The 72,089-nt window shown below is 38.6% G+C and overlaps 1 protein-coding gene and 1 long non-coding RNA gene across 4 annotated transcripts; both read right to left on the bottom strand.

Annotated features, from left to right (window-relative positions):
• Positions 1 to 14,220: 14,220 nt before the first annotated feature.
• Positions 14,221 to 14,767, bottom strand: LOC117379725 (uncharacterized). The gene is made up of 4 exons (XR_004542113.2): positions 14,691 to 14,767; positions 14,508 to 14,613; positions 14,366 to 14,407; positions 14,221 to 14,244 (listed from the first exon to the last, which is right to left on the bottom strand). It is a non-coding gene; the product is annotated as an uncharacterized LOC117379725 (long non-coding RNA).
• A 16,527-nt stretch (positions 14,768 to 31,294) lies between these two features.
• On the bottom strand, positions 31,295 to 71,564 carry LOC117380106 (alpha-2-macroglobulin-like protein 1). 3 transcript variants are annotated; one of them, XM_055225852.1, is made up of 36 exons: positions 71,441 to 71,549; positions 70,497 to 70,677; positions 69,541 to 69,697; positions 68,395 to 68,447; positions 67,954 to 67,974; positions 67,588 to 67,753; positions 66,896 to 66,980; positions 66,696 to 66,834; positions 66,429 to 66,546; positions 65,674 to 65,783; positions 65,437 to 65,604; positions 64,874 to 65,101; positions 63,965 to 64,028; positions 63,733 to 63,878; positions 62,593 to 62,742; positions 62,099 to 62,233; positions 59,950 to 60,043; positions 59,702 to 59,867; positions 59,285 to 59,510; positions 58,862 to 58,988; positions 58,139 to 58,260; positions 57,930 to 57,981; positions 57,701 to 57,784; positions 56,828 to 57,004; positions 56,107 to 56,185; positions 55,657 to 55,813; positions 55,494 to 55,568; positions 54,853 to 55,015; positions 53,676 to 53,863; positions 53,050 to 53,262; positions 52,454 to 52,578; positions 52,278 to 52,368; positions 31,763 to 31,831; positions 31,582 to 31,687; positions 31,440 to 31,481; positions 31,295 to 31,318 (listed from the first exon to the last, which is right to left on the bottom strand). In XM_055225852.1, the coding sequence occupies exons 1-35, from the start codon at positions 71,524 to 71,526 to the stop codon at positions 31,441 to 31,443; spliced, it is 4,362 nt and encodes a 1,453-aa protein (XP_055081827.1). In that variant the 5' UTR covers positions 71,527 to 71,549; the 3' UTR covers positions 31,295 to 31,318; position 31,440. The 3 variants fall into 3 exon arrangements, with proteins under 3 accessions (XP_055081827.1, XP_055081828.1, XP_055081829.1); XM_055225853.1 differs by lacking the exons at positions 31,295 to 31,318; positions 31,440 to 31,481; positions 31,582 to 31,687; positions 31,763 to 31,831 and adding exons at positions 50,770 to 50,924; positions 51,046 to 51,087; positions 51,188 to 51,293; positions 51,371 to 51,439 and having other exon boundaries at positions 71,441 to 71,564; XM_055225854.1 differs by lacking the exons at positions 31,295 to 31,318; positions 31,440 to 31,481; positions 31,582 to 31,687; positions 31,763 to 31,831 and adding exons at positions 50,770 to 50,924; positions 51,046 to 51,087; positions 51,188 to 51,293; positions 51,371 to 51,439 and having other exon boundaries at positions 59,702 to 59,852.
• Between the last annotated feature and the right edge of the window lie 525 nt (positions 71,565 to 72,089).

Below are 72,089 nucleotides of genomic sequence, written 5' to 3'. Positions count from 1 at the left end.
TATAAAACAAACATTTACATCTGTCATTAAAAATCTCCTTTCGTATCATTAGTAAAACATTTACACATGTCTTTAAAAATTACCTTCAGTTTACATTTAAAAGCAAAAAGAGAAATGAAGGAGTCCAGTTTAAGTGAGCTTTGAGCCAAATTCCAATCATTAGCAGCGGCGCATCGAAATGACATGAGGCCAAGAGAAGACCTAGACTTAGGAACTTTCAGTTTGATGAGCTGTGAGGACCGAGTGTTGTATCTGGAGGGAGACTCTTGTACGAGCAGCTGACTTAGATAAGAAGGTGTGAGCCCTAGCATGGTTTTATAGACAAACATAAGCCAATGCATATTCCGGCGAGACCGCAGTGAGGGCCAGCTCACCTGAGTGTACAGCGACAGTGATGTGTCCTAAAGGGGCATGTGTAATAAAACGGATCACAGAATGATAAATGGTATCTAATTTTGCAAGGTTACTTTTGGAAGCATGTCGATAAATGATGTCGCCATAGTCAAATTGTGGAAGAATGGACATCTCAACAATGGCACGTTTAGCTGGGATTGTGAAACAGGAGCGGTTTCTGTACAAAAAACCCAATTTAGCCTTTACCTTTGCCTGTAAGACAGCGATGTGCTGCTGGAAAGCTAACGTACTATCTAGCCAGATTCCCAGATATTTATAATCTGTAACCTGCTCAAGGGTGGTTCCATCTGCTGTGTTAAGAAAAAGTTTATGAGGATTAGCAGTTTTAATGCGGCTAAACCAGATTGCCCTTGTTTTTTTTTGTTTGTTTTTTTTGCATTTAGTGTTAAGTCCAGTTGCAAAAAGGCTTTCTCTACATTAAGAAAACTTTCTTGTAAATTTTGATTGACTATTTCAGGGCTAGGGCCAGAGGAATATAAAATTGTATCATCTGCATACAGGTGAACAGTTCCTTTGCTAACAGACAATGGGATATCATTCATCATCATTCTCACTTACCTCCTCCATTTTTGTAGCAAAGATAAGGAAATCTCCAAACATTCCCGAGGCCGACTACATTTCCAGCCACAGCGAGAAGAAACTCCACTTTACTGGCCCAGTGTCCCCGCTCCTCTGGGCTCTCGTCTTTTGCAGTAAAGATATTCTTCAGCATAGTAAAAGTGATATCAGGAGGAAATGAATGAATGTGCGTAGTGGTGCAGTTCAGTGGACCTCGTCTCCACTGTCATTTAATGAGCAACTCCTTGAAATGTCACAGAGTTCTTGGTGAAAAGGTAAATTATTTCTCAAGAATAAATTACCATTGCTGAGTGAGAGACTGTTTGGCCTGATAAAGGAGTATGCCACAAGTACATGCACTATTATTTTGTATTTTATCTTCGTATCTTCTTCTTCTAGTCAGCCTAATTCATGAAAATAAACCAAATTGATAATAAAAACAGAGGAGCGTTGTTTTCCATCTTAGATATTTCTACAGTGGTTTTCTTTTCAGTTCTGCTTTCAGTGATTATTACCCAAGCCCTAAAGTAAAGGATTTTATAAGAAAAGTAAGATTTGTAATAGGCTAAGTACACTGTAAGTAAAGGAACAACATGCCTACATAACTGTTAATTTGATGTCTTATTGTATTTCAAGTATACATCACTTTTTCTCTTGACTTGCTCCGTCTGGTGACTGTGTAAAAGGGATTGGACGGGTCATAAGTTCTGTAGATTGTCTTTGTTGGCCACTTCAGTCCATCATGTCCCTCTCCAGTTTTCAAACATAGACCTGGATGCTCGTCTTCAGTCTCTACAGCACATATGCAGCTGGGATCCATGAGTGCACTGTGTGTTTTTTCCCCATCCACCCTGTTGTATTTGTTATAATGGGAATTGTATAGAATTTGGATTTCCTGTGTTAACTTTTCGTGCATCAATATATTCCACCTTTGTGCTGCTTGTAGTGAATTTTGTTCTTCACTTTGTTCTCTGTCTGTAGCGTGCAAATCCAGTTTTGCACCAGTTTAGCTCCAGTTTTACTCCAGTTTTGCACCAGTTTAGCTCCAGTTTAGCTCCACTTTTGCTCCAATCTTGCACCACTTTTGCTCCAGTTTAGCTTCACTTTTGCCCCAGTTTTGCTTCAGTTTTGCACCAATTCAGCTCTAGTTTTACTCCAGTTTTGCACCAGTTTAGCTCGTTTTGCTCCACTTTTGCTCCACTTTAGCTCCAGTTTTGCTCTAGTTTTGCACCAGTTTAGCTCCAGTGTAGACTCAGTTTAGACTCAGTTTAGCCTCAGTTTAGACTCAGTTTAGACTCAGTTTAGACTCAGTTTAGCCCCATTTCAGCTCCAGTTTAGCCCCAGGGGCTTGCATTTTACTCCAAAAAAAAAAAAAAAAAGGTGACATCAGAGTTGCTCCTTCACCATTTACTATTATTCAGACAGACAAACCGATGCATCTCCCTGGAAAAACAAGAGTTATTTAAAATATTCATAGTAAATATCATGTTAAAGCTGTGGACTTTTGAGTTTCGTTTTGTCAGTTCATTTCAGGATGTTTACGCTGGACACGTGGAGAGTGTCGTAGCTACACTGAAGTCATCTAAGGTCTCTGAAAAACATTTAACTCAACCTGTTTGTTTGAATAGTTTCTTATCCTCTGCGATGTTTATCAATCGATCAGAAATACAGAAAAGAGGAATGTCGTCCTTTGAGATTAGCAATTTGTGACATTATCTGACCATAAATGATTTGACCTGGTCTTGTTCTTGTTGCAGTGTGACATCTTTGAGACTGAGGTCAGGTAAACTAACATTTTTATTCTGTAACATCAAGATTTAAGGTGTAAATTACTGAAAACCAGCCTCTATTATGACTAGTAAGTAATTGTAATTATTTCCTTATCATTTTTATTTAGACATGCACCATCTTGAAGTGGTCCATCACCTGTTTGCCTCAGTTAATCTTGCATTTATTCAGTTATATATATACCTAAATATATAATATATCATTTCGTTAGGATGCTTTCTGAGATTTGGACACAATATTGTGCTGAAAAGACAGTCAGTAGTTGCAAGAGGGACCAGTTTATCTCCCTAAAAACAATAATTGAAGACAGTTTTATCATAAGTATCTTTGTCCCAAAACAGCAAATTATTGGGAGTTGGTTGGTTCACTAATAAGTATTAAATTTGTCAGATTTCAGAACAGGAAGTGACATTTTTAGCGAAAATTCAAGTGTTCAATGCAGATTGTCTGTAATAGTGTGTTTGTGTAGATATAAAATCAGCCCTATCACTGTCATAATTGGTTCTACTAAAGTGATAATATTAAGTGTGTCAACATAGACCCTCTACTCTGTTGCGATGAGGTTTAAAAGGTTACTTCATTTTCAAAAGTACTTGAACAGCAATTAACAGTGAGCATTGGCCCTGGATGGATGGCCCTGGTCCAGTCCTGGTTGTGGCCTCAGCAATGATAAAAGATTTAAGAGCTCCAACCTTCAGGCAGGTTCCTCTCTGCGGACAGCCCCGAGAGAGCCCGGCATACAGAGACTTTATTCTGTTTAATTCATATCATTTCAAAGTATTGCTCAACTAGAAGTAAAAGTACTCAACAAAGGACATGAATGAATGTAGGTAAACAAGTATTCTTACTACCACTACTGCAGCAAATGCCAAAAATACTACAATACTGTTGTAACTGATACAAATTAGATACTATGGCAGCTTCTCTTGCTTCCACTAATGCAACTACTACTCCTACTCCAATACTACAACTATTACTACTACTACAACCACGACTATGGGACCGAAGCGCAGTGAAATAAATACATTAAAAAACAAAAATGTCTAGATACTTAAAACATTTATTTATTTATTTTATTTATTCAATGTTTAACCAGGTGGGTCAATTGAGAACAACTTCTCATTTACAATGACGACCTGGATAGGCAGCTTCAGTGAAACACATAAAACACAAACACAATTCACAAATCAAAGAATAAAACTTTAAGAGGGGAGGATAGAATAGTGGTTAAAAACATGCAGTGATCTTTTAAAATTAAACAGATTGAGCTTTTAAAAACAGAGAAACAAAAGAACCAAGTTTTAAATCCTGCTGTAGATGGTTCCAGTCACTTGCTGCAGAGAACTGAAATGAGTTTTGGCCTAAGGCTGTGCGAGCTTTGGTACTGACAGCTGTATGTATCTGTTGGAGCGGAGTGCACGGCTGGAGCTGTGGATATTTAGCAGTGAACTGAGATATGAGGGGGTCATACCCAGTAAAGCTTTGTAAATGAAAATGAACCAGTGAGTTTGTCTGCGGGTGTGAAGAGATGGCCACTTGAGCAGAGAGTAAAGCCTAAAGTGGTGAATGTTGAACGCTGCACCAGTAACAAAACGAATGGCTGAATGATAAAGAACATCCAGCTTGTGGAGCAAAGTTTTTGATGCAGATCTATAAAGTATGTCACCATAGTCTAAAATAGGAAGGACTGTAGCTTTAACTAGCAGCTCTTTAGCAGAGTGTGTGAAGGATGCTTTGTTACGGTATAAGAAGCCTATTCGTGATTTCACTTTAGTAAGCAGACTATTAATGTGCATTTCAAAATTTAGGGACGAGTCTAGCCATACACCAAGGTACTTATAATGCTTGACAAATTCTATTTCTGCACCGTCCAGGGTCACAATATTTAGACAGATATTCTGAGGGAGTTTTCTGCCAAAGATCATGCCTTTTGTTTTTTGCACATTTAGAGTTAAGTGAAGTTCAGAAAAAGCATGCTGCAGGAGAGTGAAGCTATTTTGAAGCAGAGATACTGGAAAAGCAGAAAGTCTGGTCTTCCTCCTCCTCGCCTGGCCGATTTTTCTTGTTTTGTCTGATTTTTCCTGTTGTTTTGTTTTTGTGTGTATATCACGGTGGCTGAGTGGCTCATGCCTCACAGCAAGAGGGTTTGGTTGGATCCCCGGGTCGCCCAGGCCTTTCTGTGTGGAGTTTTTCATGTTTCTCCCCGTATCTGGATGGGTTTCCTCCGGGTACTCCGGTTTCCCCCATCAACCAAAACATGAACGCCCTTCGAGACAACTGTTGTTGTGATTTTGGGCGTTACAAAAATAATTGAATTGAATAGATACACTAGTGTTAAGACAAGGGCTGTGCGTATAAAGGATTGTGTCGTCCGTGTACAAGTGTAAGTGAGATTCCCCCACAGCATGAATGATATTATTTATATAAATATTGAATAGAGTGGGTCCGAGAATGGAACCTTGCGGAAGACCTTTAACGAGAGGTAAAGGTTCTGATAAGAGCCCCTCCATTCTCACAGATTGTACACGCCCAGAGCAGTAGCCTTTAAACCAGGCTATAGCACTGTCTGAAAAACCAGTCTCTTTTAGTCTGTCCAGTAAGATGCCTTGGTCCACAGAATCAAAAGCCTTGGCTAGGTCCACAAAAATAGCCACACAATACTCCTTGCTGTCAATAGCAGAAACAATGTCATTTAGGACTTTCACTGCTGCAGTCAGACAACTGTGCCTCGCCCTAAAACCTGATTGCATCGGATTCAAAATATTTGTGACTCCAAGTGTTCTATAAGCTGTTCATTAACTAGCTTTTTGAATACTTTTGAAAGACAGGGCAAAATAGAGATGGGTCTTTGAAGTCATTCTTTGAAGCCTCTCTTGTCGCTCATTGTGATGCAGTGAATCGTGTTATTATTATGCACACGGGGTTCTTTCAAGGATGTTAGCGTTAGCCTAGCCCTCGCTCTCTACACTGTGTTTAATTCATATTGCGGCTCACCCAGGGCACATTAGTGATGCTGCAGCAGTGGAACCTGACTCACAGCTGGGGCAGTTCTGTGGGGACCTGTGACTGCGGTTCAGCTCTGTTCAAATCAGATCACACAGTCGATGGAAATGTCATAGGCAGGTCCACGGGGAAATAATATATTTTTATTGAAGCATTATATCATCTTGTCCAGTTCAATATTTTGTTGACTAGAGCTGCAACTAACGATTACATTAATAGTTGACTCAAACTATTATGTCTATTGTACACTGAGACTTAAAATATACTTTTAACAACATAAAGGTTGAAATAAGGAAATAAAGTTTTGATTTAATAATGCTACTCTCTAAAATGTCTCTATGGTTCAGATAACTCTTAAAATATGACTATGATAACTTTTTATAGTCCACTAGACTAGACTACAGTCGTAAGAACAGGCACTGCACCGTAAATATACAACCAACTAGTAACAACCCACTTTTCATCATTCCACCCTTTACTCGAGTAGTTTAATATTTCTTCCCACTTGTGGCTGTACTTAATGGAGACCAAAAATATTTATACATCTGTCTGTAACATCTGTCAAGGACAAAATGAGACCAGAACAAGTGAATGATGCAATAATAATAAATTTATTAACAATAAAAATGAAATAATAAAATAAAAATAATAAAATAAAATAATACAAATTGCAAGAAGAAATAATAATAAAATAAAATAATAAAAATTGCAAGAAGAAATAATAATAAAATAAAATAATAAAAATTGCAAGAAGACTTAGTCTTCTTGCAAATGCACACAACAAAACAATGTGTCCACGACTCTCCGTAGGACTCTACGAACCCTCCGGAAAAAAGAGCGCTTCGGGGGTTTGGCCACTGGAGTGTCGTCCATGTCCTCTACTTGGACGGTCAGATCTGTGTTTTCAGACCAATGGATGACTTCAGAGATGTCTGAATAATAAATCGGCTCACGCTCATCCCCGCTGCTGCCAGGTGCTGTGAGTGAGGGAGCACGAGATATTTGTCCAGGAAGGGACCAGACGCCAGAGTCTTGGTCAGTAGATGGATCTGGAGCATCTGTTTGGATGTTAAAAGTTGCGTCGGAGACACACTCTTGATCCTCCGGGGGACTTGGCAATGAGTTCGCCACCGGACTCACACTTGTGTTTTCAGACCAATGGATGACTTCAGAGATGTCTGAATAATAAATCGGCTCACGCTCATCCCCGCTGCTGCCAGGTGCTGTGAGTGAGGGAGCACGAGACGTTTGTCCACAAAGGGACCCGACGCCAGAGTCTTGGTCAGTTGATGGATCTGGAGCATCTGTTTGGAAGTTAACTGTTGGTTCGGAGACACACTCTTGATCCTCCGGGGGACTTGGCAATGAGTTCGCCGCCGGACAGACCATCATCAACTCCTCTGAGATCATCAAACTGAAAAACACACACACACAAGTCAGTATCCACACACTATTTGAGTTTTAACATAAATGTCTGAGGTCTTTGCACACTTACTATCCCTGGAGCTGAGGGTCTTTCAGATGAGACATTGTGATGTAGGAGTGCTGGAGCGCCTGACTGGGAGTGAGTCTCTGCTCTCCAGTCACACTCAGCAACCCCTTCAGGAGGTCAATAAAGGCCTTCCTGTCCTCCACTTTGGCAGAGGAGTTTTCTGGATGACTCTGTACATTACAAAACAAACACTGGTTAGACTCAGTGAAACACAGATCTGCTTTATGAGGTGAGGGTTGATCGATGATGGAGACTTACACTGACGAGGCCATCCAAGCAGCTGGGGACATCATAGAATGTGTCCTCCTCTTCAGTGGTGGTGTCATTTATTTCACAATATTCTTCTGGAGTCTATAAAATGACAAGCGTGTGAGTGAAATTGCTTTGGAAATCTCAAATCAAAATACAATAGTTCAATGTTCACTACAAACAAACAAGTACCAGAAGTCTCCATGTGTGCTGGTCTTCAGTAAAGAAGCTTGTGCTGTACTGTCCCGCCTGCAGCTGGTGGTCTGGGGGTAGTCCCAGTAAAGCCACCATGCGTTTTACAGCTTGGTAGTCGCAGGTGACAGGGAACAAGTTGTCACCCAGATACAGGCAGGCCAGAACGCAGCCAAGTCCCCACACATCAATGGCCTCTGTGAACGGGAGACCAAGTGTGACCTCGGGAGCCCTGGAAAACAACACAATTAGACCAAGTTCAAACTAGTCCTGGTTTAGTCCGAGTTGGTCCTGGTTTAGTCCTGGTTAGTCATGGTCTCTGGTCACAATTTAAAGGAAACGTGCGAAAAAGATGAGTTAAAAATGTTGCGTAAATGAAAATCTGCTGCTTGTGGTGAGATGTCATTATAAAAAGAGTGTTTTTTGGAAGTAAGTTGACTTGTATCTATACTATCTGTTGTTTTAGATCAATACTGCAGTTCACAATGACTTATGATCTGTATAATATTACTAAAAACAAGATCCTTTACACGTCCTAGCCCACTATATTCCTCCTGATATCCTCGTACCTGTATCCAATCGGCTGGAGTTGGGATCCAAGTTCTGCTTGGGAGGTTTTTCTGGCCTCTCCAAAGTCAATTAACTTGACTCTTAAAGGCTCGTCCTCCAGGTTAGTGAACATGACATTATCAGGTTTAATGTCAGTATGCATGATACCGAGGCCTTTAAGTGCGTCTAAAGCCACCAACAACTGCAGAGACAAAAGATGAAGAAAGTTAGTGTCATTTGAATTGATAAAAAGTAAAAAATGTGGTTGAACTTAAAATTGTAAATAACTGGGATGCAAGAAATTGAATAAAAAGTGAGTTTAATATGAACTAGATCACTATAATTTGTAATGAATCCTTCAGTACCTGGTGGGCAATAGGCCGGATCTCGTTGAGTGCGAGCGGTTCACAGTCCCTGTTTATCATAAAAGAATACAGGTCTATTTCGAGCATTTCAAAGGCCACACATTGCAGACCCATGAAGTCGAACTGCTCCACAAAGTGCACGATGTTAGTGCGGACGGGGTCGAGGACACTGAGCTCCTCCATCATGGATATCTAAAGAGACACAACTCTGAGTTAAAACTGTGAAGTCAAATAGCATAATATTAAATACATAAAGTCACCGCCTGGATTAGACTCAGCAAATAGTTATTTTGATTGTTTAGTTCTACAGTAATATGTTTCATCTGGATTGTGTGAAAAATTGTCTATTTGTCATTTTTGGGATACTCTGAAAATATTAGTCATGTTTTGTCCTTTTAATTCAATTAGTTTTTGGCTCCTCTACCACTTCTGCCAATACTAAATTAAATCTTTACAAAAAAATGTGAGTCAGGACAGAAACGTGTGACTCTTTTTGACCATCTTAAAATGAGACCAGTACATACCTCGCCCTCCATGCTTCCAAGCTGTTCATCTTTCAAGATCTTAACAGCCACAGTCTGATTACGGTCCGTGGCCCGGCACTTGGCTATGCGGCCGAAGCACCCCTCACCGATCCAGTCCTGGATGGCGTAAGCGTCGGTCAGTCCCAGCAAGGTTTGACCGATGGTGACCTCTAAACTGGGCTTAGGTGCTGTGGATGAGACAAGACTTCATCAGGGTTAAATCATATGCACTGAACATCTACCACTGTTATCTTATTAAAATCACATTTAGTACTCTCGCTACTACTACTACTATTACTACTACTGCTGCTACTACAGCTACTACTACTACTATTGCTACAACTACTACAGAAGAAAGTAAGAGTTACTTTCCACTCTGGATCTCAGTTAACATCGATTTTCATATCAAATTTACTTCCATATTGTGTTAAATGCACTTTTAGGGAAGTGGGTGGTTGTTTCTTACATTAAAACCTACATATTTCCACAAAAAGTTGAGTAGACGTGACAAGACACTGGTGTTTTATATCTTTCTTCAGTGAACTCAGTGTGATTTTTATGTACTTACCTGCTGCACCAGAGGTCTCATAGTTGTCCCAAGATGACATAGTTGCTACTACAATCAAACCTGGGTCAAAACAGATTTTCACCAAAAAATTGCTCTGAGCTCTCAAAACACGTGTGTCTCCGTTGAAGGCGTCAGTACAAATGACATATAAGTCATGTGCACTGACACATACTACCTACTACTGACCGCGGGAACAAACTAGTATTCTAGAATACGGCCCTCAAAACGCCACGGCAACGGCCAGTGGCATCACAGCACCATGACGATGTAATGATCCATGTAAATGTATAGGACATTTAAACAATAACATGTTTTCAACAGCTGATATGTGTAGAGTAGAGATCTAATATAGAGTTACCCTGATATATTTTATGGTTAAATAGACATTTTTAAGTCGATTCAAATCCTAATGGCGAGGGCTGAGCGATTATTAGGTTTTTTTTTCCTTCATATTAAATAGATATCTTTATAAATATAAAAACATTCAATGTTATATATATATATATATATATAAACATACATATATACACACACACACACACTTATATATATACATACACACACACACACACACATAAATCAGTCTCAATGTTCAAATGAATTTTTTTTGTCTTTTTAAAACAAATTAAAATGGCTCTTGGTAATAATTTCATGAACGTACTTGTAGCACTTAAGGTGTTTCTGTACCTTTTTGTAGTACAGTATTTGGATATGGCAACTTCCTTTCACTCTGGCATTAAGACCAGAGTGAAAAGAAGGATAGACCAGATCAGACAGACTCTAGATATGAAGGAGCCCAAAAGAATAACAGAGGACACATACAACACTTTGAGTTAAAGTGAAAAATCATTTTCATTAGTAGTAGAATTATGAGTGGATTCAAATATTATTTTACAAAGAATAAAAGTTTGTTTTACAAACAAATAAAATACACCTGGGACAAATAAAATATACCCAGGTATGGTATAGTCCTTTAAGTCTGTTTCAATGTCTGTTACTTTCTGTTCAATGTTCTTTCAGTGTTCACTGTGTTTGTAACCAGTCAATTTACAAACTACCAGTTTGTTCGACTCTTTGAGCTGGGGCTTGACATCCAGTCCTGGAAAATGATCCTTTCTCCTCTGCATGTTGCAGTTCTGTCTGCAGTCCTCAATTCTGATCCAACAAAGAAATCTGACCTAAAGACAAGACTAGAATGAAGTCGCTTAAAATAATGCAGTATATCGCTATACGACTCTTTTGCTATTGTTTACATCAAAATAATATACATGATGTACAACAAATTTCAAAATATTCACTCTTATAAAATTACCAATAAGAATAAACCAAAATAAATGGCTTAAATGTGGTAATTATTAGATATATAATTTTTTAGAGTGCATAGTCAATACGTATTTAAAATAACACAGAATAGTTTTAAAGTGCATTACAAATACACTATGGCTTTTAGGTCTAATAATATGCACCAAAATAATAACAAAGTGACAAGAAATTGCACTCGACTTTCAGGGGTCATTTGTACAGCGCTCTGAACCACGTTAGCACAACAGGCTAACGGGAAGACGTGCTACAACCAAAACGAGCACAATTATGACACTTTTTAACAAACAAATACAAGTATTGTGCACAGCCCCTTTAGGTTACATGAAGGATTTAGTTCAACACCCCACAGCTAATCGTTTTGATCTCTAGAAAGGGTATTTTTATTGTAAAAAGGCTATCGGAGGTTAGCATAAGGCTAGTGGAGGTTAGCATAAGGCTAGCGGAGGTTAGCATAAGGCTAGCGGAGGTTAGCATAAGGCTAGCGGAGGTTAGCATAAGGCTAGCGGAGGTTGGCATAAGGCTAGCGGAGGTTAGCATAAGGCTAGCGGAGGTTGGCATAAGGCTAGCGGAGGTTAGCATAAGAGCACAGCAACTTTATTTGAACAAACGTTTGTCACCAACATGAATGATGATGATACTTTAGTTAGTTTTTATATTGATTTGTGCTGCAAAGGGGCGCGCGCCTCTAGAGCTCAACCTTGACCTGATTGGATAATGCCACGTCAGACTAAACTGCTATTGGTTGCTCAGTGTGTTTATTTATTACGTCTTTAAAACTTTTTAAAAATTTTTATTTATTTTTATCATATTTAAATGAACATATTTATTAACTTATATTTACATGTTATTTATCAATAATTATTCCCATTGTTATTTTAACCAAGTGTATCAATCTGTATTTGTTTTAAATGGCGTTTTTAACACTGGGTCACATACAGTAAACAATACAGACTTTTAATCAGTGTCAGTTTTCTTCTTCCAAAGTTTGAACTCTGCTCCAAACAGAGGATTAGCTGTAGACCTTTTGATTCAAAATCCCCAACCATATCACTGACGGTTAGACATGAACGATTCACCATCTCTAAGTTTATAGATTGATATCTCAGTCCTACTAATAACTCCTGTGGCTCCTCCTTATCAGAGCAGCTTTCTATAGACAGTACCTTTCTCGGGATATAAGTACTGGAAGTCTCCTTTGTAATGGAACAGCGCACGTGCCTGCTGTCTGTATCCTCCTCCTCTGATATTAGATAAAACTTATTTCAGCTTTCTACCTGGTCGTCTGTGTAATCCTTCAGTCGTCCAGGTCTGATCCAGAGCAAAAGATGAAATGAAATCTGTCAACAACAACAACAAACAACAAACTTTATTTATAAAGCGCTTTTCATACAAGAAAAATGTAACACAAAGTGATTAACAGTGCATTAAAATCATAAAATGAATTAATAATAAAATAAATCAAAGCTTAAACAAGTAAATAAGACATAAGTAAAACATGGATATCAACATACACTAGCCAGCCTGAATAAATAGAGAAGTAAGCTAAAGTGATAAATACTAATCAAAAGCGATCCTAAAAAGATGGGTCTTGAGCCTGCTTTTAAAAACCTGAATGTTCTCTGTGGCCCTGAGGTCCTCCGGCAGACTGTTCCATAGACGGGGGCCATAAAACTGGAAAGAGGCCTCTCCATGTGTGTCCTGACTTTGGGGATGACTAGGAGCCTGCTGCCGGAGGAGCGCAGGGGCCGCGAGGGTTCATAGGATAAAAGCAGTTCTGTAAGATAAGAAGGCCCAAGACCATTAAGACATTTAAAAACCAGTAAAAGAACTTTAAAATCGATCCTGAAACACACAGGGAGCCAATGCAGGGATTCTAAAACCGGCGTAATGTGGCCCCGCCCCCTGGTCTTAGTCAGGACACGTGCTGCTGAATTTTGTAATAATTGTAGACCTGAAATCGCCTTTTTGGGAAGAGCAGAGAGCAGGACATTACAGTAATCTATACGACTGGTGATAAAAGCATCAGCGTCTCTGTGTTGGCCCGAGAGAGAATGGGACGGACTCTGGATATGTTTTTCAAATGGTAAAAAACTATTTTTGTGATGTTTTTATTGAGGAAATTATTAAAATACCTAATTCATTTAATCAAAATTGATAAGGTTCATATTTTGTAAATTTTACATACTCCAAATTACTAGTTTTAAACTCATAATTAGTAGTTTTAAAAGTCCTATTTACGAGTTGTAAACTCATAATTACAAGTTTAAAACTAATAATTACGAGTTTAAAACGTGTAATTTCGACTTTCTGTGGGACTTCTTTTTTTCATGGCGGAAACGGGCTTCCGTACTATTGGGACTAGATAAAACTGAATGAGTTTTTCTGCTGATTATTTAACTGAAATTTAATAACTGAAATTTAAATGAATTAATTAAATATATTAATTATTAATTAATAAAACATACGTATTTATAATAACTCATATTTGTTTGCATGTTATATGTCAGTCATATGTGTGTAGTACATATGTATCGTGTACTAAAATCACAACGGACATTTTATTTTATATATTTAATATATACATAGATATAGTTTATAACTTAGCTATAATAATTATTTTTTAACTTAGCTTAAATTATTATTTTTTAACTTAGCTATAATAATTCAAGTTTGTCAATTACTCTGCAGTGAATAAAAACAATCAAAGAAAAGAAAAGAGGAAAATAGCGCCATCTAGTGTAATAATTGATACACTGCCCTTGGTGGTTTCTCCAGTTCAAATTTAAAATGTAGCTATTTCAAACACCAAGTTTAACCATTTTATTCTTACACTTTTAATTAATCAATTTCTTATTTACATTGAATCAAATCCCAAGAAACTTCCACCATCCCCCACTATAGGACTTGTGTGTTTTGTTTACATGAAGGTGAAATAATTTTTAACACACAACTTGAACAGTTAAAGTTATAATAGTCCTATGAACTTATATTAGAGCAAAATAGAGTAAGTATTAAATTATAATCAATGTATTAACCACAGTAAACAACAATCACCAGACAGCCTGTGGCCTCAGAGGACCAGTTTATTGTTCACAAAAAAATATTTCATCAAGTGTAATATTGTTTCTATAGTAACACCAGGACATTAAATGTTTATCACAAAGGTACTTTTTAATTTAGAGTTCAAACACTCAAGATGATAAATCTTCATTCTTCAAACTAGAAGAGAATAATCATCAGAAAACGTCCTTACATTTGTCAAGATATTAGATAAATATTTTTGCTACAACAAACAACATTCTGCTTTCAGATTTTAGTCGTCACATGTAAAGACTCTTACCTCAAACACAGGGGAAAATGTACTCAGTCTCATCTTTGTCACCTGAAATTTGAGTAAAACAGTATTTTAGCTTCACTGCAAACTCTATCGGCTACATCATTTTAAGCCAATTTACATCAATAAATAAATCCATTTGACGTACTTGTCTGGTAGTAGTCATAGAGTCTAACCACAGCGGGCTTCAAGTTGTGCACTGGGAGTTCTTGTATCAGCAGTAACTCGTGATTGATGGGTATGTTCTTCAAAAGCTTTTGAGGGAAAAACAGACAAATTATTACATTCAAACTTTTTATTATTATTAGGTCAGTCAGACGCTTTTACTCACCTCAGTCAGATAGACCATAATGTGATCTTTGTCCTGCTCAACTCGCTCTACCAATAGTGACTTTTTCAGCTAAAAACACACAACAACAGATGTTAAAAAGGACAGAGACTTTTTAATGGAAAAATGTGACTATATGACAGGCTAAGATTTAAATCAAGAAACAAAACCAGGATGAAGCTGTAAGAGGAATATAAACAGGTCTAGACTAAGTGTGTGTGCACACTTTTGGTCCTGGTTTGGTCCTGGTTTGGTCCTGTTTTGGTCCTGGTTTGGTCCTGGTTTGGTCCTGGTTTGGTCCTGGTTTGGTCCTGGTTTGGTCCTGGTTTGGTCCTGGTTTGGTCCCATTTTTGGTCCTGTTTTGGTCCTAGTTTGGTCCTGTTCTGGTCCTGTTTTGGTCCTGGTTTGGTCCTGGTTTGAGCCCAGTCCTGATGAGGACTTGGTTTGATCCTGTTCTTGTCCTGATTCAGAGCCTCATTTATGATGTAGCGCTTGTGCTAAAACAAGTCTAAAATAGGACTAAAACTACCGTAAACCACAACCAAGGGTAAAATGATCAACTACAAAAGTTTTCTCTTTTCTACAAAATCTTAACTCATATCCATTAAACTGTGACTAAACCAAGACCTAAATCTGGATTAAAGCAGAACTACACAAGGACAAGAACAGGGCCAAACCAGGACCAAACCAGGACCAGACCAGGACCAAACCAGGACCAGAACAGGACCAAACTAGGACTAAACATGGACTAAACATGGACTAAACCAGGACTAAAATGGGACTAAACCAGGACTAAAACGGGACTAAACCAGGACTAAACCAGGACTAAACCGGGACTAAACCAGAGCTAAACTAGGCAAGGAAAGTTTATTTGTACAGCACAATTCATACACAAGGTAATTCAAAGTGCTTCACAGAATAAGAAAGACATTAAAATCACACAAATGAAAAGATAAATAACCCACTCGTTTGCCCCTTTAAAAACTCTCTCTCTCACTCTTTAAACACTGTCTTGCTCAGTTTAAGAACTTTCCCATTACTTTACAAAAAACTTTCCTGTCACTTCTCAAATACTTTCCTGTCACTTTACTATGTCTAATAAAAGTCCATCAGTCCATGTTTCTTTTGTCATCATAAATTTACCATTAAAGGAGAAGAGGCAGAATAAAAACCTCTCAGTCGTCTGCACAGATAAACAGAACCGTTTTGAGCCTGGATTTAAACATTGTCAAAGTAGAGGCCTGTCTCACATCTTCAGGAAGAATGTTCCAGGTTTTAGCTGCATAAAACTGAAACGCTGATTCTCCATGTTTAGTCCTGACTCTGGACCAGCAGGAGGCCGGTCCCTGAAGTCCTCAGTGTGTGAGATGGTTCATGTGGCTCTAACATGTCAGAGATGAACTTTGGACCTAGGCCATGGAGAGACTTATACACAAGCAGAGCTGCTTTAAAGTCTATTCTAGGACCAAACCAGGACTAAACCAGGACTAAACATGGACTAAACCAGGACTAAACAAAATCTAAACCAGGACTAAACCAGGACTAAAAATGTCAAATCAGCCTTTCAGTTTTGTGCAGTTAAAACCTGTAACATTCTTCCTGAAGATGTGACTCAGGCCTCGACTTTGACACTGTTTAAATCCAGACTCAAACTGTTCTGTTTATCTGTGCATGTGACTGAAAGGGTTTTATTCTGCACTTTTCTCCTTTAATGTTCATTTTATGATGATTATTTGTGATTATTTATGTTTTGATTTGTTGTATTGTGATTTTAATGTCTTTCTTATTCTGTAAAACACTTTGAATTACCTTGTGTATGAATTGTGCTCTACAGATACGCTTGGCTTGTCTATGATAAATCTTTTTGAAACGCACAGTTCATAGTTTGCTTTAAAGTTACTATTTTAGCTCATCATACGGTCGTCATTCATTTTGCTTGTTCTGGTCGCTTGGATACGAGTCATTCACACTGAACCTAATGAGCAGTTTACCATTACCAGGGCTCCACATCTAAACTCCTCTCTCATTCTTGTCTGTTTAAACATTAATGTGTTGCTACTGTTTTCAGCATTATATTTATATTTTTATTTAGTTCTAGATACCTTCAGCCAAAGGGCAGAGCTTCCTCCAGCAGGTGACACCTCCTTCCTGGGTGTACTGTCCCATTGCAGTCTCCAGAAGAAACAGGGGAACGCCGCAGGTTGCCACAAACACCAAATAAGGCACCAAAAATGCACCTGAAATGGCAAAATACACATAAAAACATATGTTCAGTTAAAACACACATTTTATTTATTTAACCTTTATTTTACCAGGCAAAACATTAAGAACAAATTCTTATTTACAATGATGGCCTGGGCCAGAGCAGCCAAGGGAAGGGGAAGGGGAGTTAACACAATTAGACTCATATCATTTCATTAAAATATAAAACAAACATTTACATCTGTCATTAAAAATCTCCTTTCGTATCATTAGTAAAACATTTACACATGTCTTTAAAAATTACCTTCAGTTTACATTTAAAAGCAAAAAGAGAAATGAAGGAGTCCAGTTTAAGTGAGCTTTGAGCCAAATTCCAATCATTAGCAGCGGCGCATCGAAATGACATGAGGCCAAGAGAAGACCTAGACTTAGGAACTTTCAGTTTGATGAGCTGTGAGGACCGAGTGTTGTATCTGGAGGGAGACTCTTGTACGAGCAGCTGACTTAGATAAGAAGGTGTGAGCCCTAGCATGGTTTTATAGACAAACATAAGCCAATGCATATTCCGGCGAGACCGCAGTGAGGGCCAGCTCACCTGAGTGTACAGCGACAGTGATGTGTCCTAAAGGGGCATGTGTAATAAAACGGATCACAGAATGATAAATGGTATCTAATTTTGCAAGGTTACTTTTGGAAGCATGTCGATAAATGATGTCGCCATAGTCAAATTGTGGAAGAATGGACATCTCAACAATGGCACGTTTAGCTGGGATTGTGAAACAGGAGCGGTTTCTGTACAAAAAACCCAATTTAGCCTTTACCTTTGCCTGTAAGACAGCGATGTGCTGCTGGAAAGCTAACGTACTATCTAGCCAGATTCCCAGATATTTATAATCTGTAACCTGCTCAAGGGTGGTTCCATCTGCTGTGCTAAGAAAAAGTTTATGAGGATTAGCAGTTTTAATGCGGCTAAACCAGATTGCCCTTGTTTTTTTTTGTTTGTTTTTTTTGCATTTAGTGTTAAGTCCAGTTGCAAAAAGGCTTTCTCTACATTAAGAAAACTTTCTTGTAAATTTTGATTGACTATTTCAGGGCTAGGGCCAGAGGAATATAAAATTGTATCATCTGCATACAGGTGAACAGTTCCTTTGCTAACAGACAATGGGATATCATTCATCATCATTCTCACTTACCTCCTCCATTTTTGTAGCAAAGATAAGGAAATCTCCAAACATTCCCGAGGCCGACTACATTTCCAGCCACAGCGAGAAGAAACTCCACTTTACTGGCCCAGTGTCCCCGCTCCTCTGGGCTCTCGTCTTTTGCAGTAAAGATATTCTTCAGCATAGTAAAAGTGATATCAGGAGGAAATGAATGAATGTGCGTAGTGGTGCAGTTCAGTGGACCTCGTCTCCACTGTCATTTAATGAGCAACTCCTTGAAATGTCACAGAGTTCTTGGTGAAAAGGTAAATTATTTCTCAAGAATAAATTACCATTGCTGAGTGAGAGACTGTTTGGCCTGATAAAGGAGTATGCCACAAGTACATGCACTATTATTTTGTATTTTATCTTCGTATCTTCTTCTTCTAGTCAGCCTAATTCATGAAAATAAACCAAATTGATAATAAAAACAGAGAAGCGTTGTTTTCCATCTTAGATATTTCTACAGTGGTTTTCTTTTCAGCTTCTGCTTTCAGTGATTATTACCCAAGCCCTAAAGTAAAGGATTTTATAAGAAAAGTAAGATTTGTAATAGGCTAAGTACACTGTAAGTAAAGGAACAACATGCCTACATAACTGTTAATTTGATGTCTTATTGTATTTCAAGTATACATCACTTTTTCTCTTGACTTGCTCCGTCTGGTGACTGTGTAAAAGGGATTGGACGGGTCATAAGTTCTGTAGATTGTCTTTGTTGGCCACTTCAGTCCATCATGTCCCTCTCCAGTTTTCAAACATAGACCTGGATGCTCGTCTTCAGTCTCTACAGCACATATGCAGCTGGGATCCATGAGTGCACTGTGTGTTTTTTCCCCATCCACCCTGTTGTATTTGTTATAATGGGAATTGTATAGAATTTGGATTTCCTGTGTTAACTTTTCGTGCATCAATATATTCCACCTTTGTGCTGCTTGTAGTGAATTTTGTTCTTCACTTTGTTCTCTGTCTGTAGCGTGCAAATCCAGTTTTGCACCAGTTTAGCTCCAGTTTTACTCCAGTTTTGCACCAGTTTAGCTCCAGTTTAGCTCCACTTTTGCTCCAATCTTGCACCACTTTTGCTCCAGTTTAGCTTCACTTTTGCCCCAGTTTTGCTTCAGTTTTGCACCAATTCAGCTCTAGTTTTACTCCAGTTTTGCACCAGTTTAGCTCGTTTTGCTCCACTTTTGCTCCACTTTAGCTCCAGTTTTGCTCTAGTTTTGCACCAGTTTAGCTCCAGTGTAGACTCAGTTTAGACTCAGTTTAGCCTCAGTTTAGACTCAGTTTAGACTCAGTTTAGACTCAGTTTAGCCCCATTTCAGCTCCAGTTTAGCCCCAGGGGCTTGCATTTTACTCCAAAAAAAAAAAAAAAAAGGTGACATCAGAGTTGCTCCTTCACCATTTACTATTATTCAGACAGACAAACCGATGCATCTCCCTGGAAAAACAAGAGTTATTTAAAATATTCATAGTAAATATCATGTTAAAGCTGTGGACTTTTGAGTTTCGTTTTGTCAGTTCATTTCAGGATGTTTACGCTGGACACGTGGAGAGTGTCGTAGCTACACTGAAGTCATCTAAGGTCTCTGAAAAACATTTAACTCAACCTGTTTGTTTGAATAGTTTCTTATCCTCTGCGATGTTTATCAATCGATCAGAAATACAGAAAAGAGGAATGTCGTCCTTTGAGATTAGCAATTTGTGACATTATCTGACCATAAATGATTTGACCTGGTCTTGTTCTTGTTGCAGTGTGACATCTTTGAGACTGAGGTCAGGTAAACTAACATTTTTATTCTGTAACATCAAGATTTAAGGTGTAAATTACTGAAAACCAGCCTCTATTATGACTAGTAAGTAATTGTAATTATTTCCTTATCATTTTTATTTAGACATGCACCATCTTGAAGTGGTCCATCACCTGTTTGCCTCAGTTAATCTTGCATTTATTCAGTTATATATATACCTAAATATATAATATATCATTTCGTTAGGATGCTTTCTGAGATTTGGACACAATATTGTGCTGAAAAGACAGTCAGTAGTTGCAAGAGGGACCAGTTTATCTCCCTAAAAACAATAATTGAAGACAGTTTTATCATAAGTATCTTTGTCCCAAAACAGCAAATTATTGGGAGTTGGTTGGTTCACTAATAAGTATTAAATTTGTCAGATTTCAGAACAGGAAGTGACATTTTTAGCGAAAATTCAAGTGTTCAATGCAGATTGTCTGTAATAGTGTGTTTGTGTAGATATAAAATCAGCCCTATCACTGTCATAATTGGTTCTACTAAAGTGATAATATTAAGTGTGCCAACATAGACCCTCTACTCTGTTGCGATGAGGTTTAAAAGGTTACTTCATTTTCAAAAGTACTTGAACAGCAATTAACAGTGAGCATTGGCCCTGGATGGATGGCCCTGGTCCAGTCCTGGTTGTGGCCTCAGCAATGATAAAAGATTTAAGAGCTCCAACCTTCAGGCAGGTTCCTCTCTGCGGACAGCCCCGAGAGAGCCCGGCATACAGAGACTTTATTCTGTTTAATTCATATCATTTCAAAGTATTGCTCAACTAGAAGTAAAAGTACTCAACAAAGGACATGAATGAATGTAGGTAAACAAGTATTCTTACTACCACTACTGCAGCAAATGCCAAAAATACTACAATACTGTTGTAACTGATACAAATTAGATACTATGGCAGCTTCTCTTGCTTCCACTAATGCAACTACTACTCCTACTCCAATACTACAACTATTACTACTACTACAACCACGACTATGGGACCGAAGCGCAGTGAAATAAATACATTAAAAAACAAAAATGTCTAGATACTTAAAACATTTATTTATTTATTTTATTTATTCAATGTTTAACCAGGTGGGTCAATTGAGAACAACTTCTCATTTACAATGACGACCTGGATAGGCAGCTTCAGTGAAACACATAAAACACAAACACAATTCACAAATCAAAGAATAAAACTTTAAGAGGGGAGGATAGAATAGTGGTTAAAAACATGCAGTGATCTTTTAAAATTAAACAGATTGAGCTTTTAAAAACAGAGAAACAAAAGAACCAAGTTTTAAATCCTGCTGTAGATGGTTCCAGTCACTTGCTGCAGAGAACTGAAATGAGTTTTGGCCTAAGGCTGTGCGAGCTTTGGTACTGACAGCTGTATGTATCTGTTGGAGCGGAGTGCACGGCTGGAGCTGTGGATATTTAGCAGTGAACTGAGATATGAGGGGGTCATACCCAGTAAAGCTTTGTAAATGAAAATGAACCAGTGAGTTTGTCTGCGGGTGTGAAGAGATGGCCACTTGAGCAGAGAGTAAAGCCTAAAGTGGTGAATGTTGAACGCTGCACCAGTAACAAAACGAATGGCTGAATGATAAAGAACATCCAGCTTGTGGAGCAAAGTTTTTGATGCAGATCTATAAAGTATGTCACCATAGTCTAAAATAGGAAGGACTGTAGCTTTAACTAGCAGCTCTTTAGCAGAGTGTGTGAAGGATGCTTTGTTACGGTATAAGAAGCCTATTCGTGATTTCACTTTAGTAAGCAGACTATTAATGTGCATTTCAAAATTTAGGGACGAGTCTAGCCATACACCAAGGTACTTATAATGCTTGACAAATTCTATTTCTGCACCGTCCAGGGTCACAATATTTAGACAGATATTCTGAGGGAGTTTTCTGCCAAAGATCATGCCTTTTGTTTTTTGCACATTTAGAGTTAAGTGAAGTTCAGAAAAAGCATGCTGCAGGAGAGTGAAGCTATTTTGAAGCAGAGATACTGGAAAAGCAGAAAGTCTGGTCTTCCTCCTCCTCGCCTGGCCGATTTTTCTTGTTTTGTCTGATTTTTCCTGTTGTTTTGTTTTTGTGTGTATATCACGGTGGCTGAGTGGCTCATGCCTCACAGCAAGAGGGTTTGGTTGGATCCCCGGGTCGCCCAGGCCTTTCTGTGTGGAGTTTTTCATGTTTCTCCCCGTATCTGGATGGGTTTCCTCCGGGTACTCCGGTTTCCCCCATCAACCAAAACATGAACGCCCTTCGAGACAACTGTTGTTGTGATTTTGGGCGTTACAAAAATAATTGAATTGAATAGATACACTAGTGTTAAGACAAGGGCTGTGCGTATAAAGGATTGTGTCGTCCGTGTACAAGTGTAAGTGAGATTCCCCCACAGCATGAATGATATTATTTATATAAATATTGAATAGAGTGGGTCCGAGAATGGAACCTTGCGGAAGACCTTTAACGAGAGGTAAAGGTTCTGATAAGAGCCCCTCCATTCTCACAGATTGTACACGCCCAGAGCAGTAGCCTTTAAACCAGGCTATAGCACTGTCTGAAAAACCAGTCTCTTTTAGTCTGTCCAGTAAGATGCCTTGGTCCACAGAATCAAAAGCCTTGGCTAGGTCCACAAAAATAGCCACACAATACTCCTTGCTGTCAATAGCAGAAACAATGTCATTTAGGACTTTCACTGCTGCAGTCAGACAACTGTGCCTCGCCCTAAAACCTGATTGCATCGGATTCAAAATATTTGTGACTCCAAGTGTTCTATAAGCTGTTCATTAACTAGCTTTTTGAATACTTTTGAAAGACAAAATAGAGATGGGTCTTTGAAGTCATTCTTTGAAGCCTCTCTTGTCGCTCATTGTGATGCAGTGAATCGTGTTATTATTATGCACACGGGGTTCTTTCAAGGATGTTAGCGTTAGCCTAGCCCTCGCTCTCTACACTGTGTTTAATTCATATTGCGGCTCACCCAGGGCACATTAGTGATGCTGCAGCAGTGGAACCTGACTCACAGCTGGGGCAGTTCTGTGGGGACCTGTGACTGCGGTTCAGCTCTGTTCAAATCAGATCACACAGTCGATGGAAATGTCATAGGCAGGTCCACGGGGAAATAATATGTTTTTATTGAAACGATTACATTAATAGTTGACTCAAACTATTATGTCTATTGTACACTGAGACTTAAAATATACTTTTAACAACATAAAGGTTGAAATAAGGAAATAAAGTTTTGATTTAATAATGCTACTCTCTAAAATGTCTCTATGGTTCAGATAACTCTTAAAATATGACTATGATTACTTTTTATAGTCCACTAGACTAGACTACAGTCGTAAGAACAGGCACTGCACCGTAAATATACAACCAACTAGTAACAACCCACTTTTCATCATTCCACCCTTTACTCGAGTAGTTTAATATTTCTTCCCACTTGTGGCTGTACTTAATGGAGACCAAAAATATTTATATATCTGTCTGTAACATCTGTCAAGGACAAAATGAGACCAGAACAAGTGAATGATGCAATAATAATAAATTTATTAATAATAAAAATGAAATAATAAAATAAAAATAATAAAATAAAATAATAAAAATTGCAAGAAGAAATAATAATAAAATAAAATAATAAAAATTGCAAGAAGAAATAATAATAAAATAAAATAATAAAAATTGCAAGAAGACTTAGTCTTCTTGCAAATGCACACAACAAAACAATGTGTCCACGACTCTCCGTAGGACTCTACGAACCCTCCGGAAAAAAGAGCGCTTCGGGGGTTTGGCCACTGGAGTGTCGTCCATGTCCTCTACTTGGACGGTCAGATCTGTGTTTTCAGACCAATGGATGACTTCAGAGATGTCTGAATAATAAATCGGCTCACGCTCATCCCCGCTGCTGCCAGGTGCTGTGAGTGAGGGAGCACGAGATATTTGTCCAGGAAGGGACCAGACGCCAGAGTCTTGGTCAGTAGATGGATCTGGAGCATCTGTTTGGATGTTAAAAGTTGCGTTGGAGACACACTCTTGATCCTCCGGGGGACTTGGCAATGAGTTCGCCACCGGACTCACACTTGTGTTTTCAGACCAATGGATGACTTCAGAGATGTCTGAATAATAAATCGGCTCACGCTCATCCCCGCTGCTGCCAGGTGCTGTGAGTGAGGGAGCACGAGACGTTTGTCCACAAAGGGACCCGACGCCAGAGTCTTGGTCAGTTGATGGATCTGGAGCATCTGTTTGGAAGTTAACTGTTGGTTCGGAGACACACTCTTGATCCTCCGGGGGACTTGGCAATGAGTTCGCCGCCGGACAGACCATCATCAACTCCTCTGAGATCATCAAACTGAAAAACACACACACACAAGTCAGTATCCACACACTATTTGAGTTTTAACATAAATGTCTGAGGTCTTTGCACACTTACTATCCCTGGAGCTGAGGGTCTTTCAGATGAGACATTGTGATGTAGGAGTGCTGGAGCGCCTGACTGGGAGTGAGTCTCTGCTCTCCAGTCACACTCAGCAACCCCTTCAGGAGGTCAATAAAGGCCTTCCTGTCCTCCACTTTGGCAGAGGAGTTTTCTGGATGACTCTGTACATTACAAAACAAACACTGGTTAGACTCAGTGAAACACAGATCTGCTTTATGAGGTGAGGGTTGATCGATGATGGAGACTTACACTGACGAGGCCATCCAAGCAGCTGGGGACATCATAGAATGTGTCCTCCTCTTCAGTGGTGGTGTCATTTATTTCACAATATTCTTCTGGAGTCTATAAAATGACAAGCGTGTGAGTGAAATTGCTTTGGAAATCTCAAATCAAAATACAATAGTTCAATGTTCACTACAAACAAACAAGTACCAGAAGTCTCCATGTGTGCTGGTCTTCAGTAAAGAAGCTTGTGCTGTACTGTCCCGCCTGCAGCTGGTGGTCTGGGGGTAGTCCCAGTAAAGCCACCATGCGTTTTACAGCTTGGTAGTCGCAGGTGACAGGGAACAAGTTGTCACCCAGATACAGGCAGGCCAGAACGCAGCCAAGTCCCCACACATCAATGGCCTCTGTGAACGGGAGACCAAGTGTGACCTCGGGAGCCCTGGAAAACAACACAATTAGACCAAGTTCAAACTAGTCCTGGTTTAGTCCGAGTTGGTCCTGGTTTAGTCCTGGTTAGTCATGGTCTCTGGTCACAATTTAAAGGAAACGTGCTGAAAAAGATGAGTTAAAAATGTTGCGTAAATGAAAATCTGCTGCTTGTGGTGAGATGTCATTATAAAAAGAGTGTTTTTTGGAAGTAAGTTGACTTGTATCTATACTATCTGTTGTTTTAGATCAATACTGCAGTTCACAATGACTTATGATCTGTATAATATTACTAAAAACAAGATCCTTTACACGTCCTAGCCCACTATATTCCTCCTGATATCCTCGTACCTGTATCCAATCGGCTGGAGTTGGGATCCCAGTTCTGCTTGGGAGGTTTTTCTGGCCTCTCCAAAGTCAATTAACTTGACTCTTAAAGGCTCGTCCTCCAGGTTAGTGAACATGACATTATCAGGTTTAATGTCAGTATGCATGATACCGAGGCCTTTAAGTGCGTCTAAAGCCACCAACAACTGCAGAGACAAAAGATGAAGAAAGTTAGTGTCATTTGAATTGATAAAAAGTAAAAAATGTGGTTGAACTTAAAATTGTAAATAACTGGGATGCAAGAAATTGAATAAAAAGTGAGTTTAATATGAACTAGATCACTATAATTTGTAATGAATCCTTCAGTACCTGGTGGGCAATAGGCCGGATCTCGTTGAGTGCGAGCGGTTCACAGTCCCTGTTTATCATAAAAGAATACAGGTCTATTTCGAGCATTTCAAAGGCCACACATTGCAGACCCATGAAGTCGAACTGCTCCACAAAGTGCACGATGTTAGTGCGGACGGGGTCGAGGACACTGAGCTCCTCCATCATGGATATCTAAAGAGACACAACTCTGAGTTAAAACTGTGAAGTCAAATAGCATAATATTAAATACATAAAGTCACCGCCTGGATTAGACTCAGCAAATAGTTATTTTGATTGTTTAGTTCTACAGTAATATGTTTCATCTGGATTGTGTGAAAAATTGTCTATTTGTCATTTTTGGGATACTCTGAAAATATTAGTCATGTTTTGTCCTTTTAATTCAATTAGTTTTTGGCTCCTCTACCACTTCTGCCAATACTAAATTAAATCTTTACAAAAAAATGTGAGTCAGGACAGAAACGTGTGACTCTTTTTGACCATCTTAAAATGAGACCAGTACATACCTCGCCCTCCATGCTTCCAAGCTGTTCATCTTTCAAGATCTTAACAGCCACAGTCTGATTACGGTCCGTGGCCCGGCACTTGGCTATGCGGCCGAAGCACCCCTCACCGATCCAGTCCTGGATGGCGTAAGCGTCGGTCAGTCCCAGCAAGGTTTGACCGATGGTGACCTCTAAACTGGGCTTAGGTGCTGTGGATGAGACAAGACTTCATCAGGGTTAAATCATATGCACTGAACATCTACCACTGTTATCTTATTAAAATCACATTTAGTACTCTCGCTACTACTACTACTATTACTACTACTGCTGCTACTACAGCTACTACTACTACTATTGCTACAACTACTACAGAAGAAAGTAAGAGTTACTTTCCACTCTGGATCTCAGTTAACATCGATTTTCATATCAAATTTACTTCCATATTGTGTTAAATGCACTTTTAGGGAAGTGGGTGGTTGTTTCTTACATTAAAACCTACATATTTCCACAAAAAGTTGAGTAGACGTGACAAGACACTGGTGTTTTATATCTTTCTTCAGTGAACTCAGTGTGATTTTTATGTACTTACCTGCTGCACCAGAGGTCTCATAGTTGTCCCAAGATGACATAGTTGCTACTACAATCAAACCTGGGTCAAAACAGATTTTCACCAAAAAATTGCTCTGAGCTCTCAAAACACGTGTGTCTCCGTTGAAGGCGTCAGTACAAATGACATATAAGTCATGTGCACTGACACATACTACCTACTACTGACCGCGGGAACAAACTAGTATTCTAGAATACGGCCCTCAAAACGCCACGGCGACGGCCAGTGGCATCACAGCACCATGACGATGTAATGATCCATGTAAATGTATAGGACATTTAAACAATAACATGTTTTCAACAGCTGATATGTGTAGAGTAGAGATCTAATATAGAGTTACCCTGATATATTTTATGGTTAAATAGACATTTTTAAGTCGATTCAAATCCTAATGGCGAGGGCTGAGCGATTATTAGGTTTTTTTTTCCTTCATATTAAATAGATATCTTTATAAATATAAAAACATTCAATGTTATATATATATATATATATAAACATACATATATACACACACACACACACACTTATATATATACATACACACACACACACACATAAATCAGTCTCAATGTTCAAATGAATTTTTTTTGTCTTTTTAAAACAAATTAAAATGGCTCTTGGTAATAATTTCATGAACGTACTTGTAGCACTTAAGGTGTTTCTGTACCTTTTTGTAGTACAGTATTTGGATATGGCAACTTCCTTTCACTCTGGCATTAAGACCAGAGTGAAAAGAAGGATAGACCAGATCAGACAGACTCTAGATATGAAGGAGCCCAAAAGAATAACAGAGGACACATACAACACTTTGAGTTAAAGTGAAAAATCATTTTCATTAGTAGTAGAATTATGAGTGGATTCAAATATTATTTTACAAAGAATAAAAGTTTGTTTTACAAACAAATAAAATACACCTGGGACAAATAAAATATACCCAGGTATGGTATAGTCCTTTAAGTCTGTTTCAATGTCTGTTACTTTCTGTTCAATGTTCTTTCAGTGTTCACTGTGTTTGTAACCAGTCAATTTACAAACTACCAGTTTGTTCGACTCTTTGAGCTGGGGCTTGACATCCAGTCCTGGAAAATGATCCTTTCTCCTCTGCATGTTGCAGTTCTGTCTGCAGTCCTCAATTCTGATCCAACAAAGAAATCTGACCTAAAGACAAGACTAGAATGAAGTCGCTTAAAATAATGCAGTATATCGCTATACGACTCTTTTGCTATTGTTTACATCAAAATAATATACATGATGTACAACAAATTTCAAAATATTCACTCTTATAAAATTACCAATAAGAATAAACCAAAATAAATGGCTTAAATGTGGTAATTATTAGATATATAATTTTTTAGAGTGCATAGTCAATACGTATTTAAAATAACACAGAATAGTTTTAAAGTGCATTACAAATACACTATGGCTTTTAGGTCTAATAATATGCACCAAAATAATAACAAAGTGACAAGAAATTGCACTCGACTTTCAGGGGTCATTTGTACAGCGCTCTGAACCACGTTAGCACAACAGGCTAACGGGAAGACGTGCTACAACCAAAACGAGCACAATTATGACACTTTTTAACAAACAAATACAAGTATTGTGCACAGCCCCTTTAGGTTACATGAAGGATTTAGTTCAACACCCCACAGCTAATCGTTTTGATCTCTAGAAAGGGTATTTTTATTGTAAAAAGGCTATCGGAGGTTAGCATAAGGCTAGTGGAGGTTAGCATAAGGCTAGCGGAGGTTAGCATAAGGCTAGCGGAGGTTAGCATAAGGCTAGCGGAGGTTAGCATAAGGCTAGCGGAGGTTAGCATAAGGCTAGCGGAGGTTGGCATAAGGCTAGCGGAGGTTAGCATAAGGCTAGCGGAGGTTGGCATAAGGCTAGCGGAGGTTAGCATAAGAGCACAGCAACTTTATTTGAACAAACGTTTGTCACCAACATGAATGATGATGATACTTTAGTTAGTTTTTATATTGATTTGTGCTGCAAAGGGGCGCGCGCCTCTAGAGCTCAACCTTGACCTGATTGGATAATGCCACGTCAGACTAAACTGCTATTGGTTGCTCAGTGTGTTTATTTATTACGTCTTTAAAACTTTTTAAAATTTTTTATTTATTTTTATCATATTTAAATGAACATATTTATTAACTTATATTTACATGTTATTTATCAATAATTATTCCCATTGTTATTTTAACCAAGTGTATCAATCTGTATTTGTTTTAAATGGCGTTTTTAACACTGGGTCACATACAGTAAACAATACAGACTTTTAATCAGTGTCAGTTTTCTTCTTCCAAAGTTTGAACTCTGCTCCAAACAGAGGATTAGCTGTAGACCTTTTGATTCAAAATCCCCAACCATATCACTGACGGTTAGACATGAACGATTCACCATCTCTAAGTTTATAGATTGATATCTCAGTCCTACTAATAACTCCTGTGGCTCCTCCTTATCAGAGCAGCTTTCTATAGACAGTACCTTTCTCGGGATATAAGTACTGGAAGTCTCCTTTGTAATGGAACAGCGCACGTGCCTGCTGTCTGTATCCTCCTCCTCTGATATTAGATAAAACTTATTTCAGCTTTCTACCTGGTCGTCTGTGTAATCCTTCAGTCGTCCAGGTCTGATCCAGAGCAAAAGATGAAATGAAATCTGTCAACAACAACAACAAACAACAAACTTTATTTATAAAGCGCTTTTCATACAAGAAAAATGTAACACAAAGTGATTAACAGTGCATTAAAATCATAAAATGAATTAATAATAAAATAAATCAAAGCTTAAACAAGTAAATAAGACATAAGTAAAACATGGATATCAACATACACTAGCCAGCCTGAATAAATAGAGAAGTAAGCTAAAGTGATAAATACTAATCAAAAGCGATCCTAAAAAGATGGGTCTTGAGCCTGCTTTTAAAAACCTGAATGTTCTCTGTGGCCCTGAGGTCCTCCGGCAGACTGTTCCATAGACGGGGGCCATAAAACTGGAAAGAGGCCTCTCCATGTGTGTCCTGACTTTGGGGATGACTAGGAGCCTGCTGCCGGAGGAGCGCAGGGGCCGCGAGGGTTCATAGGATAAAAGCAGTTCTGTAAGATAAGAAGGCCCAAGACCATTAAGACATTTAAAAACCAGTAAAAGAACTTTAAAATCGATCCTGAAACACACAGGGAGCCAATGCAGGGATTCTAAAACCGGCGTAATGTGGCCCCGCCCCCTGGTCTTAGTCAGGACACGTGCTGCTGAATTTTGTAATAATTGTAGACCTGAAATCGCCTTTTTGGGAAGAGCAGAGAGCAGGACATTACAGTAATCTATACGACTGGTGATAAAAGCATCAGCGTCTCTGTGTTGGCCCGAGAGAGAATGGGACGGACTCTGGATATGTTTTTCAAATGGTAAAAAACTATTTTTGTGATGTTTTTATTGAGGAAATTATTAAAATACCTAATTCATTTAATCAAAATTGATAAGGTTCATATTTTGTAAATTTTACATACTCCAAATTACTAGTTTTAAACTCATAATTAGTAGTTTTAAAAGTCCTATTTACGAGTTGTAAACTCATAATTACAAGTTTAAAACTAATAATTACGAGTTTAAAACGTGTAATTTCGACTTTCTGTGGGACTTCTTTTTTTCATGGCGGAAACGGGCTTCCGTACTATTGGGACTAGATAAAACTGAATGAGTTTTTCTGCTGATTATTTAACTGAAATTTAATAACTGAAATTTAAATGAATTAATTAAATATATTAATTATTAATTAATAAAACATACGTATTTATAATAACTCATATTTGTTTGCATGTTATATGTCAGTCATATGTGTGTAGTACATATGTATCGTGTACTAAAATCACAACGGACATTTTATTTTATATATTTAATATATACATAGATATAGTTTATAACTTAGCTATAATAATTATTTTTTAACTTAGCTTAAATTATTATTTTTTAACTTAGCTATAATAATTCAAGTTTGTCAATTACTCTGCAGTGAATAAAAACAATCAAAGAAAAGAAAAGAGGAAAATAGCGCCATCTAGTGTAATAATTGATACACTGCCCTTGGTGGTTTCTCCAGTTCAAATTTAAAATGTAGCTATTTCAAACACCAAGTTTAACCATTTTATTCTTACACTTTTAATTAATCAATTTCTTATTTACATTGAATCAAATCCCAAGAAACTTCCACCATCCCCCACTATAGGACTTGTGTGTTTTGTTTACATGAAGGTGAAATAATTTTTAACACACAACTTGAACAGTTAAAGTTATAATAGTCCTATGAACTTATATTAGAGCAAAATAGAGTAAGTATTAAATTATAATCAATGTATTAACCACAGTAAACAACAATCACCAGACAGCCTGTGGCCTCAGAGGACCAGTTTATTGTTCACAAAAAAATATTTCATCAAGTGTAATATTGTTTCTATAGTAACACCAGGACATTAAATGTTTATCACAAAGGTACTTTTTAATTTAGAGTTCAAACACTCAAGATGATAAATCTTCATTCTTCAAACTAGAAGAGAATAATCATCAGAAAACGTCCTTACATTTGTCAAGATATTAGATAAATATTTTTGCTACAACAAACAACATTCTGCTTTCAGATTTTAGTCGTCACATGTAAAGACTCTTACCTCAAACACAGGGGAAAATGTACTCAGTCTCATCTTTGTCACCTGAAATTTGAGTAAAACAGTATTTTAGCTTCACTGCAAACTCTATCGGCTACATCATTTTAAGCCAATTTACATCAATAAATAAATCCATTTGACGTACTTGTCTGGTAGTAGTCATAGAGTCTAACCACAGCGGGCTTCAAGTTGTGCACTGGGAGTTCTTGTATCAGCAGTAACTCGTGATTGATGGGTATGTTCTTCAAAAGCTTTTGAGGGAAAAACAGACAAATTAAATTCAAACTTTTTTATTATTATTAGGTCAGTCAGACGCTTTTACTCACCTCAGTCAGATAGACCATAATGTGATCTTTGTCCTGCTCAACTCGCTCTACCAATAGTGACTTTTTCAGCTAAAAACACAACAACAGATGTTAAAAAGGACAGAGACTTTTTAATGGAAAAATGTGACTATATGACAGGCTAAGATTTAAATCAAGAAACAAAACCAGGATGAAGCTGTAAGAGGAATATAAACAGGTCTAGACTAAGTGTGTGTGCACACTTTTGGTCCTGGTTTGGTCCTGGTTTGGTCCTGTTTTGGTCCTGGTTTGGTCCTGGTTTGGTCCTGGTTTGGTCGTGGTTTGGTCCTGGTTTGGTCCCATTTTTGGTCCTGTTTTGGTCCTAGTTTGGTCCTGTTCTGGTCCTGTTTTGGTCCTGGTTTGGTCCTGGTTTGAGCCCAGTCCTGATGAGGACTTGGTTTGATCCTGTTCTTGTCCTGATTCAGAGCCTCATTTATGATGTAGCGCTTGTGCTAAAACAAGTCTAAAATAGGACTAAAACTACCGTAAACCACAACCAAGGGTAAAATGATCAACTACAAAAGCTTTCTCTTTTCTACAAAATCTTAACTCATATCCATTAAACTGTGACTAAACCAAGACCTAAATCTGGATTAAAGCAGAACTACACAAGGACAAGAACAGGGCCAAACCAGGACCAAACCAGGACCAGACCAGGACCAAACCAGGACCAGAACAGGACCAAACTAGGACTAAACATGGACTAAACATGGACTAAACCAGGACTAAAATGGGACTAAACCAGGACTAAAACGGGACTAAACCAGGACTAAACCAGGACTAAACCGGGACTAAACCAGAGCTAAACTAGGCAAGGAAAGTTTATTTGTACAGCACAATTCATACACAAGGTAATTCAAAGTGCTTCACAGAATAAGAAAGACATTAAAATCACACAAATGAAAAGATAAATAACCCACTCGTTTGCCCCTTTAAAAACTCTCTCTCTCACTCTTTAAACACTGTCTTGCTCAGTTTAAGAACTTTCCCATTACTTTACAAAAAACTTTCCTGTCACTTCTCAAATACTTTCCTGTCACTTTACTATGTCTAATAAAAGTCCATCAGTCCATGTTTCTTTTGTCATCATAAATTTACCATTAAAGGAGAAGAGGCAGAATAAAAACCTCTCAGTCGTCTGCACAGATAAACAGAACCGTTTTGAGCCTGGATTTAAACATTGTCAAAGTAGAGGCCTGTCTCACATCTTCAGGAAGAATGTTCCAGGTTTTAGCTGCATAAAACTGAAACGCTGATTCCCCATGTTTAGTCCTGACTCTGGTCCAGCAGGAGGCCGGTCCCTGAAGTCCTCAGTGTGTGAGATGGTTCATGTGGCTCTAACATGTCAGAGATGAACTTTGGACCTAGGCCATGGAGAGACTTATACACAAGCAGAGCTGCTTTAAAGTCTATTCTAGGACCAAACCAGGACTAAACCAGGACTAAACATGGACTAAACCAGGACTAAACAAAATCTAAACCAGGACTAAACCAGGACTAAAAATGTCAAATCAGCCTTTCAGTTTTGTGCAGTTAAAACCTGTAACATTCTTCCTGAAGATGTGACTCAGGCCTCGACTTTGACACTGTTTAAATCCAGACTCAAACTGTTCTGTTTATCTGTGCATGTGACTGAAAGGGTTTTATTCTGCACTTTTCTCCTTTAATGTTCATTTTATGATGATTATTTGTGATTATTTATGTTTTGATTTGTTGTATTGTGATTTTAATGTCTTTCTTATTCTGTAAAACACTTTGAATTACCTTGTGTATGAATTGTGCTCTACAGATACGCTTGGCTTGTCTATGATAAATCTTTTTGAAACGCACAGTTCATAGTTTGCTTTAAAGTTACTATTTTAGCTCATCATACGGTCGTCATTCATTTTGCTTGTTCTGGTCGCTTGGATACGAGTCATTCACACTGAACCTAATGAGCAGTTTACCATTACCAGGGCTCCACATCTAAACTCCTCTCTCATTCTTGTCTGTTTAAACATTAATGTGTTGCTACTGTTTTCAGCATTATATTTATATTTTTATTTAGTTCTAGATACCTTCAGCCAAAGGGCAGAGCTTCCTCCAGCAGGTGACACCTCCTTCCTGGGTGTACTGTCCCATTGCAGTCTCCAGAAGAAACAGGGGAACGCCGCAGGTTGCCACAAACACCAAATAAGGCACCAAAAATGCACCTGAAATGGCAAAATACACATAAAAACATATGTTCAGTTAAAACACACATTTTATTTATTTAACCTTTATTTTACCAGGCAAAACATTAAGAACAAATTCTTATTTACAATGATGGCCTGGGCCAGAGCAGCCAAGGGAAGGGGAAGGGGAGTTAACACAATTAGACTCATATCATTTCATTAAAATATAAAACAAACATTTACATCTGTCATTAAAAATCTCCTTTCGTATCATTAGTAAAACATTTACACATGTCTTTAAAAATTACCTTCAGTTTACATTTAAAAGCAAAAAGAGAAATGAAGGAGTCCAGTTTAAGTGAGCTTTGAGCCAAATTCCAATCATTAGCAGCGGCGCATCGAAATGACATGAGGCCAAGAGAAGACCTAGACTTAGGAACTTTCAGTTTGATGAGCTGTGAGGACCGAGTGTTGTATCTGGAGGGAGACTCTTGTACGAGCAGCTGACTTAGATAAGAAGGTGTGAGCCCTAGCATGGTTTTATAGACAAACATAAGCCAATGCATATTCCGGCGAGACCGCAGTGAGGGCCAGCTCACCTGAGTGTACAGCGACAGTGATGTGTCCTAAAGGGGCATGTGTAATAAAACGGATCACAGAATGATAAATGGTATCTAATTTTGCAAGGTTACTTTTGGAAGCATGTCGATAAATGATGTCGCCATAGTCAAATTGTGGAAGAATGGACATCTCAACAATGGCACGTTTAGCTGGGATTGTGAAACAGGAGCGGTTTCTGTACAAAAAACCCAATTTAGCCTTTACCTTTGCCTGTAAGACAGCGATGTGCTGCTGGAAAGCTAACGTACTATCTAGCCAGATTCCCAGATATTTATAATCTGTAACCTGCTCAAGGGTGGTTCCATCTGCTGTGCTAAGAAAAAGTTTATGAGGATTAGCAGTTTTAATGCGGCTAAACCAGATTGCCCTTGTTTTTTTTTGTTTGTTTTTTTTGCATTTAGTGTTAAGTCCAGTTGCAAAAAGGCTTTCTCTACATTAAGAAATCTTTCTTGTAAATTTTGATTGACTATTTCAGGGCTAGGGCCAGAGGAATATAAAATTGTATCATCTGCATACAGGTGAACAGTTCCTTTGCTAACAGACAATGGGATATCATTCATCATCATTCTCACTTACCTCCTCCATTTTTGTAGCAAAGATAAGGAAATCTCCAAACATTCCCGAGGCCGACTACATTTCCAGCCACAGCGAGAAGAAACTCCACTTTACTGGCCCAGTGTCCCCGCTCCTCTGGGCTCTCGTCTTTTGCAGTAAAGATATTCTTCAGCATAGTAAAAGTGATATCAGGAGGAAATGAATGAATGTGCGTAGTGGTGCAGTTCAGTGGACCTCGTCTCCACTGTCATTTAATGAGCAACTCCTTGAAATGTCACAGAGTTCTTGGTGAAAAGGTAAATTATTTCTCAAGAATAAATTACTATTGCTGAGTGAGAGACTGTTTGGCCTGATAAAGGAGTATGCCACAAGTACATGCACTATTATTTTGTATTTTATCTTCGTATCTTCTTCTTCTAGTCAGCCTAATTCATGAAAATAAACCAAATTGATAATAAAAACAGAGGAGCGTTGTTTTCCATCTTAGATATTTCTACAGTGGTTTTCTTTTCAGTTCTGCTTTCAGTGATTATTACCCAAGCCCTAAAGTAAAGGATTTTATAAGAAAAGTAAAATTTGTAATAGGCTAAGTACACTGTAAGTAAAGGAACAACATGCCTACATAACTGTTAATTTGATGTCTTATTGTATTTCAAGTATACATCACTTTTTCTCTTGACTTGCTCCGTCTGGTGACTGTGTAAAAGGGATTGGACGGGTCATAAGTTCTGTAGATTGTCTTTGTTGGCCACTTCAGTCCATCATGTCCCTCTCCAGTTTTCAAACATAGACCTGGATGCTCGTCTTCAGTCTCTACAGCACATATGCAGCTGGGATCCATGAGTGCACTGTGTGTTTTTTCCCCATCCACCCTGTTGTATTTGTTATAATGGGAATTGTATAGAATTTGGATTTCCTGTGTTAACTTTTCGTGCATCAATATATTCCACCTTTGTGCTGCTTGTAGTGAATTTTGTTCTTCACTTTGTTCTCTGTCTGTAGCGTGCAAATCCAGTTTTGCACCAGTTTAGCTCCAGTTTTACTCCAGTTTTGCACCAGTTTTGCTCCAGTTTAGCTTCACTTTTGCCCCAGTTTTGCTTCAGTTTTGCACCAATTCAGCTCTAGTTTTACTCCAGTTTTGCACCAGTTTAGCTCGTTTTGCTCCACTTTTGCTCCACTTTAGCTCCAGTTTTGCTCTAGTTTTGCACCAGTTTAGCTCCAGTGTAGACTCAGTTTAGACTCAGTTTAGCCTCAGTTTAGACTCAGTTTAGACTCAGTTTAGCCCCATTTCAGCTCCAGTTTAGCCCCAGGGGCTTGCATTTTACTCCAAAAAAAAAAAAAAAAAGGTGACATCAGAGTTGCTCCTTCACCATTTACTATTATTCAGACAGACAAACCGATGCATCTCCCTGGAAAAACAAGAGTTATTTAAAATATTCATAGTAAATATCATGTTAAAGCTGTGGACTTTTGAGTTTCGTTTTGTCAGTTCATTTCAGGATGTTTACGCTGGACACGTGGAGAGTGTCGTAGCTACACTGAAGTCATCTAAGGTCTCTGAAAAACATTTAACTCAACCTGTTTGTTTGAATAGTTTCTTATCCTCTGCGATGTTTATCAATCGATCAGAAATACAGAAAAGAGGAATGTCGTCCTTTGAGATTAGCAATTTGTGACATTATCTGACCATAAATGATTTGACCTGGTCTTGTTCTTGTTGCAGTGTGACATCTTTGAGACTGAGGTCAGGTAAACTAACATTTTTATTCTGTAACATCAAGATTTAAGGTGTAAATTACTGAAAACCAGCCTCTATTATGACTAGTAAGTAATTGTAATTATTTCCTTATCATTTTTATTTAGACATGCACCATCTTGAAGTGGTCCATCACCTGTTTGCCTCAGTTAATCTTGCATTTATTCAGTTATATATATACCTAAATATATAATATATCATTTCGTTAGGATGCTTTCTGAGATTTGGACACAATATTGTGCTGAAAAGACAGTCAGTAGTTGCAAGAGGGACCAGTTTATCTCCCTAAAAACAATAATTGAAGACAGTTTTATCATAAGTATCTTTGTCCCAAAACAGCAAATTATTGGGAGTTGGTTGGTTCACTAATAAGTATTAAATTTGTCAGATTTCAGAACAGGAAGTGACATTTTTAGCGAAAATTCAAGTGTTCAATGCAGATTGTCTGTAATAGTGTGTTTGTGTAGATATAAAATCAGCCCTATCACTGTCATAATTGGTTCTACTAAAGTGATAATATTAAGTGTGTCAACATAGACCCTCTACTCTGTTGCGATGAGGTTTAAAAGGTTACTTCATTTTCAAAAGTACTTGAACAGCAATTAACAGTGAGCATTGGCCCTGGATGGATGGCCCTGGTCCAGTCCTGGTTGTGGCCTCAGCAATGATAAAAGATTTAAGAGCTCCAACCTTCAGGCAGGTTCCTCTCTGCGGACAGCCCCGAGAGAGCCCGGCATACAGAGACTTTATTCTGTTTAATTCATATCATTTCAAAGTATTGCTCAACTAGAAGTAAAAGTACTCAACAAAGGAAGTGAATGAATGTAGGTAAACAAGTATTCTTACTACCACTACTGCAGCAAATGCCAAAAATACTACAATACTGTTGTAACTGATACAAATTAGATACTATGGCAGCTTCTCTTGCTTCCACTAATGCAACTACTACTCCTACTCCAATACTACAACTATTACTACTACTACAACCACGACTATGGGACCGAAGCGCAGTGAAATAAATACATTAAAAAACAAAAATGTCTAGATACTTAAAACATTTATTTATTTATTTTATTTATTCAATGTTTAACCAGGTGGGTCAATTGAGAACAACTTCTCATTTACAATGACGACCTGGATAGGCAGCTTCAGTGAAACACATAAAACACAAACACAATTCACAAATCAAAGAATAAAACTTTAAGAGGGGAGGATAGAATAGTGGTTAAAAACATGCAGTGATCTTTTAAAATTAAACAGATTGAGCTTTTAAAAACAGAGAAACAAAAGAACCAAGTTTTAAATCCTGCTGTAGATGGTTCCAGTCACTTGCTGCAGAGAACTGAAATGAGTTTTGGCCTAAGGCTGTGCGAGCTTTGGTACTGACAGCTGTATGTATCTGTTGGAGCGGAGTGCACGGCTGGAGCTGTGGATATTTAGCAGTGAACTGAGATATGAGGGGGTCATACCCAGTAAAGCTTTGTAAATGAAAATGAACCAGTGAGTTTGTCTGCGGGTGTGAAGAGATGGCCACTTGAGCAGAGAGTAAAGCCTAAAGTGGTGAATGTTGAACGCTGCACCAGTAACAAAACGAATGGCTGAATGATAAAGAACATCCAGCTTGTGGAGCAAAGTTTTTGATGCAGATCTATAAAGTATGTCACCATAAAATAGGAAGGACTGTAGCTTTAACTAGCAGCTCTTTAGCAGAGTGTGTGAAGGATGCTTTGTTACGGTATAAGAAGCCTATTCGTGATTTCACTTTAGTAAGCAGACTATTAATGTGCATTTCAAAATTTAGGGACGAGTCTAGCCATACACCAAGGTACTTATAATGCTTGACAAATTCTATTTCTGCACCGTCCAGGGTCACAATATTTAGACAGATATTCTGAGGGAGTTTTCTGCCAAAGATCATGCCTTTTGTTTTTTGCACATTTAGAGTTAAGTGAAGTTCAGAAAAAGCATGCTGCAGGAGAGTGAAGCTATTTTGAAGCAGAGATACTGGAAAAGCAGAAAGTCTGGTCTTCCTCCTCCTCGCCTGGCCGATTTTTCTTGTTTTGTCTGATTTTTCCTGTTGTTTTGTTTTTGTGTGTATATCACGGTGGCTGAGTGGCTCATGCCTCACAGCAAGAGGGTTTGGTTGGATCCCCGGGTCGCCCAGGCCTTTCTGTGTGGAGTTTTTCATGTTTCTCCCCGTATCTGGATGGGTTTCCTCCGGGTACTCCGGTTTCCCCCATCAACCAAAACATGAACGCCCTTCGAGACAACTGTTGTTGTGATTTTGGGCGTTACAAAAATAATTGAATTGAATAGATACACTAGTGTTAAGACAAGGGCTGTGCGTATAAAGGATTGTGTCGTCCGTGTACAAGTGTAAGTGAGATTCCCCCACAGCATGAATGATATTATTTATATAAATATTGAATAGAGTGGGTCCGAGAATGGAACCTTGCGGAAGACCTTTAACGAGAGGTAAAGGTTCTGATAAGAGCCCCTCCATTCTCACAGATTGTACACGCCCAGAGCAGTAGCCTTTAAACCAGGCTATAGCACTGTCTGAAAAACCAGTCTCTTTTAGTCTGTCCAGTAAGATGCCTTGGTCCACAGAATCAAAAGCCTTGGCTAGGTCCACAAAAATAGCCACACAATACTCCTTGCTGTCAATAGCAGAAACAATGTCATTTAGGACTTTCACTGCTGCAGTCAGACAACTGTGCCTCGCCCTAAAACCTGATTGCATCGGATTCAAAATATTTGTGACTCCAAGTGTTCTATAAGCTGTTCATTAACTAGCTTTTTGAATACTTTTGAAAGACAAAATAGAGATGGGTCTTTGAAGTCATTCTTTGAAGCCTCTCTTGTCGCTCATTGTGATGCAGTGAATCGTGTTATTATTATGCACACGGGGTTCTTTCAAGGATGTTAGCGTTAGCCTAGCCCTCGCTCTCTACACTGTGTTTAATTCATATTGCGGCTCACCCAGGGCACATTAGTGATGCTGCAGCAGTGGAACCTGACTCACAGCTGGGGCAGTTCTGTGGGGACCTGTGACTGCGGTTCAGCTCTGTTCAAATCAGATCACACAGTCGATGGAAATGTCATAGGCAGGTCCACGGGGAAATAATATATTTTTATTGAAGCATTATATCATCTTGTCCAGTTCAATATTTTGTTGACTAGAGCTGCAACTAACGATTACATTAATAGTTGACTCAAACTATTATGTCTATTGTACACTGAGACTTAAAATATACTTTTAACAACATAAAGGTTGAAATAAGGAAATAAAGTTTTGATTTAATAATGCTACTCTCTAAAATGTCTCTATGGTTCAGATAACTCTTAAAATATGACTATGATTACTTTTTATAGTCCACTAGACTAGACTACAGTCGTAAGAACAGGCACTGCACCGTAAATATACAACCAACTAGTAACAACCCACTTTTCATCATTCCACCCTTTACTCGAGTAGTTTAATATTTCTTCCCACTTGTGGCTGTACTTAATGGAGACCAAAAATATTTATACATCTGTCTGTAACATCTGTCAAGGACAAAATGAGACCAGAACAAGTGAATGATGCAATAATAATAAATTTATTAATAATAAAAATGAAATAATAAAATAAAAATAATAAAATAAAATAATAAAAATTGCAAGAAGAAATAATAATAAAATAAAATAATAAAAATTGCAAGAAGAAATAATAATAAAATAAAATAATAAAAATTGCAAGAAGACTTAGTCTTCTTGCAAATGCACACAACAAAACAATGTGTCCACGACTCTCCGTAGGACTCTACGAACTCTCCGGAAAAAAGAACGCTTCGGGGGTTTGGCCACTGGAGTGTCGTCCATGTCCTCTACTTGGACGGTCAGATCTGTGTTTTCAGACCAATGAATGACTTCAGAGATGTCTGAATAATAAATCGGCTCACGCTCATCCCCGCTGCTGCCAGGTGCTGTGAGTGAGGGAGCACGAGATATTTGTCCAGGAAGGGACCAGACGCCAGAGTCTTGGTCAGTAGATGGATCTGGAGCATCTGTTTGGATGTTAAAAGTTGCGTCGGAGACACACTCTTGATCCTCCGGGGGACTTGGCAATGAGTTCGCCACCGGACTCACACTTGTGTTTTCAGACCAATGGATGACTTCAGAGATGTCTGAATAATAAATCGGCTCACGCTCATCCCCGCTGCTGCCAGGTGCTGTGAGTGAGGGAGCACGAGACGTTTGTCCACAAAGGGACCCGACGCCAGAGTCTTGGTCAGTTGATGGATCTGGAGCATCTGTTTGGAAGTTAACTGTTGGTTCGGAGACACACTCTTGATCCTCCGGGGGACTTGGCAATGAGTTCGCCGCCGGACAGACCATCATCAACTCCTCTGAGATCATCAAACTGAAAAACACACACACACAAGTCAGTATCCACACACTATTTGAGTTTTAACATAAATGTCTGAGGTCTTTGCACACTTACTATCCCTGGAGCTGAGGGTCTTTCAGATGAGACATTGTGATGTAGGAGTGCTGGAGCGCCTGACTGGGAGTGAGTCTCTGCTCTCCAGTCACACTCAGCAACCCCTTCAGGAGGTCAATAAAGGCCTTCCTGTCCTCCACTTTGGCAGAGGAGTTTTCTGGATGACTCTGTACATTACAAAACAAACACTGGTTAGACTCAGTGAAACACAGATCTGCTTTATGAGGTGAGGGTTGATCGATGATGGAGACTTACACTGACGAGGCCATCCAAGCAGCTGGGGACATCATAGAATGTGTCCTCCTCTTCAGTGGTGGTGTCATTTATTTCACAATATTCTTCTGGAGTCTATAAAATGACAAGCGTGTGAGTGAAATTGCTTTGGAAATCTCAAATCAAAATACAATAGTTCAATGTTCACTACAAACAAACAAGTACCAGAAGTCTCCATGTGTGCTGGTCTTCAGTAAAGAAGCTTGTGCTGTACTGTCCCGCCTGCAGCTGGTGGTCTGGGGGTAGTCCCAGTAAAGCCACCATGCGTTTTACAGCTTGGTAGTCGCAGGTGACAGGGAACAAGTTGTCACCCAGATACAGGCAGGCCAGAACGCAGCCAAGTCCCCACACATCAATGGCCTCTGTGAACGGGAGACCAAGTGTGACCTCGGGAGCCCTGGAAAACAACACAATTAGACCAAGTTCAAACTAGTCCTGGTTTAGTCCGAGTTGGTCCTGGTTTAGTCCTGGTTAGTCATGGTCTCTGGTCACAATTTAAAGGAAACGTGTGAAAAAGATGAGTTAAAAATGTTGCGTAAATGAAAATCTGCTGCTTGTGGTGAGATGTCATTATAAAAAGAGTGTTTTTTGGAAGTAAGTTGACTTGTATCTATACTATCTGTTGTTTTAGATCAATACTGCAGTTCACAATGACTTATGATCTGTATAATATTACTAAAAACAAGATCCTTTACACGTCCTAGCCCACTATATTCCTCCTGATATCCTCGTACCTGTATCCAATCGGCTGGAGTTGGGATCCCAGTTCTGCTTGGGAGGTTTTTCTGGCCTCTCCAAAGTCAATTAACTTGACTCTTAAAGGCTCGTCCTCCAGGTTAGTGAACATGACATTATCAGGTTTAATGTCAGTATGCATGATACCGAGGCCTTTAAGTGCGTCTAAAGCCACCAACAACTGCAGAGACAAAAGATGAAGAAAGTTAGTGTCATTTGAATTGATAAAAAGTAAAAAATGTGGTTGAACTTAAAATTGTAAATAACTGGGATGCAAGAAATTGAATAAAAAGTGAGTTTAATATGAACTAGATCACTATAATTTGTAATGAATCCTTCAGTACCTGGTGGGCAATAGGCCGGATCTCGTTGAGTGCGAGCGGTTCACAGTCCCTGTTTATCATAAAAGAATACAGGTCTATTTCGAGCATTTCAAAGGCCACACATTGCAGACCCATGAAGTCGAACTGCTCCACAAAGTGCACGATGTTAGTGCGGACGGGGTCGAGGACACTGAGCTCCTCCATCATGGATATCTAAAGAGACACAACTCTGAGTTAAAACTGTGAAGTCAAATAGCATAATATTAAATACATAAAGTCACCGCCTGGATTAGACTCAGCAAATAGTTATTTTGATTGTTTAGTTCTACAGTAATATGTTTCATCTGGATTGTGTGAAAAATTGTCTATTTGTCATTTTTGGGATACTCTGAAAATATTAGTCATGTTTTGTCCTTTTAATTCAATTAGTTTTTGGCTCCTCTACCACTTCTGCCAATACTAAATTAAATCTTTACAAAAAAATGTGAGTCAGGACAGAAACGTGTGACTCTTTTTGACCATCTTAAAATGAGACCAGTACATACCTCGCCCTCCATGCTTCCAAGCTGTTCATCTTTCAAGATCTTAACAGCCACAGTCTGATTACGGTCCGTGGCCCGGCACTTGGCTATGCGGCCGAAGCACCCCTCACCGATCCAGTCCTGGATGGCGTAAGCGTCGGTCAGTCCCAGCAAGGTTTGACCGATGGTGACCTCTAAACTGGGCTTAGGTGCTGTGGATGAGACAAGACTTCATCAGGGTTAAATCATATGCACTGAACATCTACCACTGTTATCTTATTAAAATCACATTTAGTACTCTCGCTACTACTACTACTATTACTACTACTGCTGCTACTACAGCTACTACTACTACTATTGCTACAACTACTACAGAAGAAAGTAAGAGTTACTTTCCACTCTGGATCTCAGTTAACATCGATTTTCATATCAAATTTACTTCCATATTGTGTTAAATGCACTTTTAGGGAAGTGGGTGGTTGTTTCTTACATTAAAACCTACATATTTCCACAAAAAGTTGAGTAGACGTGACAAGACACTGGTGTTTTATATTTTTCTTCAGTGAACTCAGTGTGATTTTTATGTACTTACCTGCTGCACCAGAGGTCTCATAGTTGTCCCAAGATGACATAGTTGCTACTACAATCAAACCTGGGTCAAAACAGATTTTCACCAAAAAATTGCTCTGAGCTCTCAAAACACGTGTGTCTCCGTTGAAGGCGTCAGTACAAATGACATATAAGTCATGTGCACTGACACATACTACCTACTACTGACCGCGGGAACAAACTAGTATTCTAGAATACGGCCCTCAAAACGCCACGGCGACGGCCAGTGGCATCACAGCACCATGACGATGTAATGATCCATGTAAATGTATAGGACATTTAAACAATAACATGTTTTCAACAGCTGATATGTGTAGAGTAGAGATCTAATATAGAGTTACCCTGATATATTTTATGGTTAAATAGACATTTTTAAGTCGATTCAAATCCTAATGGCGAGGGCTGAGCGATTATTAGGTTTTTTTCCCTTCATATTAAATAGATATCTTTATAAATATAAAAACATTCAATGTTTATATATATATATATATATATATATATATATATATATAAACATACATATATACACACACACACACACACTTATATATATATACATACACACACACACACACACATAAATCAGTCTCAATGTTCAAATGAATTTTTTTTGTCTTTTTAAAACAAATTAAAATGGCTCTTGGTAATAATTTCATGAACGTACTTGTAGCACTTAAGGTGTTTCTGTACCTTTTTGTAGTACAGTATTTGGATATGGCAACTTCCTTTCACTCTGGCATTAAGACCAGAGTGAAAAGAAGGATAGACCAGATCAGACAGACTCTAGATATGAAGGAGCCCAAAAGAATAACAGAGGACACATACAACACTTTGAGTTAAAGTGAAAAATCATTTTCATTAGTAGTAGAATTATGAGTGGATTCAAATATTATTTTACAAAGAATAAAAGTTTGTTTTACAAACAAATAAAATACACCTGGGACAAATAAAATATACCCAGGTATGGTATAGTCCTTTAAGTCTGTTTCAATGTCTGTTACTTTCTGTTCAATGTTCTTTCAGTGTTCACTGTGTTTGTAACCAGTCAATTTACAAACTACCAGTTTGTTCGACTCTTTGAGCTGGGGCTTGACATCCAGTCCTGGAAAATGATCCTTTCTCCTCTGCATGTTGCAGTTCTGTCTGCAGTCCTCAATTCTGATCCAACAAAGAAATCTGACCTAAAGACAAGACTAGAATGAAGTCGCTTAAAATAACGCAGTATATCGCTATACGACTCTTTTGCTATTGTTTACATCAAAATAATATACATGATGTACAACAAATTTCAAAATATTCACTCTTATAAAATTACCATAAGAATAAACCAAAATAAATGGCTTAAATGTGGTAATTATTAGATATATAATTTTTTAGAGTGCGTAGTCAATACGTATTTAAAATAACACAAAATAGTTTTAAAGTGCATTACAAATACACTATGGCTTTTAGGTCTAATAATATGCACCAAAATAATAACAAAGTGACAAGAAATTGCACTCGACTTTCAGGGGTCATTTGTACAGCGCTCTGAACCACGTTAGCACAACAGGCTAACGGGAAGACGTGCTACAACCAAAACGAGCACAATTATGACACTTTTTAACAAACAAATACAAGTATTGTGCACAGCCCCTTTAGGTTACATGAAGGATTTAGTTCAACACCCCACAGCTAATCGTTTTGATCTCTAAAAAGGGTATTTTTATTGTAAAAAGACTATCGGAGGTTAGCATAAGGCTAGTGAAGGTTAGCATAAGGCTAGCGGAGGTTGGCATAAGGCTAGAGGAGGTTAGCTTAAGGCTAGCGGAGGTTAGCATAAGGCTAGAGGAGGTTAGCTTAAGGCTAGCGGAGGTTAGCATAAGAGCACAGCAACTTTATTTTAACAAACGTTTGTCACCAACATGAATGATGATGATACTTTAGTTAGTTTTTATATTGATTTGTGCTGCAAAGGGGCGCGCGCCTCTAGAGCTCAACCTTGACCTGATTGGATAATGTCAGTCAGACTAAACTGCTATTGGTTGCTCAGTGTGTTTATTTATTACATCTTTAAAACTTTTTTTTAAATTTTTCTTTATTTTTATCATATTTAAATGAACATATTTATTAACTTATATTTACATGTTATTTATCAATAATCATTCCCATTGTTATTTTAACCAAGTGTATCAATCTGTATTTGTTTTAAATGGCGTTTTTAACACTGGGTCACATACAGTAAACAATACAGACTTTTAATCAGTGTCAGTTTTCTTCTTCCAAAGTTTGAACTCTGCTCCAAACAGAGGATTAGCTGTAGACCTTTTGATTCAAAATCCCCAACCATATCACTGACGGTTAGACATGAACGATTCACCATCTCTAAGTTTATAGATTGATATCTCAGTCCTACTAATAACTCCTGTGGCTCCTCCTTATCAGAGCAGCTTTCTATAGACAGTACCTTTCTCGGGATATAAGTACTGGAAGTCTCCTTTGTAATGGAACAGCGCACGTGCCTGCTGTCTGTATCCTCCTCCTCTGATATTAGATAAAACTTATTTCAGCTTTCTACCTGGTCGTCTGTGTAATCCTTCAGTCGTCCAGGTCTGATCCAGAGCAAAAGATGAAATGAAATCTGTCAACAACAACAACAAACTTTATTTATAAAGCGCTTTTCATACAAGAAAAATGTAACACAAAGTGATTAACAGTGCATTAAAATCATAAAATGAATTAATAATAAAATAAATCAAAGCTTAAACAAGTAAATAAGACATAAGTAAAACATGGATATCAACATACACTAGCCAGCCTGAATAAATAGAGAAGTAAGCTAAAGTGATAAATACTAATCAAAAGCGATCCTAAAAAGATGGGTCTTGAGCCTGCTTTTAAAAACCTGAATGTTCTCTGTGGCCCTGAGGTCCTCCGGCAGACTGTTCCATAGACGGGGGCCATAAAACTGGAAAGAGGCCTCTCCATGTGTGTCCTGACTTTGGGGATGACTAGGAGCCTGCTGCCGGAGGAGCGCAGGGGCCGCGAGGGTTCATAGGATAAAAGCAGTTCTGTAAGATAAGAAGGCCCAAGACCATTAAGACATTTAAAAACCAGTAAAAGAACTTTAAAATCGATCCTGAAACACACAGGGAGCCAATGCAGGGATTCTAAAACCGGCGTAATGTGGCCCCGCCCCCTGGTCTTAGTCAGGACACGTGCTGCTGAATTTTGTAATAATTGTAGACCTGAAATCGCCTTTTTGGGAAGAGCAGAGAGCAGGGCATTACAGTAGTCAATACGACTGGTGATAAAAGCATCAGCGTCTCTGTGTTGGCCCGAGAGAGAATGGGACGGACTCTGGATATGTTTTTCAAATGGTAAAAAACTATTTTTGTGATGTTTTTAATGTGTGGAATAAAAGTCAGCTCAGAGTCAAAAATAACGCCCAGGTTTCTTACTTGTGATGATGGATTAAAAGACTGTGACTGTAATTTGGGTAAACGTTTCTCTCTCTGGGCCTCAGGACCGATGATTAAAACCTCAGTTTTGTCCTGGTTAAGCTGGAGGAAGTTTTCTGCCATCCAGGATTTGATGTCTAAAATACAGTTAAAAAGAGCGTCCAATGGACTGGTGTCATCAGGAGACATGGAGATGTCAAGCTGTGTATCATCTGCATAGCTGTGGAAGCTGATTCCATGTCTCCTGATGACATCACCAAGAGGGAGCATGTACAGGTTAAAAAGTATAGGACCTAAAATGGAACCCTGGGGCACACCACATGTGATTTTATGAACCTGAGAGGAGCAGGTGTCTAAACTTACCATAAATGTAATAAACTCTGCTGTCCTCTGTCCCTCTGAGGTGCGTCCTCTGTCCCTCTGAGGTGCGTCCTCTGTCCCTCTGAGGTGCGTCCTCTGTCCCTCTGAGGTGTGTCCTCTGTCCCTCTGACGTGCCTCCTCTGTCCCTCTGAGGTGTGTCCTCTGTCCCTCTGAGGTGTGTCCTCTGTCCCTCTGAGGTGTGTCCTCTGTCCCTCTGAGGTGTGTCCTCTGTCCCTCTGAGGTGCGTCCTCTGTCCCTCTGAGGTGCGTCCTCTGTCCCTCTGAGGTGTGTCCTGTCTGCACAATTATACAAGTCCAGCCTCTCTGTTTTATCTGCAGGTCCAGGGGGGTAAAGTGGGGACATATTTTGAGTCTCTGAAAAGTCCTGTCCCGAAAACGATCCTCCTCTGAGCTCTTCATGCTTTGTCCCTTCACTTAACTTCATTAACATAAGTCTTTTAGTTTGTTCAAATGTCCCTCTGCCTCAGCGCTCCCAGAGTGCACCTGGAGGGGAGGGGTCCTTCACACAGGTGTAAACACGTCACTGTCCACACCACTGCCCGACTCAAAAACAAATGTAGCAGCACATATTTAGCTACTAGAAATAAAACACATCTAATCGTTTAAGAAGGATATTTAGACAAGTATATGTTGCGGGCATGTCATTTTTAACACTGTTTTTTTTGTATAGCACTTGCACTTTAATTATTTGTGTTCACTGTAAATAACAGTATCTGGTCATTGACAACTAACATTACTATTCATTGTTTTATTGTAAATATTTATTTGGTTGCCCGGAAATCACGTGACCAGTTCCAAGGTAGGGCGCGGCAAATTTAAGCCGGACTACTGAATCATAGTAGGTATGTGGAGAAGCAGCCACCAGACTTGTGTCTGTGCTGCTGTCGGGACGTTGATCGGTGTTATTGCTGTAAGTGTTGCCATTATTGTTTTTATACTCCGTAAACTTAAATCCACAAATAATCTATACTGTATCTACACTACAATGGTTTTATATTTGTTGTTGTTTTCACCAGGGCTCTTCTGTTATGACTTTACTGCACCCCAATAAATGATGAAAAGGGATCTTTTCTCTGTGATCATTTTAAAGAGTGCAAAATATAAACACCGGAGCGCAGTTTAGTTTTCAGAAAAAAAAATGTTTCAATCATTATATATTATTCTGAGACCAGAACTGAAGAAGTGTCTTGGATGAGCAGTGAAACGTCTTCACTCTTACAACAATTTGTCCAGTTGACAGATTTGAACTTTGTCTTTTCTTATAAAACAAAGTATTACCCAATATGTACCTAAACTTTTTTGACCCTAGTGATTTTTTACTAATTTCTTGTTGACAGTTTCATTATGTCTCTTACAGAAAACTACCCACCCACTCTACAAATGTTTAGTCAGTGAGGAGTAACTGTCCTGGGGGTGTGTCCTCTTTTCACAGACTATTTAACAGCTGATGAGACTGTTGTCCGTCCTGATCAGTCATGGGTCGTCCTGGGATCCAGATGCAGACATGGGGGCTGTTTGTGACCGTCGTGTGCCTATATCTGAGTCAGGCCATGGCAGGACCGTAAGTAACAAATATCATTATATTACTGGGGGAGTTTAAATCTACTTATTACTTGTGTTATTGTGATACTAAAATTCTACTAGATTCTAAGAAAAAGGCTTGATAATTAATACTAATGTAGACAATACACTTTCACAGTGTGTGCGTCTCTTTGTCTGCAGACACTACATGGTGGCTATTCCTGCCATCCTGGAGTCTGGAGCCCATTGGGCTAATTAATCCGGCCCGCCGAACGTGACCATATTATATTAAAGTAGGTAAGGGTGAACCTTGTTCAGTTTACCCTTCCCCTGTAATACCAATGTTTCCCCAAATTATGTGCTGAAGTGCGCCATCTTTTGGGCAAACATTGGCACTACAGGGGAAAGGTAAACCTTGTTCTTATCAGCCCTTATGCTAAAATTTGTTTATCAAAGAAAATAAAAGTGGACAGTACAGAGTACAGAGTGGACAACAAAATATGTTTTCACTGAAGTCCGACCAAAGGCTGTATGTCTAATGTGCCAAGAAACTGTCGCGGTTTTCAAAGAATACAGTATCAGCCGTCACTTTGCTATGAAGCATCTATGCTAGCAAGTATTCAACACAGCAACAGGCTACGGCTCAGAGGGCAGCCAGTTTACAGACTCAGCTACATTTTCACCAGTGAACAGCATTTCAAGAGTCAAGTACCAAGGCAGGTTTTTCGCTAGCATTCAAATTAGCAAAAGCTAGCAAGCCTTTCTCCGAAGAAGAGTTTTTAAAAGAATGCACAGTAGAAACGGCAGGTGTCTTGTGTCCAGAGAGTCAGGGCAAGTTTGAAAAGATCAGTTTGTCAGTGAGAACTGTGACTGTGTGGAACAGACTGACAGATTTAGACAAACAAATAAGATTAATTTTCATCTGAGGGATTAGTTGTTGATCTTTTGGGACTAGATAAAACTGAATTTGAGTTTTTCTCTGTGTTTATTTAACTGAAATTTAATAACTGAATTCTTTATGAATTTATTTAATACATTAATTAATAAAACATGTATTTATAATAACTCATATTTGTTTGCATGTTATATGTCAGTCATATGTGTGTAGTACATATGTATCGTGTACTAAAATCACAACGGACATTTTATTTTATATATTTAATATACACATAGATATAGTTTATAACTTAGCTATAATAATTATTTTTTAACTTAGCTTAAATTCAAGTTTGTCAATCACTGCAGTGAATAAAAACAATCAAAAGAAAAGAGGAAAATAGCGCCATCTAGTGTAATAATTGATACACTGCCCTTGGTGGTTTCTCCAGTTCAAATTTAAAATGTAGCTATTTCAAACACTAAGTTTAACCATTTTATTCTTACACTTTTAATTAATCAATTTCTTATTTACATTGAATCAAATCCCAAGAAACTTCCACCATCCCCCACTATAGGACTTGTGTGTTTTGTTTACATGAAGGTGAAATAATTTTTAACACACAACTTGAACAGTTAAAGTTATAATAGTCCTATGAACTTATATTAGAGCAAAATAGAGTAAGTATTAAATTATAATCAATGTATTAACCACAGTAAACAACAATCACCAGACAGCCTGTGGCCTCAGAGGACCAGTTTATTGTTCACAAAAAAATATTTCATCAAGTGTAATATTGTTTCTATAGTAACACCAGGACATTAAATGTTTATCACAAAGGTACTTTTTAATTTAGAGTTCAAACACTCAGATGATAAATCTTCATTCTTCAAACTAGAAGAGAATAATCATCAGAAAACGTCCTTACATTTGTCAAGATATTAGATAAATATTTTTGCTACAACAAACTACATTCTGCTTTCAGATTTTAGTCGTCACATGTAAAGACTCTTACCTCAAACACAGGGGAAAATGTACTCAGTCTCATCTTTGTCACCTGAAATTTGAGTAAAACAGTATTTTAGCTTCACTGCAAACTCTATCGGCTACATCATTTTAAGCCAATTTACATCAATAAATAAATCCATTTGATGTACTTGTCTGGTAGTAGTCATAGAGTCTAACCACAGCGGGCTTCAAGTTGTGCACTGGGAGTTCTTGTATCAGCAGTAACTCGTGATTGATGGGTATGTTCTTCAAAAGCTTTTGAAGGAAAAACAGACAAATTATTACATTCAAACTTTTTATTATTATTAGGTCAGTCAGACGCTTTTACTCACCTCAGTCAGATAGACCATAATGTGATCTTTGTCCTGCTCAACTCGCTCTACCATTAGTGACTTTTTCAGCTAAAAACACAACAACAGATGTTAAAAAGGACAGAGACTTTTTAATGGAAAAATGTGACTATATGACAGGCTAAGATTTAAATCAAGAAACAAAACCAGGATGAAGCTGTAAGAGGAATATAAACAGGTCTAGACTAAGTGTGTGTGCACACTTTTGGTCCTGGTTTGGTCCTGTTTTGGTCCTGGTTTGGTCCTGGTTTGGTCCTGGTTTGGTCCTGGTTTGGTCCTGTTTTGGTCCTGTTTTGGTCCTGTTTTGGTCCTGTTTTGGTCCTGGTTTAGTCCTGTTTTGGTCCTGTTTTGGTCCTGTTTTGGTCCTGTTTTGGTCCTGGTTTGGTCCTGGTTTGGTCCTGGTTTGGTCCTGTTCTGGTCCTGTTTTGGTCCTGGTTTGGTCCTGGTTTGAGCCCAGTCCTGATGAGGACTTGGTTTGATCCTGTTCTTGTCCTGATTCAGAGCCTCATTTATGATGTAGCGCTTGTGCTAAAACAAGTCTAAAATAGGACTAAAACTACCGTAAACCACAACCAAGGGTAAAATGATCAACTACAAAAGCTTTCTCTTTTCTACAAAATCTTAATCCATATCCATTAAATTGTGACTAAACCAAGACCTAAATCTGGATTAAAGCAGAACTACACAAGGACAAGAACAGGGCCAAACCAGGACCAAACCAGGACCAAACCAGGACCAAACCAGGGCCAAACCAGGACCAAACCAGGACCAAACCAGGACCAAACCAGGGCCAAACCAGGACCAAACCAGGACAAGTGTGAAATGAATCCCAGGCAGTTAAAGAATATTTTCTTATATTCTTTCACATTTATTTTGTACAATAACTTACTGCTTTTAGAGATTCAGAGTCTACAGTGAATCCAGAGAGCACTTTAATGTCGAGGATGACCATGTTAGTGGAATTCTGTTCCCCATTGTAACTGTGAATGACAGTAAATTCAGTCACTACTGGACACAAATGAAATACGATATTAAAATATAGATCAGCTGCAGTTTAGATCTTACGAGGACTTGATCTTAAGGTTTACTCTGGGTCTGAGAATGTTGCTGTCACAGTCGGCCTCTGGAATCACCTCTACTTTGAAGGTCGACTTCTCGTCGGGGGGTGGGACGTTGTACTTGACAGAAACCTGAATATATGATCAAAACAAAAACTGAAGAACATGCATGAAGAGCATTTGTGTGGTTTTAATTAAACCTAAAACATGCTTTTGGTCACCTTGAGATAAGTATTTCACATTTCTAATGTAAAATAACGTTGGGGCTCCCTCTGCTGTCAGCAAAGGGAATGAACAAATTGAGCCCTTAGGCCCCATGAATGCTACGCTAACAGAGCTATGTGTTTGTTGTGAACACAATTTAACTGCAGAATTTTCAGTGATGGCTTATGGACTTGGGCAGGAAAAGATTTTTACCTGTGATGCAACAATCTGGGCAAAATGGGGCAAGTATTTTTGAGTGATCAGAAAAGACGACTTTCAATTAATGAAAAATAAATATACTTTGATATAAGCTCAAAAAACCACAATACGTGTCCTTTAAATAATCCCTAACAATATTTTATGACACACTGTAAATGTAGCTGTGGTGTGTTCGCTGACCTGTATGGCGGCGCACGTGTTGCCCTTGACTTCCACAGTGTATGTTCCGGTCATGTCTTTGAGTATCTTCTCCTGATACAGCAGCTTGTTGTTTTGGTTCACCTCAAACGTCAGCTGACCACTGGGAGACTGAACTGTGACTGTGCTCTGACCCTCAGGGCTGTAGACCAGAGCGGAGTAAAGAGCCAGAGCCTGCAGAGTGACCACTGTGTCCTGGAAGAGGATCATTTCAGAGGAGGAATAAACCAGGGTGGTCTCATGACATACAGGATGCATTTTTATACTTTTTTATAGAGTAATGGTTCTCAAACTTTTCACATCACCTAATATAATATTTGGCTTTCCAAGAACCACCAGCTCTAACCCCGGACGACATGAGGCCTAAATTACACTTAAAACGAGACTGGATAAGGTATTTATAGATTATGAATACACAAAGGAGGGCTAAAGCATGAATCCTAATCACAGTTACTGGGCCATAATTGAAATAATTATATTTGAAACAATTATATTACATATCATTTATAAATCCACTGTAGAGTGAGTGGCTTTCATCCAGGTTTTTAGGGGCAGGAGATGATGTATTTCACACATATTTTTCATAATTATTTATCAGATTTTGGCACCTGAGTGGAGCTGTAGCCTCCGTAGTAGTTCTGCTGTTTGGTCAACCAGCGGACAATTGGGGAGGCATAACCCAGGTCTTGTTTGTTGGGGGCCCAACTGAGTTTAGCCAAAAGCACGTAAGAGCTGATCTCCACAGAAAGAGAGGCGGAGGTTTCATCAGACTTCTGCGACCAATGGAGGAATCCACCTGTGAAAAACACACATCAAAGTGACATCAACATTATTTCTCTTTATCCAGGTTTATCCTTTAAAGCAGTCCATGGCTGTACTCATGCTAAAACAGCATGGAGTAGGTGGTGTGCCCTCCACCAGAAAAGTTACAAGTCACGTCTGTGGAGAGTCAGGCCCCCTCTGAGCAAGGGAGCATGTGTTTCAAGTTCTTTTGTGTTATAATAATAATAATAATAATAATAATAATAATAATAATAATAATAATAATAATAATAATAATAATAATAACAACATTGTATTCATTTTTTCCTATCTATATCCTCCAGGGGTGTCCAAACTATGGCCCGGGGGCCAAATGTGGCCCTCAGACAAATTTTTATTGGCCATCAGGCCTTCAATTGAACTGGCCCAATTGATCTAAACAGTACTTTTTATGCCAAATTTGAGTAATCCTACCAATATAACCTAAATAATATCACATTGCATTGTTATACAGACCTAATATTAATATTTCAAGCCTTATTTAAAGTATGAAGTTAAAACTATGTTAAATGCACCATCTGAATTATCCACTATATTGACCACTGTGGCCCTCCGTGTCGAATATTTTTCAAGATATGGCCCTCGGTGAAAAGAGTTTGGGCACCCTGCTCTATACCTTCTTTTCTCATTTACAAATGACTAATAACAGCACTCTCCTCTGCTGTCTCCAGCCGTTAAGGTGTACACTTTTAACTTTTAAATTATTACTGAAAAATATATAAAAATATAATATATATATAAATATATGTATATAAACTCAGGGAAAGGCCATGCTCTGCTGGAATGCTTTGGTGTGCATTTTATGTTAATAGCCATTCTGCCTTAAAGACTTTTATTTATTTTCTAAAACCAAAATGTTTGTCTTTATTTAACACATATTTCTGCTACACATTTTTACCCATAAGACCATGCTGTTTTCTCTTGCACTTGTGTAAATAGCCCTATGTTCGTAAAACCACTCACCATCTCTGTGTCCCACTGAGTCGAGGTGCTGCAGCAGTTGGTCCCTGGTTGTGGCGTCTTTAGCCAAAGTGAAGACGTAGGCCATCAAGGCAGTGGTGTAAGTGTTACTCAGATCACTCATGGACGACTTCAGGCAGGTCAGGGCCTGGCCCACTACTGGATCCTATAGAAAACAAAACACAATAACAGGGTTGGGTAACGGTTCATAAAAACTACATAATTAACTGGCCTTAGTCAAGCATGAAGAAAGACTTAAATCATAAACATAGACAAACAGTTGATGAAAAATGATTCTTACTCAGTAACATGTTAATGAATACCCTGATACTAATTAAGTAGTTACTAAGGCTGAGTCGTTCTTAGTAAACAATTTGTTCTTTATAAATCCACTGGTTTCAGAATTATGAAAAATTAGGACTGTTTTAAAAATGATTATCAATTTAAAACAAAATATATCTTTTGAATTATGGAAGAAATTGGATATAACAGGAAGCTGAAACAAATGAAACTAGAATGAACCTGGTGGTACGTGTGCAGTGACTAATATGTTGATATATTACAAATAAATCAAATAAAACAAAACTGTAACAAGTAACATTTTTGTTTATCTGTTTTTGTACCAAAAATATTTTTTTACTCACATCTACAGGCACGCCCATCTCCAAGAACGCAGCAGTGATGTAGGCAGTCAGAGTGACTTCATCAGAAACTCCTCCCTTAAACGTGAATCAGTCAGTGTCTTTAAACAGCATAAAGAATTGTATTTTAAGTGGTCTACAGGCATATGTTAAGTTTATTTTTTACCTTCATTCTGTTGTGAAACAACTTTCCAGCTAGTGCAAAGCAGCCGTTTGGCATCTGTGTCGACTCCAGCCACGTCTTTGCGTCCTGGATATTTACTGGGTCGATGTAGATGAAATTTTTGGCTTTCACAAAGGATCTCAGGACAAAAGCAGTCAGCCTGAGGAATAAATATGCACAATCTGTAATGTAGTCATAATCTCCACTGCATTCATACAGTATTGACATGTCTTTAGCCAGACGCAGAAATACTAACCACTCTACAACTTATACCGTACAATATTTACAGAAAGTTTAAGGGGGATTATAACATTATATTAGTCAAAACTGAAGTCTTGAGGGCTCAAAAAACAATGAATTACAATGAACAAAATGTAAAATACTGCTCTATGTATGTATAGTTCAATACTTAATACTGCCAAAAAACTTCTTCAGCTTCTTAAATTTACCCACCATGTGTTTTCTGATCCTGGAGCTCCAAAAGTGCTGTAGGCGCCATTACTGTGTTTGTAGTTCAGCTGCCTCTGGTAACCTGGGACATAAAAAGCAACAACACTGTGTGAGTCCATCTCAGGAACAGAGGGATCTATGAGAGCCAATTTCTATGGTGAGTATCTCAAACTGTAAAAACAAAAAAAACAAGAGGATCATGTTGTTGTAAAATGGAGGGACACCGTAATATTTAAGTGTTTACCAAAACAGTTCACAGAGAGAGAGGAACATCAATGGGTGCTATTGCATTTACAGCCAAAAAGTCCTGTTTTCTTTATGAGAAAAGCAGCTATTTATTTTTGTTATTATTTAACTATCATGTATGCAATATGATGTTTTATACAATTCATGTAGCATTACAACAGTGGGGTATTCTCTAAATGCGTGGGACATGGACTAAGGCCTCATGACAGGTGGGCACCTCAGCACAGGTAGTTCTGAAAGATTCAACATCAAACTAGAGTTGGGCACCACACTTTTAAAAATAAATGTGTTTTTGTGATTCCTCTAACCTGAAAACAATACAATTTTGGGTGTAATAACACTGCATCAAAACAGGGATTAATCCTGGAACTAAACCAAGAACAGACTAGGACTACACCAGGACTAGAGCAGGATCAAACCAAGTACATCGGGACTAAACTGGGCTCAAACCAGGACCCTTAAATTTGGTTTCACTCACCACTGGTCAGATAGTGTGTGGCCTTCTCCTGGAGCTCTGATGTGAGCTGGTTTGTAATTTTTAGATACTCCATGATGTAAATGTTTGGGGCCAGGAGCGCCATATTTTGCTCCCCGCAGCCATAAGGCATCTGTAGGAGACCGTCCAGGTTCTTCATGGCTCTGCCCAAAATGTCACCTGCACAAACACACTCATTATTACAGCTTTATATGGGTGTATGCCATTTCAAGATATTACACTCAAACCATATAAAAAATGATCACATTTTTGTCATATAAATATTGTTATAGTCATTGTTTCTCAATGACTCAATATTTAAGAATGCTTTTCGCTAATTGTGCTTGTGTCTGCTTTATAGTTACACCCATGTATCATCATAAATTGGGAATTTTAAATTGCAATATTCATCTAAAAAGACTTAATAAAAAAGGAAAAAACATTCTGCTGACGTCTGCCTTAGTTGACATCGCCATAAACGTCATTACAACAAAGAGCCATGCAGCTGTCGGCATCTGTGATGGCTGCAGATCACACTACTGAGCAGCTGATTTTTTTTCATCTGTACCAAAATGACTATGTAAAGCTGCAGAATCCTACGAGTATCACTAAGAAAATAAAACTGGACAGTGGTGGGCGTGGCCGGTGGCAGTGAAAACAGCAAAAAATAAGTGATTAAAGATGCAGATGCAAGATGCTCAAACATGCAGGAGTCACTCCAAATACAACTTCAGGTGAGTAAATGGTGAAGGGGAAACAACTATAACACGGTCAAAAGCTCTGAAAAGTCAATTTTGCTTTAACTACTTGCCAATAAACCTTAATTAAACACATTTTAAATATTTTTTTATTATTAATCTTTTTGTAAACTCTTACCCAGCACTGACACTGCAGCCCGAGCAGACCCAACAATCACATTTTCAGGGAGTTGAACTTGAATCTCTTCAATCAGAGTCTCTTCTGTGTATTTTACAGTTATAAAAAACAACAACAATTAATTTGATTTTGTAATAATAATAATAATAATAATAATGATGATAATAATAATAATAATAATAATAATAATAATAATAATACACAGCGCTTAGCTCATATTTGGTCGTACCTTTAGGGCAGACTAGCAGGTTGTGGCTCTTCATCATCTCAATTCCTTCAGCCTGACAAAAGAAAAAAACATTTTGATATCATTTGTGACTTGAAACTTACAAAATTACAAGAAAACTCACCTGGACAAAGATATATGTGTTATAATGTCGTAATATAAAATGATATATTACTGATGTATTAACTGAAGAACAGTCGTTGTGTGTGTACCTTCACAATGAGGGGCCGGGTGACCACATCGATGCGTCCTCTCTCAGGGACAAGGACGATCTCATTGTCACATGACGCTTGAGAAGCCACAGCCTCGGCTCTAACTGTCACGTTCATAGAGCCTGGAGGACGCACACAATTTCCATCAATCATCTTTCATGCAAACTGATTCAGTCTGATTAAGACACTGTTCATTTACTTTCATTAATTTAAACATCAAAAGAGAATGTTTTTATAACGACACTATTTTCTAAGAAACCTGAGTGTTTTCTCATATTAGGGCTACAGTCGACTGAAGACACTCTTGGTCCTGCCTGTTGTCTCTGTGTGTCTGACCCAAACTGCACTCACAAAACTATTGATACAGAAAAAGTACAAGAAAACAATGTATTTATATAGAGACAGATTAAACTTGTGAATCATGAGTGACTTTCTACACATAAATACCCAAAAATACCAAATCTTTGCTAACACACAATAACTTCTCCTTTCTGGTGTTGTCCCATAATCCTTAAACTCTAAATAATATGTTCAGTCAACAAACACAAGTTTTTATTGATTAAGGCACCATTGACCGATTAATCGACTAAACAACTACAGCCGTACATATTATAATATAGTATTTTCAATTCTTGCTATCTCAAAAAAATCTGTAATAAATGCATAAAAGTACTTTTTTAATAGGCTTAAAAAAAACAAACCCTGGCTGTGCAAAAGCCTCACCCAGAGCAGTGGCGTCCATAGTCCAGCTGACAGTCTTGCGCTCGTTGCCACAGAGACAGAACGTGTAGTCGACTCCAGGGACTGGGGTCAGGGTGTAGTCCTCAGACTGGGCTGGGGTTACAGCAACCTGACAAAAGCAAAAGGATTTTTAGATTTTAAAACTAAATTTATGTTAAGTTATATCTGAGATACAACATAATGTGTTGCATGATTGTGTAAGCAGCCATATTTTTAGCCTCACTGCTTTTCTATTTCTCTCTTTACTCCTGAGTCTGTTCAAAAAGACAAATCTGCACCGAGGACAAACTGGTAATCACACACGGGCACACGGAGACTCCGATATCAACAATGCCGATACCTGAATCACTATATCGCCCAAACCGACTAATGAACTATTATAAGAGTCGATTATTGTACAGTCACCATCATGCAGCTGGTGAGGTAGTTGAAGACATTGGCCTTGAGTTGGAAGCTCTCTCCTCTGATGATGGAGTAAGGCAGGCTGAGCTGCAGGAAGAATGGCTGGAACACGGTGAACTCTTTTCGTGGGGCCAGACCGAAGCCCTGAGGGGACAGACAGAAGGCCTCTGTCACCCAGGTCGTGATGGTGTCCGGGATCTTCACGGCCATGTCCACCTTTCCAGAAGGCCTGAAAAAACAAAAATACAGATGTAAAAAAATGACCATACATTGAAGAGAAATATATTTAGTAGTAAACAATGAGAAGCTTTATTGAGGCTTTGCCTGTATTATTCCACAGCAGAAAAGTGACATAGTGTACCTTTAAGGTTAAAGCCCAACAATTAGAATTTGAAAAGATTTTATTTTTGCAGTACTAACCCGATTTCCACCAGGTTCCAGATCCAGGTCTCAGGAAAGAAGGTTCGGACAGTCTCTATCGCTGGAAGAGGAGGAGGAGGAGGAGGAGCAGCACCTCCGAATACCACCCCGGGAACAGCCATCGTCACGCCTCGGTCTTCCATTCTAGCAACTCCAATGTCATATCCTATAACATTACAAATCAGATAATGCAAATGCAAAAAGTATAGTAGCAAAATGAATGTGTAATAATAAAAAATTGAGATTACTATAGCGGGATCCAAAATGGTATTCTCGTCCCAAATAGCTGAGGCAGTCAGGCACTCGGATCATCAGGTTTGTAGCCATCTTCAGTCCAATGTTCTAATTTTAAAAAAATCTAATTTTTGTTACATCCAGTTGAGAGAAAGGCACAGACATCTTCCCTGTCCACACAGTCACAAAGCACTTAGCACAATATGCCGTATTGATGCTAAAATAGGCTGAAGTATGAATGTCAGTGTCATCGTGTTTGTTTTGGTTTACTTGGGCACTTTGCCTTTGGTTTCTGCACAAACCTCAATGCTGCTCTGTGATTGGTTCGCCTTACTGATTAACCTTACAATGGGTGAATGCAAAGATGGATTCTTTGTGAACTCACAAACAAGGATCTATCTTGATGTGCAAGATTAGTGCAATATGACAATATAAAAACAAACTGTCATCTTCCAATTTGATTTCCAATTAAAACTGTGACTTGGGCTCTATGGAAAATTATAGCTCTATGTTAAATATCCTGCATACAGTGAGGCAAATAAGTATTTGAACACCCTGTGATTTTGCAAGTTCTCTCACTTAGAAATCATGGAGGGGTCTGAAATGTTCATCTTAGTTGCACGTCCACTGTGAGAGACACAATCTAAAAAAAAAAAATCTGGAAATCACATTGTATAATTTTTTTAATAATTTATTTGTACGTTACTGCTGCAAATAAGTATTTGAACACCTGTCTATCAGCCAGAATTCTGACCCCGAAAGACCTGTTAGTCCAGCTTTAAAAAGTTCACCTCCACTCCACTTATTATCCTAAATTAGAAGCACCTGTTTGAGATCGTTAGCTGCATAAAGACACCTGTCCACCCCATACAATCAGTAAGACTCCAACTACTAATATGGCCAAGACCAAAGAACTGTCCTAATGCACATGAAACACAATTGTCGACCTCCACAATGCTGGAAAGGGCTACGGGGCAATTGCCAAGCAGCTTGGTGTAAAAAGATCCACTGTTGGAGCAATTATTAGAAAATGGAAGAAGCTAAACATGACTGTCAATCTCCCTCGGACTGGGGCTCCATACAAGATCTCACCTCGTGGGGTCTCAATGATCCTAAGAAAGGTGAGGAATCAACCCAGAACTACACGAGAGAAGCTGGTCAATGACCTGAAAAGAGCTGGGACCACCGTTTCCAAGGTTACTGTTAGTAATACACTAAGACGTCATGGTTTAAAATCATGCATGGCACAGAAGGTTCCCCTGCTTAAACCAAGACATGTCCAGGCCCGTCTTAAGTTTGACAATGACCATTTGGATGATCCAGAGGAGTCATGGGAGAAAGTCATGTGGTCAGATGAGACCAAAATAGACCAAAACTTTTTGGTCTTAATTCCACTCGCCGTGTTTGGAGGAAGAAGAATGATGAGAACCATCCAAAGAACACCATCCCTACTGTGAAGCATGAGGGTGGAAACATCATGCTTTGGGGGTATTTTTCTGCACATGGGACAGGACGACTGCACTGTATTAAGGAGAGGATGACCGGGGCCATGTATTGCGAGATTTTGGGGAACCTCCTTCCCTCAGTTAGAGCATTGAAGATGGGTCATGGCTGGGTCTTCCAACATGACAATGACCCGAAGCACAGCCAGGATAACCAAGGAGCGGCTCCGTAAGCATATCAAGGTTCTGGAGTGGCCTAGCCCGTCTCCAGACCTAAACCCAATAGAAAATCTTTGGAGGGAGATCAAACTCTGTGTTTCTCAGTGACAGCCCTGAAACCTGACTGATCTAGAGAAGATCTGTGTGGAGGAGTGGGCCAAAATCCCTCCTGCAGTGTGTGCAAACCTGATGAAAACCTACAGAAAACATATGACCTCTGTGATTATAAACAAAGGCCACTGTACCAAATATTAACATTGATTTTGTCAGGTGTTCAAATACTTATTTGCAGCAGTAACATATAAATACATTATTTTAAAAATCATACAATGTGATTTCCTGATTTTTTTTTTTAGATTGCGTCTCTCGCAGTGGACATGCAACTAAGATGAACATTTCAGACCCCTCCATGATTGTGGGAAAACTTACAAAATCACAGGGTGTTCAAATACTTATCTGCCTCACTGTATATTTAGCAGAAAAGATGTATAGATATTTTTACCTGGAAGACAGTGAAGGGATCGTCTTTGTTTCCTGGGTAGGGCCAGATGGATCGTTTGGGTCTGACCTGGAGACATTCTGTGGGGTCTCGTGCCTGATAGGGGACATATCTGTTTCTAGGCAGCAAGTTGTAAATCTGAAAAAAAAAAAAAAAAAAGACAATGGACAATTATAAAAGAGAAGAGCATTTGCGGTTATAGAGTTTTTAATTGAATGCAGCTATAAGGTTTAGTCATATTGTCAAAAATAATAGATATTGATGCATTTTTGGGACAATAATTAGATCAGATTTTTGTCACTAAGGATGGGATGATATTTATTTTCCACTTTGATGACTGTGACCAAAATTGCCGTGTTGCATGCTTTATAAAAATGTAAAAATAACACACAAGGCATAAGGCATTAGTATTTGATATATTGCTACTTTTGATCCCTCACTCTAACACTAATAAATAGCCTATGAGTGTATTTTGATGCTGTGTGATTCTAACTAACCATTTCCGGTTTTAGATATTTTCCCGGTTCTTGGATGAGGACGCTCTGGTCGATGGCGCTGATTCCACACAGGGAGCTGGAGTGTCCCGTCACGCGCAGGGAGGCATCTTCTCCTGGGACGCCCTGGGACGGCGTAAACTCAACCTCCACCTAAACAACAAACCAAACTATTACTGCATGTTTCAGTATGTGCAAGAATCATATCCACACAGTCTAAAGGTGCAGTATGTCACTTTTATGGTGGAGAGTAGACTGTCTGGCATGTAACATATCTGTCTTCATGGAGATAATCAAATGGCCCGACCAAGCCAAGTTACAGGTCAGATCTGTGGAGAGCTGGCCACAGATCTGACCTCAGTCCTGCTTACACTAACTATACCAGACAGGTATTCGGCCATCAGATGTTACCCTCGTGGGTACCATCTGATGGCCACTAGATTACCATATCATGAGTGTTATTGTACTGTTTGAGTGTCATATTACTGTCTTGTTTACATTCACAATACCAATAAGGTACAGCGCTATCAGATGCTACCCTCGTGGCTATCATCTGATAGCGACTACACTGTATTTATTCTGTTATTTGTTGTTTATGTCCCGCACTTTACCTCCTGTACTGTATTATATTGCTTATATTTTATATTGTATTGTATTTCTCACCTGTTCAGGGACTACAGATGGAAATTAGCTTTGGCTACAATCTGGTGCAAAGCATCTATTAATGTTTTTTTTGCACACTGTCCCTTCAAATAAACTAATAAAAAAAAGATTGCATGTTTTCAAGGTCTGAGGTGAGGTAAAAAAAGAAAAAAAATCCTATGACGTGAACATAAAAAAAATCTATATGCATTGTGTGAATTCACTGTGATACTACCTCCTCACACAAATATCTGTCGATTCATTATGAACTACACAACTAAAAAGCTTACACATTTAAATACTGGTTATAAAATGACATTTTGTTCTTAGACAAGATTCAGCAATGAAATCAACAACATTTAAAAAACATGTAGCCAGTTAAGACATCCACATACTCAGCCTCAGTCAATCATATGTCTTATCTGTCAGTAACAAGATGAAACTGTACATTGTGTTTCTTTATACTTCCAGTATATTTTCAGTATGTTATCTTGCACTGACCTTGTGGCTAAAACATTTCTCGGTTTGAAACCCGGCGCTGTGGGCGATGACGAAGGAGCTAGGCAGGACGGCGTAGGCCACAACGGTAAAATCAGGAGCTAATTCTGCAGTGATTTGTAACTTGAACGAAAAGCTGTCCTCAGTCACTGAAAGATTAAAAGGGACATCTGCATCAACAGATGCTGTTTTTTCACATTTTTCACTTTGGTAGTAAAACAATCTCATCATTTACCTGCGTCTTTAGACACAACAATTCGCTTACGTCCCTGCATCACAATACCATCTCTGGCAAGGACCTGAAATTATATCAGAAATACATAATATATTTCATACAGTGGTGATACTGAAGTCATTTAGTGTTGTAGTAAAATAAACCGTTCAAACCATGTTTATATGTACCATTTATAATAAGTTCAGTCATAGGGGACACAGAAAATCATTACGAAAGCAAATTACTCATATAGTTTAAAGTTTAGAGATGTGTTTTGTTTCATTCACATGTTTGAGTCACACTTTATTATTAGTCTGTCTACATCTCAAAAGCTCAAAATGCTCTGTTCCACCTTGTGATGTCATGAAGTGGGAGTTTTCAAGTTAATGGCTACTTTTTACCTTTAGTTCAGTAGAGATTTGTAGAAATTGTCCAAGTGACTGACATAAAGGTGTAGTGTTTTCTGTTTGGGAGAAGAACTCAGCCTAAATATGCAGTGTGTGTTAAACATGTGTGAATGAAACAAACACAACTGCAGGTCTGTTTGTGACGAGGAAACAACATTATAACAGATCAGAAAATAGTGTAATATGGGCCATTAAAGTGTATTGCTTAAAATGGGGGTGAGTTTTTCAGTATTGAGTCTTTTTAAACTACCTGTACAACTTTTATAAAATATCATGGCCCTCTCTTCTTTTAATTGTGTATAAACTTAAACACTTAAAATGTCACCTGTTTGTCAAGACATATCACTCTGTGTTGTTCTGTGTTACAGATTTTTGATCTTTTCTATAATATTGTGTTCCTTTTAAATGTACAGCTATAAAAACAAATTTCTCAATGAAGTAACTATCTGAAATGTTATTGACACAGCTATTACCACCTGCACATATTGGTCCTATACTGTCATACAGAGCCTGAGCGTCTCACCAGGTATATGACGTCCATCGGCCCCTTGTCCTCTTTCACCACGCTGTAGTTGATGGTTATTTCCTCCTCAGTGTCACAGGAGAGGGTCTCAGAGTTTCTCTTCACCTCGAGGGAGCTCACAGTTTTGGTGTCTGGAGTCGACTCCAGGGCCATGGACAGCAAAATGTTCCCGGCCTCATAGAACGGGACCCTGTATCCGGGGTACTCCAACACGGGAGTGGTAGTGATCTGGGGTTTAGGACAGAGGCAGAATTCATTCAAAAAGTGTTAACATATTATGTAAGAATTGACTTTCATGTAGGGTTGTCAAAAGTATCAAAAATCAGATACTAATCAATAATAAAACTAGTATTATAACTGGATACTCATTTAAGCAAGTATCGATACATAACTGGATAAAATGTCACCTTTCTTGAACAGTTTCATCTTGAGTTTTATCAGTGTAAGACCACATGCTATAATAAACAAATACTATTACTTAGTATTAAAAATTCCCTTATTGTCTAAGAAAGAGCTTTTAAAATGATCCTGGAGCCCTCTGATCTACATCTTCAGTGTCTTACGTGGAGGTGGATGTCTCCCCTGTATATCGAGGTGTCGAGGGAGAAAGTGGCCACTCCATTGCCGTCGGTTGTGAGGTTTTGTAGGTGTCGTGACGACCAGCGCTCGCCCTCAAACAGGTACAAGTCTGTGTTTGCCATGGGCTGGTCATCAAATCTCACGGCCTTAACCTAAAACACACCGGATAGTATTATGTGAGTTAATTTACTAGTAACCAAGGTAACAAGTGATGGACTTACTTTTCCTTGTATAGTGGTATCTTTCTCATAAACCTTTGGTGTGTCAAAAAAGGACAACTTTCCAATGACGTATGAAATAGAAATTCCTTTGTGTTGCGTGTAAGTGGTGCCTGTGAAGAAACAAAAGCTTTTAAGAAAACATACTAAAGGTCTCATATTATGCGCACCTGGAGCTGTGTGTTGTTTTATTCACACATGTTTGAGTAACACTTTATTACAACAGTGTGACATCTCCAAAGCTCAAAATGCTCTGTTCCACCTTGTGATGTCATCAAGCCCATACTTATAAAGTTAACAGCTTCATTTACCTTTTGTTCAGTAGACACTGGAAATTCCAGGTCTGAAATCATCCAAATGATTCTAGTGAAGGTGTGTGGAGTTTAAAAACACATTGGAACACTTCCTGTATTACCACATGACATCACAAGGTGGAACAGAGGAGTGTTTTGTGTTTGAAAGAGGAACTCAGGCTAAATATGCAGGGTTTGTGTGTTAAACATGTGTGAATGAAACAAAACACAACTCCAGGTCTGTTTGTGACGAGGACAGAATGTTATAACATAGATCAGAAAATGTCGTAATCAGAGCAGCTTTTTTGACAGTTTTAATAAACTATCAAAAATGTAAATAATTGTTTACATTTTAGTCATTTTAAAGGACCTGTAGTAGTAGTGTAGTGTCTCGAATGCAAGATAGGAATACTCAAACATGCATGCATAAATCTAAGTTGTATTTAAAAAAAATAAAAAATTTACCTGTTCCCTCCTCTTCCATTTTCACCACAACCTCTATTTTGTCCTGCACAGCCTTTTGGTCCAGTTTTGTGAAAGTGGACATAGGGAAAGTAAAGGTAGCACACCCATTCTTGTCAGCCTAGAAACAACCAAAAAAACAACAAAAACTGATTATATTGTACATGTTGGATTTAATTTTTTTAGGATTTCGCATACTGGTTTAAAACCATCTATCTTCTATTATGCAGCTCGTTTTTGCTCCTGTTGTATATTAAATTGACAATGTACCGGTTTGTTCTCCTTGTGGCAGGGGGCAGTGACCTCTGGGAGGGCATCTGGATTATCATGATAGCCATAGAGGTATCTGTTGATTGGTCTACATGCATCCATTTTCAATATACCAGGAACAGGCTGCCCATAGGTGTATCTAAAGAGAGGGGGATGTTTTTATTATTTAGTTTTTAATAAGAAGGGTTTACTGGACTTACTTGGCACAAGCTTCTACCGTGATTTCCTCTTGGGCAATGCTCACTGTCTCCATGGACGTGAGTTTGACATCAAACTTTGGCAAAACTGGGGGTTAAAATAAAGTTGTATTTATATGTTAATCAATTATAAATGAGTCAAATTGCTTGTGGTTAATTTTGTCACAGTCTGCTCTGGTTCAGTCCTGTTTTCCATCTGTCTCCCTTCATCCTCTGTCTCCTCCTGTCTGGGCGTGGCTACTCTGAGCGCACATCTACACTCCACCTCACTATAAGAAGAGCAGCCACTCCTCGCCAGTTTGTTTCATCTACAACATTAGTTAGCAGTTCTTCAGTTGCTTTTTTCCAAAGTGTTTTTCCTGTGGTCAGATCCTGCTCACCTGCCGTGCCTACCAGCCCAACTACACTCATTTTTTTATACTTGAAGCTCAAATGAACTTTCATTTCCACTATATGTAGATCTTTTTACCTGTTCATTGAAAACCGTAACACTGATCTGAAAGAACTTCATTATAGAAAATGGTACACTGACTTTCTGATTTTCTGCTGCTCTTTATAATGGTATTTCACTCAGCAGCATTTGAAATAGTTTTAATGGCTACATAACAATGTTGTACATTTGTGTATAATCTGGAGTCTAAATTGCAATGGGAAGGAAGTGCAGAATAATGCATTATGAAGTGACAAACACTTACCATACTGCTCCACTTTGAAGGGGTGGACGATTTTGTCCTCCCCAGAAGAGACAGTGATCTGGTAGGTGCCCTCTTTGGCCTCAGGATTCAGGGAGTAAGACAGCTGCAATATTTTACTGTCAGCAGTGTAGTTCACCCACTGCCCAATGCGGTTGGAGTTTGGATCCTGACAAACAAAGACAAAGCATTTGTTTTACAGTAATGACGCCACTTTCATCATTTTCAGCAGAGCAAAGAGCACTTTGTTTGGTCCTGTTATAATCCTTGTTTAGTCCTGGTCTAGACCAGGTTTAGCTCCGGGCTTAGTCCTTGTTTGGTGAAAATCAAACACCTGAAAATCTAAACGTGTCCCCTCCCAAGTCTTACCTCTAGTTCGATGATGTCATACTGCAAAAGAAAGCAAAGAAGAAAAAATAATCAAAATTTGCAGTGCTTATTTTGAATACAAAAACTGAAGGTCCCATTTGGGAGATTGAGGGATTACACACATCGTTTATACATTTTGGTAAAGTTATATTTATCTAAGACTCCATGCACCGGGTTATTTCAAATTTAAGTGATTGATTATTGGTTATCAGATTATTGACAATGTCTGAGAGCAAAGATCACAATGGTTTTTCACAGATAAAATTCTAAATCTGCATTTAAGCAAAAAAAAAAAAAAAAATTATGTAAAAAAGAAGTGTGGGAGCTATGACCCTGAGTTTCTCTGAACTTTTAAGTCTGTATTAATTGAACAAACTGAACTCATAGTGATGCAACTAACTGAGGTCAGTTTGCCTCATTCAAATCAATAAAGCCACTCACATTTCGACAGGCAGGTCTGAGCTTTGTGTCCAGCGTCACCAGCCTGAAGTGCACTGCAGAAAGAAATAGACTTATATAATGGCTGCATTAGGTTCATATTTGGTTTGCAATGACCAAAACATAAACATTAATTAAACAATTACTTTATCAACAGCATTTTCATCGGTCAAAAGAATCACTGCTCCGGGCCACAAGGAGGCGGTAAGGAATTGCATTAACAGAATCAGAATACTGTAATTGATTATAAAATGGAAAAGACTTGATCACATCATGTGCTTGATCGTTGAGTATCTACATAATTGACTAATCAGGATGGCTGCAACATCATATCCTATTCACACACCAAATAATTAATCTAAATGTTTTTTGGGTGGAATGATGAAGACAACACTGCAAGCAACTGGCAAAGATGCACTTTGGGAACAACCAAACAAATATTATTTTAATCTCCAGTTCAAGTTCTTTGGAAAACTATGACAATGTTTTGTCCTTCAGAAATATGTAGCAGTTAAAGCTTCATGGTGGAACTTTTATCCCAAAAATGGACAAAAAAATGTAAGATGTGCTATGGCTTTCTTTAGCATAAATCTTTATTTGTATTGTTATGGATCTTTTCGACCTAACCTTCGTAATACCATCTGTTGTTATGTATAGAGTGTATCTCTTGTTTGTGCGTCTGACGTCCTCCAGCCACTTTGATTAGACTAAACTGGCAAGATTGTTTTGATGGTATAAATACTCTATGTATTTACATTTGTGAGCTGAGGGCAAGACGACACTACTAGGGACAACAGCTCTTTGACAATTGTGCACAGTTGATTCAATAAGCCAGACTTTTTGATTCAAGACAACTTCTCTGTTGATTTTATATCTTTAAGGTTTTTTACTATTAGAAATTCCACAACAGATGCAAACCCACTCACTGTGAGTGGGTTTTATCTGCACAAAATTTGGCCTGGAGAACGGTCTCCTCCTGCAAGATTCCACGGAAATGTTGTTACTTTAGTTAAAACTTTCTACAGTAGTTCCGAAGTATGTTTTTAACGTTCTTTTTCCATGGAATCAAAGGAAAACCTCCAGAAAGTTACAGCGTTACTTGAATATACCCACAGTATGTGTCTTACACTTTAAAATAAGATAAATTACCAGTTTGTCCTGGGAGGTACAGGGGTTTGTCTGTCTGGATGAAGCTCACTGGTCGACTGATTTTGATCAGGACTCTGCGAACCTCTCGTGAGTAAAACGTTTTCCCTCGAACCTCCACCTGGAAGTCCTGCACCTGCTCATGAGTCACCAGAGGAGCCTAAAGGGCACAGAGACACACCGGTCACACACATTTCTGTGTGATTAAGGGTATATACAAAATATTGTGTACATTTCTATTCAAAGTAGTATAGTAGTATATAGACCGAAATGATGAGAAATGAGAAAAGTTTGGATAGCTGATTATTGGAGTATTGATAATGTCTGAACATAGCAATCACAACAGCTAAAACCAGGAAAAAAAGAACATATCAACTGATTTATTATTTACTTCAACCTTAAAATAAATTTTGTATTCATTAGTTTCAGAGTGAGGAGCTCAGTCACACAGGAGGAGCTTGGAGTAGAGCCGCTGCTCCTCCACATCGAGAGGAGCAGCTGAGGTGGCTCGGGCATCTATTCCGGATGCCTCCTGGACGCCTCCCTCGGGAGGTGTTCTGGTCACATCCCACCGGGAAGTGGCCCCGGGGAAAATCCAGGACACGCTGGAGGAACTATGTCCCTCAACCTGCCTGGGAACGCCTCAGGATCCTCCCGGAAGAGATGGAAGAAGTGTGTGTAGAGAGGGAAGTCTGGGCCTTCCTGCTGAAACTGCTGCCTCCGCAACCCGGACCCGGATAAAGCGGAAGAGAATGATTGGATGGTTTCAGAGTGATGGAAATCTATCATCGTTGTAATACCAAGTACAAATTCAAAACAAACTAGTTCATATTTTGAATGAGTAAAGGTCCTCAAAAGTCACTGAAGCAGAAAGCAATGAATAGCGTAGCCTGTATTTATAGATTAACCACTACTTCTAAATGTTTGATTTATGAAGTGTTTGTTACAGATGTCTATACCAGAAAGTGGTGGCAGTTGTGGAAATCTCTGTCAGATTCTTTCTGGAAGAGGGTGGTGTTGAGATCTGGGGACCTGAGCATCACTGTCATCGTGAGGGACTCGCTGGGCTTCATGAGACTAGCACAAAACTTCACCTGAGCTCCAGACTCCAGGATGGCAGGAATAGCCACCATGTAGTGTCTGCAGACAAAGAGACGCACACACTGTGAAACAAGACAAACTGGAAAGAAAAGCTGGCATTTTATTTTAGTTTTTGTATTTTTTATTGTTTTTTTAGGATCTGTCTTAGCTGCTCATTTGGGTTTCACTTAAAAAAACATTACACAGTAGACATTACACAATACAAAAGTGTGATACACTTGCAGGTAGTGTGCAAATGTATCACACTTTTTGTGGGTATTGGTTGCATATGTATCAAAAAACATATATGAGAAATTAGAACATTTAAATTACAATCACTGACACTCAGATACTAACTGATACTAAAACTAAAATCAAAACAAGATACTCATTTAAACAAGTGTCGATACTGATAAAAAAAAAAAAGAAATTTGACCATTTCTGAGCTATTTTAAAATGGTCTATATCAGAACTAAGACCTCTTTAATATACACCTGGATATGTTAAAGAAACTACTATTATTTTGTGTTGAAAGTGTATTATCTAAATTTGGATTAATTATCAAGCCTTTTTCTTAGAATCTAAATCTAATAGAATTTTAGTATCACAATAACATTAGTAAAAAGTAGATTTAAACTATCTCCCCCGATAATGTAATGCGATTTCTCGCTTAAAACATTGACTAAAAACAACACACACTAGAGACTAAACATGGCTCAAATTAAACTCAAGGCTGTGGTAAAAACATAAATACAAAAATTGTATTATGAAATCATACTTTTGACATTTTCTGTTTTATCTATGTCTTAAAAATGTTACTTACGGTCCTGCCATGGCCTGACCCAGATATAGGCACACGACGGTCACAAACAGCCCCCATGTCTGCATCTGGATCCCAGGACGACCCATGACTGATCAGGATGGACTACAGTCTCATCAGCTGTTAAATAGTCTGTGAAAAGAAGACACACCCCCATCAGTTAGGTCATGCATCAACAAATGACAGTTACTCCTCACTGTTTAAACATTTGTAGAGTGGATGGGTAATTTTCTGTAAGAGACATAATGAAATTGTCAACAAGAAATTAGATGTACTTTGGTGCTAGGCCATGGAGAGACTTATACACAAGCAGAGCTGCTTTAAAGTCTATTCTTCGAGCTACAGGAGCCAGTGCAGAGACCTGAGCACAGGACTTATATGCTCGTACTTCCTGGTTCTAGTCAGGACCCGAGCAGCAGTGTTCTGGATGTTCTGTTCTGTGTTAAGGCTCGTTTGGAGAGGCCAGTGAGCAGGACGTTACAGTCGTCTAACCTACTGGAGACAAATGAATGGATAAGTCTCTCTAAGTCTGGTTTTGACAGTTTACCTTTGATTTTTGCAATGTTTTTTAGGTGGTAAAAAGCTGCAGATGTTATTGATTTGATGTGGCTATTGAAGTTCAAGTCTGAGTCCATTGTTACCCCTAGATTTC

This window comes from Periophthalmus magnuspinnatus, chromosome 13, assembly GCF_009829125.3.
Source record: "Periophthalmus magnuspinnatus isolate fPerMag1 chromosome 13, fPerMag1.2.pri, whole genome shotgun sequence".
Classification (NCBI taxonomy): domain Eukaryota; kingdom Metazoa; phylum Chordata; class Actinopteri; order Gobiiformes; family Gobiidae; genus Periophthalmus; species Periophthalmus magnuspinnatus.
Note: the sequence above shows the minus strand (reverse complement) of the source record. Positions and strands in the feature narration are given on the sequence as shown.

What these genes read in the sequence shown, in the direction of transcription:
- LOC117380106 (XM_055225853.1), bottom strand. Translation starts at nt 71,526, where the DNA reads ATGGGTCGTCCTGGGATCCAGATGCAGACATGGGGGCTGTTTGTGACC. An exon ending in ATACCACTATACAAGGAAAA is followed by an intron (nt 65,605 to 65,673) that starts GTAAGTCCATCA and finishes GGTGTGTTTTAG; the next exon opens with GTTAAGGCCGTGAGATTTGA. An exon ending in CTCAGTGGGACACAGAGATG is followed by an intron (nt 53,864 to 54,852) that starts GTGAGTGGTTTT and finishes TGTTTTTCACAG; the next exon opens with GTGGATTCCTCCATTGGTCG.